Genomic DNA, 69,634 nt, shown 5'->3' with positions numbered 1-69,634 from the left:
TTTTTTTTTTACTGGCACAAAACAAGAGGCCACACACACACACACACACACACACACACACACACACACACACACACACGTCTGTGTGCAGAGGATGGGGAGGAGCTAGGAGTGGACTCAAAGAGCCAAGCCCCCAAGAAGACGCTCCTTCCTCATGGCTGCACCTTTGTGTCCACTGCAGGTGACCCTGCCTGCTGGGAACAGCTCAACAGAAGTGGAAGGTAAGCCAGCTGGGACAGCTATGCAAGCTGAGCCCCACCCTCCTTCTTTTCTCATGAGCCCCAGCAGAGGAGAAGGGTGGGAGTGGGCCAATAGCAAGCTGGGGAGGGTCTGCAAGCTAGACATCCTGCCTGAAGTCCAAGAGTCCACCTCTTGTGACCCAGCAACCTAGAGAGATGCAGTCGTGGGTTAGGGTCACCAAGCGCACAGAAAGCAAGATGGGATAGTCAGGGTCCATCTAGCTGACTCAGAGCCCCCGCCCAGCATGCAGTAAGGGTGCAGATGGGGTCTTGGTGGTCAGGATTGGCGTTGAGTGCCAGAGGCCAGACTGGAGTCTGGGAGCTGGAGGTAGGAAGCTTGGTCCTCCCCAGCATCCCAACCCTGGTGGAGCTGTGCAGCCCTGACCGGGCCTTTCCATTGATTACAAACAGGCGGGCTGTGTCACACCCTCCCTGGTCCTTTCACTCTCTGCCCTGGGTTGTGTCAAGACATAATCTTCAAAGGGCAGTAGGACCTTTGCCAGAGAGACATCCACGCAGAAGGCAGGGAGCTCGTGCCAGGTCCTTCCTCCTTCTCTCTTTCTGCCTCTTTGAGACATGGAGGACGGCCATACTCTATGGCCGAGGCTTCCTAGGGCCACCATGGGATAAATGATGTACTTGCAGAGATGTCCTCATCCATGCAGAAAATAGCTGGATTGCTGTCTTGGGCTGGGATCACCCTCTGCTGGCCTAGCCCTTGTCTGTTCACCAGCCCCCTGGGAGCACCCTGTCCTCTGCCTGTGCATGCTCTTGCACCCGAAGCCCAGACCACTGGACACCCGTAGCTGCCTCAATTTCATGGACCCGCCCAGTTTCTAAGCCCTCTGGAATTGGCACAGTACTATACTCCCTGGGCTTGGAGGAAGGTCGCGTCTCCAACCCCCACATCAGATCCTTTAGTGATGATTTTAGTATGTAGATCAGACACCAGCTTCCAAAGCTGTCCCCGCCTCTTTCGGCATCTGTGAAATGGGAGCACAAGACAACTGTTTGATATCAAAGACGCTTTCCCCAAGGCTGTGAGCTTCTGAGTCCTTGGAAGAGATATGAGTGTATATACTTCCCAGAATCCTGGGCAAGAAGGCTTGGAGGTATAGATTCCGAGTGTAGGATAGCTTGCCTGTAATCCTAACAAGCATTGGCCTACATTGTGGCCAAGGAAACACCAACTATAAAAATCTGGTCTTACCATCTGCTCCTGCTAACACCAGAGTCAGAGGCAGCGTGGTGCGGCCATAGTCACCGACTTTCACCACTGTTCTTCCTGGTTCCAGGGATGGGCATGTTCTGTTACTTGGCCTGACCATAGGCTGAGAAGTAGGAAGGCCCCAGTGTTTCCCAGATGAAGAGTCTGAGGCTTAGAGAGGCCCCCTGGGATCAACTAAAGCTCTAGGCACTCTTCGGTGTATCTGGCAGAGCTGATGTACTCAGCTGCACAGGCCTCCCAGCTGCACAGGAGCTGAGCAGGCATGAGTAGAGTGTCCCTGGTGGCAGGCTGGCTGGGTGCTTTGCCAGTGAGGAGGACACCAACAAAGCTCCGGCTGGTGGCCAGTGGCTACTGCAGAGGTCTTTCCAGAAGCTTACCACTAAGATTATACAGTGTACTTCCTGGAGTTCTTCCATCTAAATTGTATGTAACTGAGGGCAGATGATGGCAGCTCACTCACAGGGCTAGACAGGGGCTACTATCTGATGGTACCATTCTGGCCCCAAAAGAGGCCCTCAGAGAAAGGTCCAGTCCTGACAGGAGCAGCCTTCTAGGCCTCTCTCTCTCCTCACTTCCTACCCAGAACAGGTTTGGGCTTAGTGGAAGCACTCTTTGGAGCAGTGGAGCACAATGTTTTCCTAAGGAGAACATCACACCTGTGCTCTGTGCTCCCTTTACCAGCCTCTTCTGCAGACCCAGAGGGGGGACCTCCAGGGATGGGCTTTCCTACTTCCTGGAGCTGTCATGTACACTAGGCCTCAGCTCAGCTCTTTCTCAGCCTTTCTAGGCCACTAAGAAACAGGTCTCAGGATTTGAGGGCCCTGGAAACCAAAATGTTTCTGTGATAGGATGTGGGATAGGAGTTTGTTTGAGTGGTGACAGGGGGCTAGGCCCCCTCCACTGCTGTCCCTCCCTGGTGGCTGAGCTTCTCTGTGATACTTTGTAGCTAACTGCTCCTCTCCCTTATTTATGTTTCCACGGCTGAGATTAAATGTTCACAGTGCTGTGGGGTTCAAGAAGGCTTTAGACTAAGCACCCAGCTCAGCTAGCAGTGCTGGGGAAAGGGAGGCGGCCTCTGACCCATGTTGCAAAGGCAAGCTTTCCCTGGCTTTTCCCACTCGGGTCCAGAGAGAGGGTCCAGTAGCCTGAAAAAGTAGAGTCGGGGGGGGTCCCCACACCCCCTTCCAGCTCCTGGCCTAACCCTAGTGCCTTCCAAACAGAGCAGGGTAGGATGGAACACCAGACGCCTGCCTAGATAAGCGAGGTTTACTGCCTCCACGCTGCCCCTCCAGCTCCACGTGGACGAACTGCCTCTTGGGTATTTTCCACCAGCTTTCAGCCTTTCCCAAGGGCCTCTGCTATGTCTGGAGTTTATTTTTCTTCTGAGATTACTTGGAGACACATATCCTCACAGGATCTGTGGAATGGACCTTGGCCCCTTCTCCCTCCTAGGAAGGACCATAGAAGTGAGGGTCTGTTGGGGAAAGAGCAGTGGCCAAAGGACTTGTAGGTGACCCAGGTCCCAAGTATTCCATGAGCTGAGGATGGTCACCAGATGTGGAACAGACTGACCCAGGCATGGTCTCAAGGCTGACCGGGGCTAGGCTGCAGGGTACTTACTGAATCACAGACAGTCTGTCAGGGCATAAGTGATCTTAGCAACCATCTAGTCCCAGGCTGCTTCTCTCTCCCAAGCACAGGAAACTGATATACCTGGAACAGCTAAGTGACCTCCCCAAGGTCATACAGCCAGGGTAGGGACTGAAGCCAGATGGCCTGGCGTCAGCTGCTTCCTGGGAGCCAGTGTAGGAGCCCTGGTACCAGGCTACCCCCTGAAGGAACAACATCTTTGGAGGAATTTCAGCTCAACACCCCCAACCCCCGAAATACCACCACCACCACCACCACCGGGACATCACGAGGGCCAAATATGTCCCTGGTAATCCTCCGTGAACTGTCACCTCATCAGTCAGGAGTCGCTTAGCCTGTGTTTACGGGGTCAACTCCTACCCTCCCAGAGCCTTGCTTTGGCTCCAGTGGAGATAAGAACCGCCAGTGGTGGTGGGACTCAAGCCATGCCCCAGAGAGGAGCGCCGGAGAAGGCTACAGGGAGGCGTGGGGGCTGGGTGCAAGCACACGGTCTCCCTCGGACCATGCCCGAGGTCAACACCGATAATGTCCTGGCTCGTGTAATGGGTAGTGGTGGGACCACAGAGACAGGAGGCTGGACCACGTGGCTGGGCACGCTCTTGGCTGCAAAGGAGTGATAGCAAGTGAGGTAGGACACAAGGGAGCCACAATAGGGCTGGAGCAAGGGAAGGCTAAGGCCTTCTAGTATACTCCACAACTGTTGTTTTTTAGCAGGTTCCTCAAAGCCCAGGGAGTGGTAGGTCAGGCTGGAGAGAGACCCTGAACCCTAAGGAGTGTGGCCAGGGCATAGTCCTCAAAGGTCCGTGGAAGACTTGGAACCAGAGAAGAAAACAGAATGAGAACTCGGAGCCCTGAGAGATTCTGCTCCATTGGAATTTGAGCCCCCAAAAAGCTAAGGGGTTTACAGTCACCCAAGAGTGAGGGTAGCAATAATCCAGAACAGAGGGACCCCCTAAGGGCTTCATGGAAGGAGTGAACTTGGTGTTAACTGAACCCAAGAGCCAAGTCTGGGACATCAAGGACCAGGTCCCTGCTGACCTGACCTGGCCCTTCTGTCTTCCAGTAGTGGTGCCTTTCAATGACGTATGGAACCGCAGTTTCTGCCGGCCAATACAGAAGCTGGTGGACATTATGGATGAGTACCCTGACGAGGTGGCTCACCTCTTCCGCCCGTCCTGTGTCCTCCTGAGTCGCTGTAGCGGCTGCTGTGGTGACGAGAGTCTGCAGTGTGTGCCGCTGAAGAAAGCCAACATCACCATGCAGGTTGGGAAGCCCTTCCTTCTGTGTCACCTCCTGTCCACAGCCCACACCATATCCAGGTGCCCACAGAACCTCTAGAAATTACCCAGACATGGACAGAGGCAGGCCAAAGCCCTACGGTGGGAACCAAACTTCAAGCCAGTGTCCCTTATTCCAGTACAGTCCTCTTGAGCCCCCATCCCATCTCTGAGCTCCTCACTGGCTCCTTACCTGGCTCTGCACTTTCTCTTTTCCACAGGTCATGAAAATCTCCCCTGTTGTGAAACAGCATTCCCAAGTAGAAATGACATTCTCTCAAGATGTGCTCTGCGAGTGCAGGTAAGTCCCAAGCGAGCAACAGTCCTGTAGACTTGGCCGATCTCAAACCTCAGCAAGTCCTTGCAAGGCCCCTAGGGCACAAGAGGAGGCTGCCAGCCCTGCTTTGGAGCTGGAACCGCACTTGTTTCCCTAAACAAGTGGTCCTGTGGAGCTGCTTTCCGCTTTCTACTCCATGCGAGCCAACTTAGCCTGAGGAGCTGGCCCCAGCAGCTGGAAGACAGCTGCCAAGATAGCACCGTACAGAGGGAGGGCCCCAGTCTCTCCTAGACTCTAGGGCCCCAGTGCATGTCACACCTCCACCTTCTGAAATGAGCAGTATCTGTCCAGCGCCCCTAGAATCGGTGCATAGAGGCAAAGGCATCACAAGCCTGTACTTGATTCTGGACCAGGCTGCCTGCCCATGGGAAGGAGCATACTGTGTGTGCTCAAAAGGCAGCTTGAACCCCTCGTAGAAGGAAAGGGACAAGATGAAAGGAGGGTACAGTGGTGTCTTTAGAATTGCAGCACACTGCTAACTGACCCTGGGAGCTGTGACCAATACTTGGCCTTGCTATTTTTGCCCCCCACCCCCACCCCGGGGGCTCTTGGTACATTTGTTCCTGGGAACAACAGCCTGGCACACCATCTAGGTTCAGGAGAAATGAGATAGGCTTGATGCTTCTCTTTGTCATGGCCAAGGGCACCGGATTAAGGGTTTGGAGCCTAGTCTAGAGCTGGAAGGAAGGTGAGGACAGCCACCTTCCGTGTGTGTTTAGTCAATGCCCTCTGCGAGCCAAATGCTGGCCTAAGTGCCCGGGATACAGTAGTGAGCAAGATAGGTCCATGCCACTGTGGCCACCTTGTCTGCAGCGCAGAGATGAGGAAAGCCAGGCTCCGTGCCATTCTGTGATTTGTTCAGCGAGCAAGCATGGAAGAGGGATCTAGGCTTGGACTTGGCCTGTCTCACTCCTTCAACCGCATTTTCCCTGCTTGGGAGTCACCGTGTTCTGCATAGCCAGAGTGCTCGCTGTGCTGCCTGGCTCTTCCCAGGATTCTAGCTGCCCTCCTTGAAACCTAAGCCTTGGCTCCAGGCCGTCTTCACTATGCCAGTGTTGGGGGCCTTGACTCAACCTGTTCACATCCAAGCAGGTACAAATAGCTCAGTCATGACTCCCTCCACCCGCCTTCACCTTCCGCCTTCACCTTTGCTCTGACTTGCCCATCTGCAGAGGTGTGACTGGGCAAAGTGGGCCAGCCCCACCACAGCACATGTTCAGGGCCCAGTGCTGCCCCTCCGATCCACAAACGCTGTTCCTGGGAAATACCGAATCGATCCCTTTCCAGCAGGCCAGGCAACAGAGACACCTTTCTTTTCACTTCTGGGCCAACAGCCACAGCCCCAGGAGGCAGAGCTGGGGACATGCTGGCGACTGTGAAGCAGGCCCCCTGTTGTTGCCACGGTGGGGCGGGCTTGAGCCCAGGCGGGCAGTCAACTGGTAGTCACCACTGCTCTGTCTACAATCTTGTTCATCATTTACTTTCCTTGAGGGAACTCCCAGAATGCACTATGAAAGGAACGGGGAAAGTGAACAGAAAAACTAAAATAACAGAGAGCAAGATTTGATGCCAAAAGGCTAGGGCTAGCAGAAACATGTGAGGAAAAGGGGGGGGGGGGACGTCAACACCAACTTCTCTACGGGTTGCCAGGACCTTGGTAGGGACAGGAGAGCAAGGACTGGGACCTTTGCTACAACTTCATCAGCTCTGTGCTGCCCCCTTGTGGGAGGCACCTACATACTCCTCTCCTGCACTCTTCTGTTTTCTTAGGTCTTTTCGGGAGAAGACAAAGTCAGAAAGGTAAGTGCACTACTGACAGGGGCTCAGGGCGATTGTCAGGCCTGCCAGCTGCTGTCCTAGCAGGAGAAACCCTGTGTACTGATGCTTTGTTTATTGCAGGAGGAAAACCAAGAAACCAAGAAAGAGAAGCAAAACACAGACTGAGGAACCCTACCTGTGAGTGTGCTAGGGGTCCGGGTCTGGCAGAAAGGTTGGGCCTAAGGGGCGGGGCTGTTGCCCTGGCAGCAAGGGTCAATGGTCAAGGAGGGGAGAGGCAAAGCTGGGATGGGAGCAAGGTAATGCCTGCCTTATACTGTCCAAGCTGTACCAAGGGACTTTGGTTCTTGCCCTTTATCTCTGTGTGACCTTTAAGCAAATAACTTTCCTCGTAAAATGGCGAGGCTGGGAGCATCCGCCAAGAACTGCTGTGTGCCCGGCACATGAGTGACAGCAACATTCCCTGTTCTTCCAGGACTTGCCTTCTGGGCACAGTTGGCCACTTCCAGGCAACCCTGGGGCGGGTGTAGTAGACCACGCCCCTGCTCTGGCTCCCCTCTTGGGTTCCCAGGCCAGTGTGTCTCTCTCTGTCTTTAGATCTCTTCCTTCCTCTACCTTCTCTGTTCCTTGACCATCCTTGCTTCACACCTGGCGGGTGGGGCAGCAGGCTGGAGACCCAAGGTACAGTGTGGCTGAAAACGAAGGATTAGGGAAGGGCCACCCCCACCTGGCATCCATGCTACCTAGAGTTGAACGTGCAGGTGTTGAGTGCTACTATTCCATGCACCCCCTGCCAACCCCCCATAGGTTTTCAGGTGGCTTGTTTAGGTATCACCCAGAAGAATTTCAAAAGCTCATGTGTTCTTGCTAAATTTTAGGTTGACCTTGAGCGTTTGTGGGGAGGAAGTTTTTTGTTTTGCTTCCTTCTGTTTTTGTTTGTGTGTTTGTTTTTTAGTAGAATGTAGCCTAAACTGGCTTTAAATTTGCAGCAGTCCCATCTCAGTGCTGGGATTACAGGCGTGTGCCACTGTGAGCTTTCTTTCTTTCTATCTCTCTTTCTTTCTTTATGTACTTTTTATTTATTTATTTTGGTTTTTCAAGACAGGGTTTCTCTGTGTAGCCTTGGCTGTCCTGGAACTCACTCTGTAGACCAGGCTGGCCTCAAACTCAGAGATCCGCCTGCTTCTGCCTCCTGAGTGCTGGGATTCAAGGCATGTGCCACTCTGCCTGGCTCTTTTTTTTTTTTTTTTTTTAACTTTTAAAATCATATTAACAAACTGTTAATATCCTTCTTTAAGGGGACAGGGTGACTGTAGAGAGGACAGAAGGCCTCAGGTGCTTCCTCCACAAAGTTAAAGCGAATAGCTAAAGAGGCTGGAAACTGATTTCTTTAAAAACCTGTTTTCAGAGTGGGGCTGTAGCTCAGCAGTAGAGAGCTTGCTTACCGTGTGTAAGACCCTGAGTCCAACCCCCCCCATGCCACAGAACATATAATAAACTAATACAAATAGCAAAAGCACCACCCCCAGTTCCTTGTCTTCGGGAACTTTTGTCTGACGATTGCTGTCTTGGGGCAGGTAACCAGAGCCTGTTACAGGATGCCAGGTTGGCTCCAGACATCTCTGCCGCAGAACGGTTGTGTGATCTCAGGCGAGGTTCCTAACCTCTCTGAGACTGAGCTCCACATCTGGGAAAAAGTAACACCCTTGTTGGGTGTTGCGAAGGGTGAATGAGACAGTGCCTGGGCACAAAACTGGGCACCTGAGCAGGCGCTTGGCAAGGGAGGCAGCTGCTTGCTGGCCTGGGTATGAACAGGATTCCCAAGGTGCTGCTCTGTGTCTGTCTGGGTCCAGCCCCCCGCCCCCCATAGGAGGGGGACCTCGTCCTCCACAGCATCCTGATTTCTCTGATTTGTCTGTGCTTGGTCTCTGGCAGGTGATACTGTTTCCCCCGGAGGTAACCAGCCACTCAGAGGAGAGACCCCGCACCCAGCTCATATATTTATTACCGTCACCCTCTCAGAACCCTCTATTTATTAGCCAACTCGTCCCTGCTGAATGACTTGCTCCCTCCAGGATAAGGGGCATAGAAGGACAGAACCCTCAGGAATTCAGTGCCTTAAACAGAACGTGAGAGAAAGAAAGAAGCCAGCCACAGATGCGTGGGGAGCTTCGGCTTGGGAAGAAGCAAGGCATGAACACGGCCTCCTTGCAAGGGGCAAGCCAGGCGCCAAGAGGCCCTGCATCTCCAGGGAACTGGAGACAACAGAGGAGACCCAGTACCTGCCTTGATCCACAGCTCCACCCAGTCGGCAGCTCTGGCCCTGGCTGCATGGGAGGCAGGTAGAGAAGACTCAGCCAGGTCCTTGTGCTGCTGGGATCAGCTGTTTACCCTGGAGACCAGGACAGGACACTGGGCTCTGGAGAACGCAGCTTGCCCATGTGGGCTTTGCCTTTCAGCCTAGAAGTTCACACATCACACTTTGCAAAGCACCACCGCCCTGCCTCCCTCTCTCTCGGACACCGGCAGAGTGGTCTGAGGCTAAACAGAGGGCAGCATGGATGATGTGGACTATCCCAATAGGTTGGTGAACTTTGACAGTTGCGTGTCAGGGGCATGTGTCCTAGCCTTACTTCTAAGGAAAGCGAGCAGATTCCTGGAGGGCCCTTGCAGCCCATCAAGTTGTCTTGTGCCGGGACTGTCTAACTGCCAAGCCAGATTCTCTTGAATAAAGCATTCTAGTCTGGAACCAACCCTGTGTAGGATGTGTGGCTTCCATAACGAAGGGGGAAGCAGAAAACGGAGGCCAAGCAGATAGGAGAGGGTGGTGCGGAGGAGGCAAAGAGCTCGCTGGCAGATCCATGCCTCACTTCCTCATCTCAGAAAGCCTTTTTGGGTTGTGAGGGGGATATGTCACAGTGGGTGACATCATGTATGCTTCCCTCTTGACAGCTGGGGAAACTGAGGCCCAAGGAGGCAAGATGAATGATGCAGAGGCAAAAGAGCATTGGGCTAAAAGTCCAAGGCCAGCCTTATTCCAGACTTGACAAGTGACAGTCCTTCCACAGTCACTCTTGAGTAGCCTTCTCTTGTGCTGACACATGTTAAAGGGGTCCTGCTGCTATCTCAGTGGCCCTGAATGGTCTTCAGAGACTGTCCCTATAGAAACTGTTTCAGGGATGGCCCTGGTGTCCACCCTGCCCCATAGAGTCTCACCTGTAAAAGTTGAGGAGAAGCCAGGTGGTGGTGGCACACTCCTTTAATCCCAGCACTCGGGAGGCAGAGGCAGGTGGGTCGCTGTGAGTTTGAGGCCAGCCTGGTCTACAAAGCAAGTCCAGAACAGCAGCCAAGGCTACACAGAGAAACTCTGTCTCAGAAGGAAAAAAAAAGTTGAGGAGAGGTCATCTGGCTCGAGCCTCCTCTAAGCCCCATCAAACAGAAGACCAGTAGGCTGGGGTTAAGAGCACTGCCTGCTCTTCCAGAGGTCGTGAGTTCAATTCCCAGCAACCACATAGTGGCTCACAACTGGTCTATAATGTGATCTGATGCCCTCTTCTGGCGTGCAGATAAAGAACTCATATACAGCTGATTGTGGTGGCACGTGCCTGTAATTCCAGCACTTGAGAGGCAGAGACAGACAAAACTCTGTGAGTTTGATTGAGGCTAGCTTGGTCTACGTTTGATTGAGGCTAGCTTGGTCTACAAAAAGAGTTCTAGGACAGCCAAGGCTACACAGAAGAAACCTTGTTTCAAAAACCCAACCAAACAAAAACTCATACATTTAATTGATTAATTAATTAATTAAGAAACCCCACAAGAACACGACTCCATTCACCCAACCCCAAGGCCACTCCACACCCAGCTCCCAGCCTGGAGCCTAGACTCTGGATAGCCAATAAGTGGGGTCCCCAGGGTCCTCAGGAGACACACCCTGTCCTAGGCTTGCTGAAGCACAATGTCCCTTCACTACTTGGGCCTCTGAAAACCTGGATCTGCTGCCAACTTCTTCTTTTTGCCTCTCAACTTCCTTCACCTTCCTCCGGGGGAGGGGGGGATGTATTCCCTCTTTGAGCTCAATTCTAACAGATACTCAGCTGCTCCTGACCCATGAGGTGGTATGACTACCTTTTCTTTTCTTTTTTTTTTTTTTTAAATATTTTTCAAGATTTAATTATTTATTATGTATACAATGCTTGCCTGTATGACAGAAACGGTCATTAGATTACATTATAGATGGTTATGAGCCACCACGTGGTTGCTGGGAATTGAACTCAGGACCTCTGGATGAGCAGTCAGTGCTCTTAACCACTGAGCCATCTCTCCAGCCCCCATGACTACCTTTTCATGGAGTGTATAGTTTTGGAAGGACCTAGGGAAGAGAAAGGGGCCTGTTTACAGATCAGTGGTTCTCAACCTTCTCAATGCTGTGACCGTTTAATACAGTTCCTCATGTTGTGGTGACCCCAACCATAAAATTATTTTTGTTGCTACTTCATAACTGTAATTTTGGCTGCTAAGCGGTGTCTCAGTTGCTAAGACCATCAGAAGTATGTGTTTTACGATGATTGTAACCTACAGATCAAGAACTGCTGCTCCAGGCGCTGGCCTGGATGTGGCCATGATGGTGAGGTGGGTAGCAGGGTTCTCCACAGGCAGCTGCCCCCCACTTGTCTGTTCATGGAGCCCTGGAGGCCTGGAGGCCAGCCCAACAGTTCAGTAAGCATGTGCTCCTGGCTCAGGTTCACAGAGGGTGTGGGCTGGCCCCAGGGGACTCAGCTAAAGAAATGACTTTCTTACTTCTCTCCTCAGCTGCAGCTGCTCAAAGACATTGCTTTTGGCTTCATTCTCTGAGGAAAGCACTCCTCCCTCACCCGGGCCTCTGGCTGGGCCCTGAGTACCCCAACCCTTCCCTGGAGCGTCAGCTCCCACCTCAGCCAGCAACCTCTGCGGTAACATAGACAGAGACCAGGGCAGTTCTTCGGTTAAAAGAAGAAACCCTTGTCCTTGGCCAGGGTGTTCTCTGCAGGAACAACCAGGCAAGGAACATTTGGGTGCATTTGACCAAACTGTCTGTCTTTTGAGGTCATCTGAGTCCTCAGGGACCTATGTAATGGGATGGTCACTCATTGGTGGAATGCCACCAAGTAATAGGCTCTGAGGAGCTGTGAGGAGTGCAGCACACGTACCCTTCTCCCCTGGGCTCTCAGTGCTGTATGTTAGAGAGTGTAAGGCTAGACTCAAAGCTAAGGAAAAGAGGCTCCTCAACACCCAAAATTATAAAACAAGAAACAATGTGAGGCCAGAAACACTTGCCTAAGGGATTCATTAAGAAATAGGGCCTGGCCGGGTGGTGGTGACGCACGCCTTTAATCCTAGCACTCAGGAGGCAGAGGCAGACAGATCGCTGTGAGTTCGAGGCCAGCCTGGTCTACAAAGTGATGCCAGGACAGCCAAGGCTACACACAGAAACCCTGTCTCGAAAAAATAAATAAATAAATAAATAAATAAATAAAAATTAAAAAAATAAAAACGAAATAGGGGCTGGAAAAAAATAAAAAGAAATAGGGGCTGGAGAGATGGCTCAGAGGTTAAGAGCACTGACTGCTCCTCTGGAGGTCCTGAGTTCAATTCCCAGCAACCACATGGTGGCTCACAACCATCTGTAATGTGATCTGGTGCCCTCTTCTCACCTGCAGGTGAACATGCAAGCAGAGCACTGTATACCTAATAATAAATAAATAAATTTTAACAAACAAATAAAGAAATAACTTGAGCCAGATGGTGGTGGTGCATACCTTTAATCCCAGAATTTGGGAGACAGAGGCAGGTATATCTCTGTGAATTCAAGGCCAATCTGGTCTACAAACTGAGTCCAGGACAGCCAGGGCTGTTATGCAAAGAAACTCTATCTCAAAAAACCAAAATAATGATGATGATGATGATTAATAATAATAATAATAATAATAATAATAATAATAATAATAATAATAATAATAATAATAATAATCTTGAAGAGGCTTGTGGGGAGACCTATTGAGATGGTTCAATGGTTAAGAACACAGGCTGCTCTCCCAGAGGACCTGGATTCAATTCCCAGCACCTACATAGCAACTCACAACTGTCTATAACTCCAGTTCCAGGAAATATAACACCTTCTGGCATTTTCAGGGACCAGGCACCCATTAGGTATACAGACATATACACAGGCAAAACAGTCACACACATTAGATTGGTAGATAGATAGATAGATGATAGATAGGTAAATGATAAGTAGATAAATTGATATGGGGAGCAGAGACAGAGAGATACTTTAAGAAGAGCTGGCAAGATGGTTCACCAGGTAAAGGTGTTTATCTTGAAAGTTTGAGGTATTAGTTAGGGTTTCTATTGCTGTGAAGAGACACTATGAGCAAGGCAACTCTTTTTTTGTTGTTGTTCTTTTTTTGCATTATAATTTTTTATTAATTCATTCATATTATATCTCAATAGTTATCCCATCCTGTGTGTCCTCCCATTCCTCCCTCCCTCCCACTTTCACCCTATTTCCCTTCCCTATGACTGTGACTGAGGGGGTCCTCCTCCCCCTGAATATGATCCTAGGGTATCAAGTCTCTTCTTGGTAGTCTGCTATCCTTCCTCCGAGTGCCACCAGGCCTCCCCATGCAGGGGATGTGGTCAAATATGGGACACCAGAGTTCGTGTGAAAGTCAGTCCCCACTTTCCACTTAACTGTGGAGAATGTCCTGTTCATTGGCTAGATCTGGGTAGGGTTTGATGCTCACTGCACGTATTGTCCTTGGTTGGTGGAGCAAGGCAACTCTTAAAAAGGAAAATATTTCATTGGGGCTGGCTTACAATTTAGAGGTTTAGTCCATTGTCATCATGGCGGGAAGCATGGGGGCATGCAGGCAACATGGCGCTGGAGAGAGAGCCGAGAGTTCTACATCTTGATCTGTAGGCAGTAGAAAAAGATTGCCCCACTAGGCATGGCTTGAGCATAATTGAGACCTCAAAGCCCACCTCCACAGTGGCACACTTCCTCCAAGAAGGCCACGCCTCCTAATAGTGCCACGCCCTATGGGTCAAGCATTTAAACACATGAGTCTATGGGGGAGCCATTCCTTTTTAAACCATCACAGTTGGTGAGCTGAGGTCATTCCTTGGGACCTACAAAAGGGTAGAAAGAGAGAATTAAGTAATCTCGCAACATTATCATGTGACCTCTACACGTGTGTGTGTGTGTGTGTGTGTGTGTGTGTGCGCGCGCGCGCGCGTGCACGCCCTGTGGCACATGTGCAATACACACATATACATAAATCATGTACATGCACACATACATGCACACACACAATAATAATGATAACAATAATCAATAATTTAAATATCTTGAGTTGAAGCTGACCTGGTGGTGCATACCTATAATTCCAGCACTTTGGAAACCGAGGCAGGAGGATCAAGAGTTCAAGGTCAACACATTAAGATTCTGTCAAAATTAAACAGAAGGGAAGAAGGAAGGAAGGAAGGAAGGAAGGAAGGAAGAAGGGTTTTGCCTCTCCAGAATGCAGCTGTGGAGCATCAGGCATGGCCCGGACACTGCTTCCCTGCAGGGGACCATTAGCCACCTCCCTTCAGCTGAGCTGGGCTAATCTGCCCTGGCCCACAGTCAGGGCTTCTTACCTCAGTTTTTAAGAGCTCTGGCACTTCCACCTTGGCCACCTGGAACTCTGCGCTCTTGTGGTGTTACCCATCTTGAGGTCACCATGTAAGAAGGAAGCTGAGACCCACCACAAAGATGGGGAGCAGAAGGTCCTCTGGCTCAGGCCTCATAGTTATCTTAACTGCCGCTCAGGACGGAGGGCTCAGTGGTTAGGAGCATGTGCTGCTCTTGCACAGGACCTGAGTTCAATTCCTAAAACCCACCTCGGTGGCTCACAACTGCCTGTAATTGCAGGTCACAAGGACACAAGGCCTCTGGCTTCCAGGGCATCAGCATTAGCATGCACAGTCCCATACACAGACACAGAAATAAAAATAAACATTACGGGGCTGGGTTGAGGGCTCAACAGGAAAAAGCACCCATGGTCTCTTCCATTTCTCATCTCTGCAGACACCAGACAAGAAGGAAGGAAGGGGCCGGGTGGTGGTGGGGCATGCCTTTAATCCCAGCACTCAGGAGGCAGAGGCAGGCAGATTGCTGTGAGTTCGAGGCCAGCCTGGTCTACAAAAGTGAGTCCAGGACAGCCAGGACTGTTACACAGAGAAACCCTGTCTCAAAAAACCATTAAAAAAAAAAAAAAAAGGAAAGAAGGAAGGAAGGAAGGAAGGAAGGCATACAAGAAAAATCCATACGTGTAAGACAAAATAAATAAATTCTTTTTAAAATTTTTGTTTGTGTGTGTGTGTGTGCTTTCGTTTTTCAAGACAGGGTTTCTCTGTGTAGCTTTGGCTGTCCTGGACTCACTTTGTAGACCAGGTTGGCCTTGAACTCACAGAGATCTACCTACCTCTGTCTTCTGAGTGCTTAGAGTAAAGGCATGTACCACCATACCCAACCCCTTTTTCTAATTTTTAAAAAATTATTTTTTATGTGCATTGGTGTTTTGCTTGCATGTATGTCTGTGTGAGGGTGGCAGATCTCCTGGGGAATTACAGACAGTTGTTAACTGCCATATTGGTGCTGGTAATTGAACCTGGGTCCTTTGAAAGAGCAGCCAGTTCTCTTAACATCTAAGCCACCTCTCCAGACTCTAAATGAAATTTTTTTAAAAAATAAAAATTAGAAGCTGGGTGTGGTGGCGCACGCCTTTAATCCCAGGACTAGGGAGGCAGAGGCAGGTGGATCATTGCAAGTTCAAGACAAGCCTGGTCTACAAAGTGAGTCCAGGACAGCCAAGACTACACAGAGAAATTCTGTCTTGAAAAACCAAAAAATAAAATAAAATAAAATAAAAATTAGAAAAGAGTTTATAGCCAGGCGCGGTTGCCTTTTGCCTTTAGTCCCATCACTCAGAGAGTTCGAGGCCAGCCTGATCTACAGATAAGTCCAGGACAGCCAACACTACACAGAGAAACCCAGTCTCAGCAAAATAAAGTTTATAAGACTCAACTGAGGGCCCAGACCTCATAGAGCAAAGACAAACTGTTCCCACCATGCCTGGCTTCCTCTCCTTACTGGTGGAGTCAGGAGAGCCTGTAACAACAGATTGTCTTAGAACAGCTTGCATTGCAACAGTAAGTACCCAGAACAGAAACAGGAAGGGAAAGGGGCAGCATCTGAGGGAAATACACATAAAATTAAAAATTAAATTTAAATAATATTTATTAAATCTATATTTATATCAGTATTATAACTATATTAATATTTGTTTAAAGGACTGGGGGTATACCTCAGGGGTAGGACACTTGCCTAGCACACAGAAGGCTCTAGATCTGAATCTTTTTTTTTTCTTTTTTTTTGGTTTTTCGAGACAGGGTTTCTCTGTGTAGCCTTGGCCATCCTGGACTTACTTTGTAGACCAGGCTGGCCTCAAACTCACAGCGATTCGCCTGCCTCTGCCTCCCAAGTGCTGGGATTAAGGCGTGCGCCACCACACCCGGCCTAGGTCCGAATCTTAGTACTAAGAAAAAAGTTAGTAAAAAAAAATTTTTAAGATTATAATTAGGTGTCATCTAGTGGTGAGACAGAGGCCTGCTGGTGCTTCACTGGAGGTTAGCACCATGCCAGCAGCAGCAGAGCAGGCCCCAGGGGCTGCCAAGGCAATTCTGCCATTGCTGCCTGACCTCCGGGGGTCCAGTGATGTTCACCCCCTATTCTCCAGAATAAATGGAGTCTCAGAAGGTCAAGGAGGAGGAATGGCGAGCAAGACATTGAGCATGAGCCTCCCCGCAAGCCAGCCAGCCCTTATCTATACACCTTGAGCACTGGGAAGGGGTTCTGAGGGTGAATGTGTCTGATTCCCTCGGGCTAAGGGTGCCAGGATACTCAATCTACATGCAGTGGTATAGTGCCTCATTTACAAGCAGTAACACGGTAGGGGGTGTGTCCTATCACAAGAAGGAGAAAACTACTTAATTATGCTATGGGTGAGGGTATCGCTTCTAAGTAAGATTAAATGTCATTTGCTGGAGGCTGGGATTCTCTCAACATAGGGTGGGGTACTTCCAGAAATTCCCTGTGCTTGTTGAAGAAGTTCCTAATCAGGATAGGGTCCTACGTATAATCTTCCCTGAGGGCTCCTTACAAGCTCTGGGGTTACCAGATCAGGTGGGGTGGGAGCCCCCCGCTAAGAAAAAGGAGTCCACCTTCATAGACCAAGTGCAAAATGGCTATCCTGAGAAGTCAGACTTCAGCCTTATCCAGCAGAGTCCTACAGAAGGAAGGAAAAGTTGGTAGCATTTGAGTTGTTCCTTAAAGAATAGGCAATCATGTGGTGGCATATGAACTCAGGAGAATGAGGCAGGAGGATTGTGAGACAACACAGACAGACACGGCTTCAATGAATAAAACAAGACAAATAAACAAAAAAAGAAAAAGAAAAATCAGCTTCCCAGTTCTGGGTAAAGGCAAACTGTAAAGGTAATTTTTATTGGCCTGATCTAATTGTTGTCTCAGAGACTTACTGCTTCCTTCTGCTAACCTAGGCCTAGTCCTGGAAGCTTCTAGCCTCCACACAATCTAATCTAGGCCTAGAATGTTTTCAGCCTCTAAGACTCATTGCTGAATAAGTGTTCTTTCTGAATTCTGGCTGGCTGGTTCAGCTCAGCTGTCTGGCTCAAACTCTTCTCTAAGTTGACCTGATTCAATCTGGCTTCTCTCAGCCTCCAACTAAATTGCTCTGCTTGGCCTCAAACTAACTCTAGCAATCTGTTAATCTGTTCCAGTCTTCTGGCTCCTTCTCATTCATGTCTCATTCTATCTTCACCTGGGTTCCCTCTTCAACCTCTCTTTATGTTATGGGTTCAAGAATAGCTGCGCACTGATCACTCAAAACCAGACGCAGATTGCTGGGAGTTTATTGAACACTGAACAAAAACTGACCAGTCAGGGTCATAATCTTGGCTCAGGAGCCAGATTATGACACTGGTCTATTTCTAAGGCAGGCTTTTTACACACACACACACACACACACACACACACACACACACACACACAAACCCCATTACTTGGTACAACCAGGTAACCAGGTGTAGGAAGCAAGAGGAAGGCAGCATTACATCATTTTTACTAGCTAAACATAATCGATTTTGTCCCAAATATATTAGCTAGACAAAACATTTTAAGCTGATTGTCTAGGATATAGGCTTGGGGACTTCCCAGTTCCCCACCAGTCCGGGAGAAAGGAACATAGCCGGATGTTGCAGTCTTAACTCTGATAGAACATACATTTGCTTTTATCTCAAGCAGAGAATGCATTTATCATCTATTGTTTTATTCTAAGCAGCAAGTATTAAACTATTGAATTGTATCCTGGTCTCAGGCACATAGGGATTAAGAACTTGAACTTAATTTCACCTTATGATTAAAATGGAGATTTCAAGGCAAAATGGCTTCTGATATGCTAAAAAGTGATAGCAGGTGCCAACAGAGGAGCTACAGTTATGCTAGGAACTAGAGTAGACCTCAAAGGAGGGGCTATAGAGTTTAAGCAGGTCACGCTTAAACTCTCCTTGTGAATCCCACAGACTGAACTTCCACTAACTCAATTCCACTGCGCTGCCTCTCAACTCACTGACTCAACCGAACTGCCTGAATGGAACTCAAAGGTCTACATGCCTCTGTCTCCTGCGTGCTATGATTAGAGGCATGCACCACCATGCCTAGACCTAAGCTTTTCTTTACTTGAAACTTGCTCTATACCAGTCTGGCCTTGAACTCAGAAAGCTGCTTGCCCCTGTCTCCTGGGATTAAAGGCATGTCTGTATTCCAGTCAGATCATACAGATCTAGAAGGTCTTTGGATGTGACCTCTTGCCTGAGCAGCCACGTTGCTAGATTAAAATTCCTCTAGAGCAAAATGTTGACTGAATCGGAAACTCAAATAACTCTTGGGCTGGTGAGTCAGGAGTCAATGATGTTTTAAAATAAACATGGGGCTGGAGAGGTGGCTCAGCAGTTAAGAGCACTGACAACTCTTCCAAAGGGCCCGGGTTCAACAGCCAGCACCCACATGGCAGCTCACAACTGTCTTTAATTCCAAGATCTGACACTCTCACACAGACATACATACAGGCAAAACATCAATGCACATAAAATAAAAACAAATGAATTATATTCAAACAACAACAAAAACAAACAAACAAACAATATACTGGCCTGAAAGAAAATTCATGAAATTTCCCCTCCTTATTAAGCAGATAAAGATATCAGGCTCAGGTAGTCAAAACCCATGTAGATTGTTTGAGCCAGAAATTTCAAATTTCCCAGAAAGGATTGAGATGGGATAGAATCCAGACCTAAAGCTGGCGCTTCCTGCCCCTCGACATAGCCCCTCCTCCACAGCATGGAGATTGAGTGTGAGAAGGAGGAGAGTTGTGCACTCCTATGGAGAAGCTGGCCAAACCATCTGTGAGGTGTGCCTGGGTGGGTCGGCAGAAGAGGCCTTCCCACAAACTCGGGTGGGAGGGAAATCAAGGCTCCAGACAGGGTGGTAACAGAACCGAGCCTTGGTGTGGAAAGATGGCTGTCTGTCAGTAACAAAGCTTAACAGCTGTTTTTCTAGAAAAACCCAACCGCTCCCTTTCCTGAGGGAAGCCTGTGTGCCCCTTCCCATGACATTGGCTGTAACTGAGGCAGATATGAGGCCCCACCCTCAGAGATTCCAGGCCAAAAAGACAGTGTGTTTCTGGTCCCTGTTGCCATGGAAAACATCAGGCTGGGAAGGGGTTGAGACATCCCATCCTCCTGGAGCTGGACTATGGGATGGAACCTTGACGGCAGGTGAGACACTACTGGCCCCTCTGCAAAGCTGTTTAGTGCAGGAGACCCAAGCTTTTTCTTCCCTTCCCTGCTACTTCCTCTGCGGCTCCACCCTTTTGTGCCTCAGCCAGGGCCACCCAACACCATAAGGTCACCGTAGTAACACTGGGAAGCACGGTCACCCAGCAGGGGTCTGTGGTTTTGCCTGAGATTATATTAGCTCCCACAGGGTTATCTTCCCTCTGGGCACCATCAGAGAAGGGCCTCTTCTCACTAGCTAGATAAGTTCCCAAGGGGCAGGAGATCGGCCCAAGGAATTCTTTCCCTAGCTTTTATGAGAGTCAGAAACTGACAGCTGGTCACGGCTGGCTGCCACACAGACACAGAAGCCACAGTCTGAGGGAGCAGAGCCAGGCTGGGATTCACGCGGAGTGAATCCCATGCATCAGGGCCAGGCCTGCGGGGGCCGTGGAGTTCATGTTTAGTAGCTGGGGTGGGGCACAGCTAGAATGGCATAAATCCCAGATCGGCGCTTCCGAGCAAACCGGAAATACAACCTCTCACCTCGGCCCCCCCCCCCCCCCCGCGCCCCCGGCCCCGTCCTTACCCCCTTCCTCCCATCTGAAGCCGAGAGGTCCTGAGGACTCCTCTCCTGTTAGAATCTCTAGGCAGCCCTGGGTGTCCTTGACTTTTCTCAAGAGAGAAACTTGGCCAGTGAGGACTAGCTCCACCAATGACCCAGAGCCAGGCTGGGTGTGGTAGCTCTTGCCTGAAATGCCAGCACCAAAGACGCAGAGGCAGGAGGATCTCTGTGAATGTGAGGCCAGCCTGATGTACAAAGCAAGTTCCAAGATAGGCAGTACAACATAGGGGGGACTCTGTCTCAAAAAATAAAAATAAAAAAGACCCACAAGCGCTCCACTGAGACTGTCTTTGAAGGTACGGAGATGTGTCTGTCCCTCATCGTCCTTCCCTGTGAGATCATAACATCTAATACTCTTAAAGAAGTCGAATCATTATGTGGCTATGGTATCAGGTACCTCTTGCGACAGATTATAAACCTGGTTTACATGGCCAGTTGGTCCAGTAACCAGGCTCTTGAAACCAGTAATAGCCCTATGCCTCCCAAAATAACCACTTAGCAGCAGCCCTCTCTATTGGCCATGCTCCTGGGCTTAAGGAACAGCAGCCAATTAAAGTGGGTTCATTTCTGAACACTGTCCTTTCCCCAAACCCCTACAGTAAGTAGTCTATCCCATACTTGCACTTTCCAAAGCTTCCGTTACTTAGAATTGTGAAATATAAAGTAGAAATAAACAATCTGTAATTTTTTGAACAGAGTTGTATGCTGTTCCTGGTAATGTGATGAACTCTCTCACCATCGTGCTTGAGCCCCCACGGGGGTGGGAGGTGGGGGGAAATGCATCATCCTCTTCTTTGGTGTATCCACACTGTGTGTGCCACCCTCCCTATTAGTCACTTTAGTAGTTGTCTGTGGTTGGTTTTCAGTTCTACTGTGGTGGTGTCACGGTGCTTGTATACAGCATTTGGTACCAGGCAGCTGCGGGTCTTGGAATGCATTCCCCATCCCTAAGGGAAAAGGGTGACTGCACAGCAGCACTCCTCTGCTCTCCCCTGGGATGCTGAGCCTTGCGGGTCGGCTCTCTCCTTGCTTAAGCGAGCAGCGGCGAATGCCTGTTGTCTCACATAATTGGTGGTCATGTCTTCTTTCATTATTCCCCTCCAAAATCTTTCTTACAATCTACCACAAATTCTTCCAAAATCCAAAGAGCAAGCAACAAAATCTGTTTAAACGCTTTGGTGCAAAACTGGCTCAGGCTGCGGACAGAAATGATTTCCCCAGTTCACCTCTTCCTTTTTTCTCCCCTGTCCACTGAAACCTGGCCTCCATCCTGACAGAGTGACTGCGGCCCATCCTCATAGGCCCTGTAGTAGTACGCCATCTACAAAACAAACAAACATCTCTTTTGACCTCTTTGGACAAAGCAGATCATACTGCCTGCCATAGTTTTAGTTTGTTTTGTTTTGTTGAGACAGGGTTTCTCTGTGTAGCCTTGGCCGTCTAGGACTCTCTTTGTAGACCAGGCTGGCCTTGAACACATAGAGATCCCCCTGCCTCTGCCTCCCAGATTACAGGCATATGCCACTGAGCCTGGTTCTTGTCATAGGTTTTTTAAAAATAATTTATATTTTTTATTGTATGTGCATTGGTGTTTTGCCTGCATGTATATCTGTGTGAGGGTGTCAGATCTTGGAGTTACAGACAGTTGTGAGTTGCCATGTAGGTGCTGGGAATTGAACCGGGGTCCTTTGGAAGAGCAGTCAGTGCTCTTAACCGCTGAGCTGTCTCTCCAGCCCTGTCATAGTTTTTATGAGGGTGTTTTATGTCAAAAGACCCAACTATTACTACTGTCATCACCAGGATGAAGACAGAGAAGAAGGGAGGGCTACAGAGTCCTTGCAAATCTACTTAAAGACCCACGTGGAACTGAGACGCATCGTCTATTTTCATAGCCTGCTTTTAAGACTTAACCTGGGGACTGGAGAGGTGGCTCCGTGGTTAAGAACACTGGCTGCTCAGCACCCAAGTGGCAGCTCACAACCATCTGTAACTCCAGATCCAGGGAATATGGGGACTCTTCTGATCTCTGTGGAAACCAGGCACATATGCAGCGCTCTTATATACATGCAGGCAAAACACGCATGCACGTAAAATTAAAAAAATAATAATAAAACTTAAAAAAAAAAAACAATGTGATATGGGCTGTTTCCAATGACATTAGTCATTCTTTTAGATACGACTTTAAGTCCTGACATGTTTTTTATTGTCTGGAACACCCATACCAGATGCACTGGTGGACATTAGGTTTGGGTGACACTTATTATTTGGGTGATGAGCACCCTTGTAGGCAGCTCTTTGTGTGCAGAAACCTCTTGCTTTATATATAAAAAAAAAAAAAACAAAAAACGGTAGCAGCCATGAAAATCAAAGGCACCCCCCACCACTGCACAATTTCCTTCCAGTTGTTAATGCAATAAAAACTTCTCTGTCATTCACAATTCATATCCAACACACGTCATGTTTGGAGGAAAGAGCACTTACTTACTGCTAGTTCCCAGAGATCTCGGCTGTCTGCTTCCAGGGATCACTCTGGTGGTAGTCGGGGAGAAAGATGAATTACCCACTGGCTTTTGAAGCTCCCACCCTAAAATACCACACACTTCAGTCCCTGAGCACTTCAAAGTGAGTTCTATGACTCAGCCCAGCTCGCAAAAGGGTGGAGAAGTAGGATCCTGTCTCATGCCAGGATGACTGACTGTGGGAACGAACGCTTCTAAGTTACATATGGGGTTTGCTCTGTGCTTGGAAGATAACCCATTACCAAGTTAAGAAGAAAATGTGTGCGCTTCCACTTAGAGTTTGTGAAGGCGTGTTTGTCACTATCAGGGAAATGGTGCTAATGTCTGTCAATGACTTCATGGCTTCTGTTTGATCAGTAGATATGATTCCCCCCTCCCCACCTCCTGCCTGCCCTCGCCACCCACTTACTTTAATCAGGGCATCCATACATTTCTGGTTGCTGTCCAGAACCTTCCCTCCGTGGCCTGCCTCAGTTGTGTTCCCTGGCTAGTTCCTTCTTATGCTTCAGAGCTCACTCAGCCACCCAGCTACGTTTCTTGAGGGATGCACGACATTTGCTGTCCTTGATTTGTGGGGCCCAGCAGTGAACAAAGCAGTCAAAAAGCCCTCCTGCATGTGGATCTCACATGGAGGTAGGAAAGAAACATACACACAGAGAAAGAACTAGTGGATTAGGGGCCATGCTATCAGTGTAGAGGGGGAGAGGCAGGGGGTGCAGGAGACAATGGGAAAAAAATCATTTCAGGGCACTGACTCACAATAGGGGAGGGGAACTAGGTAGGTTTCTGAAGAAGGCTATTCTAGAAGGGGGCAGCTCAAGGGCAGAGGCTCTGGAGTAAGAGATACCTGGTCTGGTGAGGAGCTGAGTCAGATGGGTGAGGTTGGTAAGGGAAAAAAAAAATTAGAAAGAGCAGTGAAGGAGGGCCTTTGGGGTCACAGGAGATCCTTGAGCACATCTTGGGGCAAGATTTGAGCAAGGCCGGGAAGAATCCGACTTGTGCTTTGAGGGGCTTCCCCGGATGGCAGTGTCTGTTGCAAGTGTAGAAAGAGGAAGCCACCACCGAGCCACGCTATAATCCCAGCATTCTGGGAGGCAGACACAGGCGGCTCGCTATGAGTTCGAGGCCAGCCTGGTCTACAAAGCAAGTCCAGGACAGCCAGGGCTACACAGAGAAACCCTGTCTCAAAAGCGACAGTTCTGGGTGAGACGAGGTGTAGAGGAGGAAGAGGAGACGCCTGTGAAAATCTGTCAAAGAGACAAGGCCATAGCAAAGTGCGCTGTGGGTTCTGACAGGTACTTGGCTTTCTTGGGAATGCCTTTCTGACTCAAGTAGTGAATGAGGAAAGTCTCAGAAGTGTTGTCGTTTGGCCTAGAGACTTGGGGCATCCCCCCGCCCCCGACACACACACCTGGAGGACAATAGGCCTCACCGCTCCACCCTACACTCACTCACCCGCATCCATCCCCACCCACTCCCACTCCCAGTCCCAGTTCCCGGCCCTGCAAACTCTAGGGCTTTAAGGGCTGTCAGAAGCCGAGGAGGACGATGATTGGAGGTTTATTCTAACGGGTTGAGGATGAGCTCATCCGTAGCCAATGGCTGGCAAGCACCCAGCTAGACGCCCCACCCCCGCCCCCAGGCACCTGCGGAAGGGTGCTAGGCACAGCTCCTTGCAGAGGTGAAGGGACAGCAGCGTTGGCGGGAAGGCCCGGAGCTCTGGCACGCGGGCAGGTACAGTGTTTGCTCGGCTCTTGAGCCATCCTCCCATTTACTCTCCATGCCTCCGCCTGACCACCTTGGACAGTCCCTAGAGTGATGCACCTTGTGTGCCGGGGACGCGCACGCGCTGCTTTCTTGACTTAGTAGTCTTAGGCGTGTGGCTCCCAGAGCTGGACCTGAAACCCGCAGCCCTGCGCAGTAGGCGGTGGTGCCCCAGCACAGGCCTCGGAGCTAACTGTCCCACTGGGCCTGGCAGAGCAGGAAGGCCGCCTCTCTCCATCTCCTGGCCTCATCCTGGCCAAGCTTCCTTGCTGCCTGGGGGATGTGCGCTTCCTCCCCACCCCTCCCTTTATCCTGTGTCTCCCCACCCCTCCCTTTATCCTGTCCCCTTTGGCCGTTTTCCAGGGTGCCTAAAACAGCAAAGGTGGCTGCTGGGCTGCTGTGAGGGACAGAGACCATGCTGCTAGCTGATTTCTCTATGTCCCTTCCCCTCTGGCAACTGCTCTTAGCCCTTGGGCCCTTGGTGTCATGCATTGCTTCGGGAGGAGTTGCTGTCAGGCCCTTGGGAGGGTGCACTGGCCCCCTGGACTTCTGGGAGTCAAGAGGAAAAGCTGTAGCCTTCAGAGGGCTAGGTCACCCTGACACTCGCATTGAACTCCACATGAACTGGCATTTAATCCGACAGTCATCTCCGAAAGAGCTTTGTTGATCTCTGCACTCCCCGCTTGGTGACTTTGGTGGTGGTTGGGGGAGGGGGTTGGGGGGGCGGTCCTCACTCACTATCTCCTGACCTCAGAGCCAAAGGTTAAAAAAAAAAGCCTAGACCTGTGTTTTGTCGGGGGTGGGGGTGGGGCGGGTACGGCTGAGCTGAATGAAGCCCAAGGCTGACTGGAATTTCATAAGGGAAGCAGTGCAGGGGGGTGGGGGGGAAGGGAAGACGTGAGGAGGGGCGACCAGTGGGAGCTGAAGATCTGAGCCAGTGTGTGACTTCAGTATGGTTTACGATGTGTTTGACGCCGGATTTGCAGCTGTGGGTTACAGGTATCCCCAGCTCTCAGAGCTCCATATACACACATGCTGGGGAAATAACTCATGGAATGGAATATGAATGGAAAACAAAGGAGAAGGCTCCAGCTGTGTTATTCTATCATCGGCATCAATGAAGGGACCTTAGCATCGCTAGCTCGCATCCCTTCTGCCTTTGGCTGTGGGTATCAGTGTCTCCAATATTTAGTGGAGGAAGGTGGAGTACAGGTAGGGGTGTGGCTCCCCCGGCAAGCGTCTCCCCCAACGCACGTGCTTTTTGCAGGTCTCACAGCTGCAGGGCTGCTATGAGCCTGGTAGCCTGTGAATGTCCACCTGGCCCAGGTGTGGAGCCAGAGCCCTGTTCGCGAGCACGGTCCCAGGCCTGCGTGTACCTGGAACAGATTCGTAACCGGGTAGCTACAGGGACACCTGACATGACCAAGCGTGACTACCTGGTAGATGCAGCTACACAGATTCACCTGGCCCTGGAGCGAGATGTTAGCGAAGACTACGAGGCGGCCTTCAACCACTATCAGAATGGTGTGGATGTGCTGCTCCGTGGTGTGCATGGTGAGGACGGGGACAGAAGGTGGGCGTGAAAGGACCGGAGAGGGATCCTTTGTCTGTTCTTATTAGGGATGGTGAAGGGCACTGTGCTGACCCTACCAGGCCTCTGTGAAGGACCATAATGAGGACTTGAATTTATTTTTTTTTGTTTTTTTTGTTTTTTGGTTTTTCGAGACAGGGTTTCTCTGTGTAGCCTTGGTCATCCTGGACTCACTTTGTAGACCAGGCTGGCCTCGAACTCACAGCGATCCACCTGCCTCTGCCTCCCGAGTGCTGGGATTAAAGGCGTGCGCCACCACGCCCGGCTAGGACTTGAATTTATTAAGGCATTTCAACATGATAGACTCCATTAGGCTTTAACTATATTGACTCATTGGAGTCTTACATTAATAGACTTGTTATTGCATGTAGTTATAAGCATATAGGTGGTATTATTATTATTATTATTATTTTGAGACAGGGTTTCTCTGTATAGCCCTGGCTGTCCTGGAACTTGCTCTGTAGACCAGGCTGGCCTCAAACTCACAGAGATCTGCCTGCCTCTGACTCCCAAGTGCTGGGATTCCAAGCGTGTCCCACCACGCCTGGCCTAGGAATTATGATTATTAACATCACAATTTGAGATAGGGCTTTCACTATTGCCTGGGCTAATCTTCTTACCTCAGCCTCCTGACTACTCAGACTACAGGTGCATGTGGCTCTGAACAAGAACTAATTTCCCGGATGGAGAAATGGAGGCATGGAGCAGTTAAAGAGCTTGCTCAGGGCTCTACAGCTACCAAGGGGTACATCAGTGATTGGAATTGTTTCAGCTCTTGTGGCTGTGTACTTGGCCCACTACACTTGACTGGCCATGGCGTTGGGCTGGGCAGTGGCCCTTTGGAAGTTTGCACTCCAGACTGGGGGGGCGGGGCTGACTGACAAGTGGATATGTAATTATAGTCCTGGGGGGGGGAGAGCAAGGAAGGGAAGGAAAGCGGAGGAAGAGGGAAACTGAGTCAGATGGGGTACCTTCTACAAGTGAAAACTAATGTGAATGCTGAAGGGCAGCATGCGTGTTGTCCAGGAGAGGGCCTGGCAGTGTTCTGCAGAGAGGGAAGGAAGGGCTAATCAGCGCAGAATGAGGCATTTCCATGATGAGGCCAGTTTGAGACTCAAGGGCCTTGTGGCAGGCTGTAGTGACTAGAGTCATCATTGTTACTGTTGAAGAGACCCTCCCATGCCTAGGTGGCAGGAGTGCGGATGCATTCCTTTTTCATCTAATCTGGTCTCTGCCCTGGCCCTTTTTATACTAGGAGGCAGAGCTAGTGGAGTCATTGCACCCCGGAAGCTTCTTTCTCCTCTTCTCCACCCTGTTCCCTCCCAGGGTTCGAGACTGGCCAGGGAGCTGGTGGGTACCAGCTGTAAAGAGCAGTTGGCCAAGGGGCCGCTATGGTTCCAAATCTCTTCCCATGTCTTTCTTTTCAACCCTACCTCTCAAACACAGAGCCGGGGGACAAACCAGCTAAACATCCTCTGGGAAATAGGAGCCACTGGCTGTGACAGGATTAGGTAGTTAATAGGAGCTTGCATCTCAGCCACCATTAAGCCCAGGACAGAGGGTAGGGTGCAATCCTGGTGACCACAGATGGCGACCCCGGCCCTCCACAGTTGACCCCAACAAGGAGAGACGTGAAGCTGTAAAGCTGAAAATTGCCAAGTACCTACGGAGGGCAGAGGAGATCTTCAACTGCCACCTGCAGCGGACACTAGGCAGTGGATCTTGCCCCAACACGGTGAGGAGACCCTCCCTGGATCCCCGAGGAAGAGAAAGAGGACACTGGGAAGAGACACTGTGCCACCCCTGCCACCCAAAAACCCAGTCCCTTCCTGCTTCAGGGAAGAGTGGGTAGTGGAGGGTGTGAGTCCGAGTGTGAGTTAGGGTTGCCCTCCCATCCTTACACACTCTCTCACTCACCTTAAGCCTCACAGAGCACTTGGCATGCATGATTTAACCACCCACCCCAGTTTGCATGTGACTCCATGCCTTTCTCACACACACACACACACACACACACACACACACACACACACACACACATGCATGCATCCAATGGTTTTCTAACCCAGTGGCCAACCGCACCCTTCACACCACAGGCCTGCACAGTACCCTCCTAGGCCCACTGTGTCTGGTCGCTTGCTTTTCGCAAAGGTAGGTTGTTTGCATTTTGAAGCTGAGACCCATATGTTCCCACTCCAAACCCTGAGAGCATCTGCCTCTCGTAGACAAGACTTTTGAAAAGCAGCCTCTAAAGCCCCAAGAAGCAGCCCCTGTACAGCTGGGTAGGGGCTGAGCAAAAAGCCAGCACGGGGCCCCCAAACTTGGAACCAAGAACAGCTTCTCCACTCAGTCTGACCCTGTGAGTCCTAGGGAAGTCCTAGCGACTGCAGTCCCCTGTGCTCTCTTGCCTCTGGGGTCCCCTGTGCTCTCTTGCCTCTGGAAGCCTCTGCTGGCAGCCACAGCTGAGGGCTTGTCTCCTTCTCAAGCAGGGCTTCAGCAGCTTGAGGCTCCGGCCCATCCGAACGCTGAGCTCTGCTCTGGAGCAGCTGAGGGGATGCAGGGTCGTCGGGATCATCAAGAAGGTGAGCAGGCACTGGGGTGTGGAGGGTAAGCAGGTGTGTACAGGCAGGGGTGGCGGATGAGGGAGAGGTGGGGTAGGGTGGAAGCCCCCTGTGGTAGCTGCCTGCATCCAGCGGGTGGTGTATGGGCTCAGAGTGGCTAGCGACTGAGTCCAGTGGCTCCTCTTCTCTCCCCCAATACACCAGACAGGTTCTAGAGAGGGAAAGGAGAAAGAGAAGCAAGCAGTCTGTTTTCCTTTTACCCTCCAGCTCAGAAATAGAAAACCATGCGAGACTACGCAGAAGGAGCTGTGCCCAGGGAACGGGCCAGCGCTCACTGCCCCGCCCACTCTGTGGGTCTCTTTGACATGGCTTGTGTCATCCAGGGCCTTTCCTCATCTGGTACTCCTGCCCTCGTTCTGACCTCAACTTGCACTTTTTCCCTTTCCTTTAACTCAGGGTGGACAAAAGACAGGAGATGACATCCCAACTCTTGTTAAAGTGGAGGGCCGGGCGTGGTGTCACACGCCTTTAATCCCAGCACTCAGGAGGCAGAGGCAGGCGGATCTCTGTGGGTTTGAGGCCAGCCTGGTCTAAAAGGCAAGTCCAGGACAGCCAAGACTACACAGAGAAACCGTGCCTCAAAATAAATAAATAAATAAAAATAATAAATAAATAAATAATATAAATATAAATATAAACAAATAAAGTGGAGAAATCCAAGGGACAAAAAGGTCATGTAAGTGTTGAGCCTGTATCAGATTGCCCTCAGCCTCTAACCCAGGGAGTTAATCTGGATCAAGGACTCCATGCCAAACCTGTGGAGTCAGAATTTCTAGGGTGGAACCCAAGAAATGTGTAGTTTAAAGCCCTGGGCAATTTTCGTGTGTCTGGGAGCCCATAGAGTAAAAACAGCGGTGTGTGCGCCTCTGTCATACCTGAGGGCAGCATGCCGCCTGGGAGGCAGGCCCTGCGTTTGGCCAATGGACCACGGACAAATCCCCTCACAGCTCTGAGGACTGGTTTCCTCATTAGTAAAGTAGGGTGGGAATCCTCCCCCCCCTAGAGGGGTGATCTGGAAAGGAAATAAAACAATTTTTGGGAAAGGCCTGGCATATACTAAGACACTTAGTGCATGGTTGATGGCTCTGAGTGCATGTGACAAGAGTGGGGAGGTACAAGCTCCAGTCGCTGGGCCTGGCTCCAGCTGCTTCTCCAGGTCCCTGGAGCAGGCCCCAGGATCCATGAAGGTCCAGCCAGCATCCCATCTGCTGCAGTCACCCCTCCCACTAAACTGCCCAGTGGCCACAGGCTGACCTTGGCTAAGCGCAGACTGACTGACAACATTTCTCTGAGTGAGATGCCAGTTATGGAGACAGGAGTCCAAACTAAATATGTCTGGGAAGCGGTGAATGGAAGTTATACCACTTGTACTTTAATTTTAGACACTGGAGCTTTTGGGACATGCATCTAGAGGAGGAGTCCCCAAAAGGGAATTGGTGACAGAACGCTCTGATTTGTTCAACCATGGGGCATGCGCATGTGCGAAGCATTAAACATTAGTACCCTGATGCTGGTGCAGGGGGAAGTTCACTTTAAGATCCTTAGGTTGCCTCTTTCCTTTTTCACCCTCTCTCAGATACTCAAGTGGTGAATACCACTTCCTTCCTGGGGTCTGTCTTCATCCTCTCGGTCATGCCCAAGCCAGGGCCAGAAATGTCCCCAAATTAGGAAAGGCGTTAGGTCATCCATCTCATTCTGCAGCTCTGCCCGGGCAGATCCAGGCAGCAGAGCTGGGCTCATGCTTGCTAGTGGCAGCCCTCAGTCCCAGGAAGGGAGCCAAGGGGCTTGCTCAGGACAATCCAGTGTCCCCTGAAGGTACTGGCTGTGGGGCTGGCAGGGATAGAGGTGGCAGGGAGCAGTGAGGTGAGTACATTAGGGACTGAGTAGGCAGCCAGAACACCCCCCCCCCCCGGGGGTGGGGAGGGTTGTCAGTGATTGACTCCGCCCTCCTGTGAGAGCCATGCTCTGAGCTGAGCATTGGGAAGAAAGGTCTTCTGAGTTGCTTCTAGTTTTATTTGGCGCAAATACTGTTTTTTTTTTTTTAATTGTTGCCAACATTTTCAAACATGTAGATTTTCATATAAAAGTCCTTATTTCACATTTCTCCTGAAAAAAAAAAAAAAACAATCAGACCTGGAAATGTGGTGCTCACCCTTCCTTGTGGCCCTAGGGAGCTATGGAGGAGCTGCCCCCTTCAAATGGGGCACTGGCCTTGTCCACTCTCTGTTCCAACTCTGTCTGTGCAAGTATCTCTTGCCCTTTAAGCGTTTGAGTTTAAGAACCTGTTTTGAGCGGGACATGGTAGGTACCTTTAATCCCAGCAACTCTAGAGATAGAAGCAGGTGTATCTCTGCGAGTTCAACGTCAGGCTGTTCTACATAACAAGTTCTAGGTCAGTCAGGGATTATAATAGAGAGACCCTATCTTAAAAAAAAAAAAAAAAAAAAGTTAAGAACGCATTTGAAGCTTTGGGGTTTGCTTCCACCTAGGTTCCACCTAGTAAATCCTAGGTTCCCCGTGTGTCTTTACAGACCTTATCATACGGTTCACCAAAGGTACAGCCCAGTGCCCTAACTACTCCCCACTTGCCTGCCTGCCTTTCTTCCTTCATGTAGTTTACGTGCTGTGTGCCTGTGCATGTGCCCATGAGCACACGCAAGATGCCAGGTGTCCGGCTCTATTACTCTCTATTGTACTGCTTTAGGCTCCCGCACTGAACTGGCTGGTGGCCAGCAAGCCCCCTGTGAACTTCCTGTCTCTGCTCAGTTCTGCTAATTTTTTTTCATGGATGCTGGAGATTTGAACCCATGCTTTCACAGTAAGCACTCTTACCCACTTGGCCATTTTCCTAAGCCCCTGGCAAGTGCTCACAGTTGCCTTCCATCTTCCCAATTATAAGGCTAACATTCCCATTTGTGGATTAATTAAAATCCAGTGTCCTGTGTCTCAGTAGTGTGGGCTACACCGCCCCTTGAGGTTGATGGCTCCCCATTGTACAGTGTAGAAAGACATCTTCAAAGCACAGAAAGCTGTGTTTGGCAGTGCTGTAGTTTAGTTATTGCCCCCTCTTTTTAGGGCAGGGTCTCATGTAGCCCAGGATGGCCCCAAACTTGCTATGTAGCCAAGGATGACCTTGAACTCCTGATTTTCCTGCCTCTGTATCCTGAGTACTGGGATAACAGGTGTGTACCACTATTCTCAGTTTTTATGAAGCCGAGGAGCAAATCCAGGATTTCATGTGTGTTGGGCAAGTTCTTTACGAACTAAGCGACGTCTTCAACTCCTTAGTAATTATCTCAAAGGGACGAAACTAAGGCCCAAGGTCATCAGGTGTTGAGTACTGTTCTGTCCCTCAACACACTTAGCAGAGTAAGATTTTGGTTGGTTGGTTGACTGGCTGGTTGGTCAATGGGAAAATGCCCACTTGGGTAGAAATACACTGAGAAGAAGTAAGTTTTTTAAAAAAATGGAAGGAGAAGAAGTCAATTCACCACCCTACCTAACTTCAAAGTAGTTATTGTTAATATTTAGGTCTAATTCCTTCTTTAAAAAAATAGGTTTTAGTGTGTTTTGAAGACACAGGCTTTGACACTGGGTCCTCTTGAATTTCTGGCTCCCATCCTTGGCTGGGCTTCAGACTGGAAGTCAGAGGACGTGGTGGGGAATCCCACTTGGGGAAAGATGGTGGGGAATTATGTGGGGTGTAAATACTTGTGGGAAACTTTTCTTAAATGACCCCAATGTTTTCCGCCTCTGTCTTCAAATATTGCACAAGCTTGGTCTGGGAGCCAAGGCCAGCCTGAGTTAGGTCTCTAGCCATTAAGGGGAGCCCTCTAGTGGTCAGAAGGGACCCTGCTGCCCCAGTATAGGAAGGAGGTGGTGGGGCTTTCCCGTTACTGATTAGAAGATTAGGGCCAGCCTGGCAGGAATTTACTCACCCCACCTAGGATTTGCCTGTCTGAATTCAAATTCTGACGCTACCACTTCTTAGCAGTAGGGTTGAACATGAGTAATTTCACTTCTCAGAACCTCAATTTCTCCAGTAAAGCGGATCACTAATAACTCGCCTGGCGGGGCTTAGGCCAGAGTAAGCACTTTACAGTCAGTGTTGTTTCTTCTACAATGACATGGATGATTACCAGGGATTAGGAGGATTGTACTTGGATTCTCTGCTTTTATTAACAACGATGTTATAAAGTATGAGCTGCTGTGATCCCCACTTTTAAGGGCCTCAGTTGGTAACGTACTTCCCACGCAAGCAGGAGGACCTGAGTCTGATTTCCAGCAACTATATAAAAAGCAGCACATAGTAGGGTACATACCTGTAACCCCGATACTGAGGAGGCAATCATGCAGATTTCTGGAGCTTACTAGTCAGCCAATCTAGCCGAATAGGTGAGCTCCAGGCTCAGGGAGAGACTGCCTCAAAATATAAGATGGAGGACAATTAAGAAAGATATCCAGCATCGTAAGCGCTGGCCTACACGCCTACACACACACACACACACACACACACACACACACACACACACACACACATGCCTATACATATGCACACACACCCAAAAGAAGACAAGGTTCAGAGAAGCTGTGTGACTTGGCAAGCATGTGATAGTCTCACAACTTTCATTAAGGGCTTTCCCATATATGGCCTAACAAACCGGTGATATAGCAAAGATGGACATTTAAAATTCCTCTTTGGTAGTTAAGAAAGTCAGTTTAGCCGAGTGGTGGTGGCTGTGGCAGCAGCTGTGGCGCACGCCTTTAATCCCAGCACTCAAGAGGCAGAGACAGGAGGATCTCTGTGAGTTTGAGGCCAGCCTGGTCTACAGAGTGAGTTCCAGGACAGCCAGGACTAAAACAGAGAAACCCTGTCTTGAAAACACAAAAAGTGAGAGAGAGAGAAAGAAAGAAAGCCAGTTTATTTGTCTAAGTTCTAAAACCAGGGTACTGAGCTAAGGCATAAAATCAGTAATATCTGTTGCCTAGTATGTATGAGGCCCTCAGTTCAATCCTCAGTACCATAAAACATTTGCAGGAGGCTGGGTGTGTGGGCACATGCCTGTAACCCCAGCACTCACGGAGGTAGAGGCAGGCAGATTTCTGTGAGTTCGAGGCCAGCCTGGTCTACAAAGCAAGTCCAGAACAGCCAAGGCTACACAGAGAAACCCTGTCTCAAAAAACAAACAAACAAAAAGCAATTGCAGGGCTCTTTTCCCTATTTCCACCAGGGTCTAGTATTGTGGGCCGAGCTCTCAACTCTAGCTAGCTAGCCTGTCTGGTCAAGCAGTCACACCAGAAGGCAGAAAGCCCCTCCTCCCCTCTCCTACAGCTGCGTCCACTCTTGCCTGCCCAGGAGACGATTCAAGGGCCAAATTCCAAACCAGGCCCAGTGGTGGCTGGACCTCTTAACAAAGCAACCCTGAGGAGAGAGCTACTACCAAAGGGCAGCCTCCCAGGTGGCTAGTGTGCACTGTCACACTCACTTCATTTAAAAGGAAGTGTAGCAAACCAAAAATCCCTGTAGTGTGAAAGCCTGCTGCAGTCAGCCTACCTGATCTGGAACCATGTTCTCAAAAACCTCAGATTCTTCACTTGTTTTGGTTTTTGGTTTTTTTGAGACGAGGACTCACTATGTAGCCTTAGTTGGCCTTGAACTCACAGAGATCTGCCTGCCTCTGCCTCTGTTAATCACAGATGGAATTAAAGGCATGTTGCCTCCATGCCTAGCCTAGCTTCACTTCTAAGTAAAACTCGTAAGAACTGGCTGGCTCTGAGATGCTTCAGCAATGCCACCTTCAATCCCTGTCAGGATGATGGGCTCTGGCCAAAGCCTGCAGTTGAAGAGTAGATCTAGGCCATCCTTGGGCCACAAGAGCCTGGCTAGTGTGAGCAGGTTGCGGGAGGGGTGTTCTCATGAGGGTTCCGGCAAACACAACAGAGGGCCCTTAGACCACTCGCCAACATATGTGAAGTACTTACACTTGCACTTTGCAGGACGGTGGGGATTCCAAGCCAGACAGGATAGCCTCTGCCCTTGTGGGGCTCACAACCAGGGGAGACAAGAGACTAGATGGTGTGAGAAAGCTCCCCTGAGGGTGAGCCCAGAGAGTGCTGGAGATAGAGTAGGAGTCCCAGATGCTGGAGGAAAAGGCAGCAGAGCTTAGGTCTTTGGGTATAGGAAGGAGAGATAACTAGGACAGGACGATGTCAGCCTCGGGGCATGGAACCCCTAAGAACTAGCATATACCTTAACCGGTGCCTCCTGGACTTTGGCAGGTGCAGTTGGTCCAGGACCCAGCAACAGGAGGAACCTTCGTTGTGAAGGCAGGTGCTGCCCAGCTGTTGCCATGCTGCGCTCCTCCTGGAACTTTCTCAGAGCTCTCAAGACCCCTGTCTACCCTCTCTCCAGAATGCACACATGAGGCCCATGTTCCCTCCAAAGCCAAAATCTGCCTGTTCTTCTGAGCATTGCCCAAGGCCCAAGACTGACACACATGCACACTGTCTCATCCTTGGACACGGATTCCATGGGGTTGTAGGGGTGAGGGCTGGGCCAGGAACTGGGGTAAGCAGTCACTACTCAATCTGGCTCCCAATTCACGTCCTAGTGTCCCAATGGCAGAGCATGGGCAATGTCAGCTCATTTACATACCCTGTCCCCTCCCCCAGAGCCTTCCCAGGTGCCACATGGTAAGCCGGGAGCGGCTGACAATCATTCCACATGGAGTCCCCCACATGACAAAGCTGTTGCGGTACTTCGTGAGTGAGGACTCCATCTTCTTGCACCTGGAGCATGTGCAAGGTGAGGGGACCTGTGGGGGGGGGCCCATCAGTTCCTCTAAGCGTTGGAGTATTAACTGTTCTTCTCCAACCCAGAAAAAAACAAAATTGCTGAGCCCTGAGGAGGAATGTGGCTTGCTCCAGATGTGTGGCACAGATAAGGGGGCCCAGGGTTTCTGAAGGCAGAGGGCAGGGCCAGGCTGCAGTGGACCTCTGTGGTGCTGAGGGAGCAGGGTGAAGGGGCCATTTATTTGGCTGCCTTCTTTGTTACCATTTCCTTCTGGTCAGAGCCCATCCCTGAATGGCCACATAGAAAGCCTGGTGACTGAAATGGTAAAGATGGGAAGCGAGCCGTGTGGCAGGTATTTAGTGATTTTAGAATGTGAGGCACATCCTTGGGTCAGGGCATAGTCACTGGAAATCCATGCTTACACTCTTTGCCTTCTGCAATAGCCACGTTCCCTAAAGCAAAAGAGGAAGTCAGTGTGTTGAACACTGGTGTTCAAACAAACTGGTGCTCCACTCAAAACAAGTCCACCAAGAATTGGGTGTGTGGGCTGGAAGTGGGTCAGCCCAGACTGCCGAGGAAGCAGAGCGGGCACACTAAAATGAGGGAAAGCAGGCTTGGGCCGGGACCCAGCGTCCACACTCTTCTCCCTTCCTGCACTCTCGCTCCCTCTTTGGCCCAGGAGGCACTCTTTGGTCACATCTACTCTCCCAGGCCCACTGTCAGTCTTCTGGGCTCAAGTCTGCCTCTGCCCAGGAGAAGTCAAAGGCCCAGCTCAACACCCACCTCAGCCTCATGACGTCAGCGAAGCTCATACCAGGCCACACCTTGGGGCAGGGCAGAATCCCAACGGAGCCTCCATGGACTTCTCAAAGCCTTCCACCGACCAAGGAGATCCCATCTCTCCAGCGTCAGAGAGAGGCTGACGGTGAACCTTCAGCCAGGACCAGTGCTTTCTATGCTTCAGGCCTCACAGAGACCCCATGTAGCCACTTGCGCAGTCAAGTCAGGCGAGCAGGCCAGAATTGGAACCCTGCACCCACTGGGAGGCTCCACTGGGTACGGGAAGGGGCTGACCGGGTGCTAGGGGCCTGTGGCCGAGGCAGAGGTCAGAACCCCACATCAGTGAACAGGGCCAGCCTGGGGAGTGGACGAGCTGCCTGGAGCCTGAGGGAGGATCAGGTGACGCTGTGGGCGGCTGAGATTCTGTTGGCCCTGGAGGCACTGCATGAGCAGGGGGTGCTGTGCCGGGACCTCAACCCGCAGAACCTACTTCTGGACCAGGCAGGTAGGAGCCCCAGCCTCTCTGTTCCAACCCCACTTCTCAGATGGGAGCCCTGAATCAACAGCCCCCACCCCCCACCTTCCTTCATCTGTCCTTCTACATGAACCAGGACATGTCCCTGGGGCGGCAGCTTCAGGAACACTCCTGGGCCCTGAGCAACAAGGGACTATGTCCTTAGGGAGACTCCACCTGGGATGACCTTTAGCCCCCGACATGGTTATGCTGGCCAGGGGAGGGGTGTGTCTTGGGAATGCTTCAAAATTCCAGCTGCTCAGTGGTGCTTTAAACCTTTGTCCCATCATGCCTCCCTCACACACTGGACAAGAAGGTCACATCCAGCTTACATATTTTGGCCAGTGGTCAGAAGTGGAACCTCAGTGCAGCCAGGAGGCTGTGGACTGCCTGTACAGTGCTCCAGGCAAGAAGGGAGTTGGGGGAAGGCTCCTAGAGCTTGTGTGCCTTTGTATGGGTTAAAGGTGGGGGATGGGCTGTGGTTGCTAGGATGAGAATGGAAGGGGCCCTTTGTTTGTGAGATGGGGGATGTTGTGTTCTTGTTCTCACAGAGGTTGGGGGCATTTCTGAGCTGACTGAAGCCTGTGACTGGTGGAGCTATGGGTCACTTCTATATGAACTACTCACAGGAACGGTGCGTAGCTGAGTAGGGTGCAGAGGCGGGTGGGGACCACTGGGTGTAATGAAGCAGAGCTTAGCCAGCCAGGGTCAGAACAGAACAGAGGCTGCCTGGTTCTCCGTGCCTGACCTTAGGGCTGGACGGCCTTCCCCCCATCAGACCAGCAGACTAGGGGAAGTCACTCCTACCGCGCACGAGGGGCTGTGGCATCTATGAATTGTGTTAGTTGGGATAACAGTAGGTTATGGAAGAGCTTGCCTGGCCTGAAGTCTGGAGAAGCCAGCAACCCTTCCCTGGAAAGCCTCTGGATTATATCCCAAATCTCCTTTTCCTACTATCCACTCCCACTCCCCCTTCAACGCTACAATCCCTAGACCTCAATTGGAGATGATGGGAAGCAAGGGAGAGGACAAAGTTGAGCAGGCACAGTGCGACCTAAAGGTCAGTTTTTGTTTACCACAGCTCAGGGCCTCTGAGAACCCTTTATACAAATGCCCCCTCAGCCCCACATGGCTCTCCTGCCTTTCCTCTTCGAGCTCTTCCTTACCTCAATATATTTCTTGTGTGCTTGTCAGCACATTCCTGCCCTGGCCTCAATGGCTGCATGCCAGGTCTGCCATCACATGTGCGGCTTATGAATGCCTTTTTAAGGAGAGATGTTCTAGTGCTGTTCCCAGTAGCATCCACTCCAAAGACGATGGAGACAATGGCCTAAGAAACAGTGCAAACCCTGATGCTAAGCCAAGTGCCCCTTCCTCTGAGCCGGCTTCTTGTCTTTAACATGTCTGGGTCACTAGTAGCTCCTAGCAAAAGGCTACTGCCAACGACTTCTTCCTCCTGGACTGTGTCATGGGGGTGGGGCAAGCCTTGGCTACCACTAGGGTATAAGCTTCTCTAAAATGGCCTCTCGGGTCCCCCCACTTCTCCAGGCACTGTCCCAGAGCCACCCCTCAGGATTCCAGGCCCACACCCAACTCCAGCTGCCTGAGTGGCTCAGCCGCCCAGCATCTTCTCTGCTGACTGAGGTGAGGTGCTGCTTGCTGTCTGGCCTAGAGATTGCTTAGTGATCTATTAGTAGATGAGAAGAGCCACCTGTCCATGGAAAGCACTAGGGCTGCAGGACAATAAATGCCTGCGAATGCCTGTGCTGTCACCGCTGTCAGTTGGAGGGACTTACTGACTGGGTTAGCAGGGAATGAGCACCCTAGGGATTTTGGTGATGGGAGGCCCAAGAGGTGCTGCAGAGTGCTGTTTAAATCCCTCCCCACAGCTGTTGCAGTTTGATCCCCAGCGGCGCCTAGGTGCTGGAAGTGGTGGCACCAGCAAACTCAAGTCCCACCCCTTTTTTAGTACTATCCAATGGAACCGACTCATGGGGTAAGAGGTGGGTAAGTGGGCACAAAAGATGGCCTGCTTCTCATGACTGCCCACCACCTGGGCTGGCCCCTCTCATCAGCGAACTTCAGGGAAAGAAGGCAGGGCAGTAGCCGCTTTTCGCTTTTCCTGCTCAGAACCTGGTTGGGCCTCAGATTGATGACTGATACTGTCCTAAAAAAACAAAACAAAACCTCAGCCCCAGGAGAAGCTGCAGGGTGGGCAGAGGTATGTGCATCCTGTGAGCAACGTACACTCACCAGTCCACAGACATCTGTTGAACACATGCCTTGTACCTTTAGCTGGGATCTGTCATGTTAAAGGGTGCTTCTGTCAGCTGAACAGCTGCTGAGCCAACTGACAAATCTGGGGACACTGCCATGTTGTACACCACTTAAGACATCTCTGGACACTGAACCTCTGGCTCAGTGAGTCCAAACCAAGACTGTTCTGGATCAACTTTAGCCTGTAGGGTGAAGGGGGGTAGTATGATCTACTCCCCACTGCTGATCTTTACTTTTGGTTTCTGACTTTGGAGAATAAAATCAAGGGGAGGAGAAACCTGTAGGGCCAAGAATGGGTAAGAGCACAGTTTTAACCACTTAGGCTGAGTTTGAAAACAGAATAAACAGCTTTATTCTCCACTGGCTCTGTGTCACAAGAGCCTGCTCCACACGACCAACAGCAGATTCCTTTCCAGATGTTGGTTGTTTTCCACTCTGCTTTCTGGTATGAGCTTCTAGTCAATTTGCTGCCCATCTGATTTTTAGAATTGAGATACCACAGAATGCATGGACCAATTTTACCCAGTCCTGCCTTCAGCCAGGTATCTCTGGTCTCTGAAGAGCTGGGTAAGCCTTATCTTCAGAGACACTGAGATACCCCTCCCCAGGTTTGAGGGTTTGCCTCAGGACAACACAGTCGCAGGGGTGTGGCATATACATTTCATTTGACTTGTCTCCATATCCTTCCAGTGTGTCTACACCACAGGCGGCATCTGGCACAATTCACCAATTGGGCAACTCACCAAAGGTGTGTGCATGTGTGCTCATCCTGGCAGTGCCTGGGGTTTGTCAACCCTCTAATAAAGCCTATTCTTTCTGTGGCATCTTTGTATCATTAATATAGTCAAAGTGACCTGCAGGGAAGCAGCCGAAAGAATAGCCCCAGGAAAAGGGAGGAAGGGGAGGAGACATCTAAGGTTGTCATGGTGCCTGAGGAACACAATTCCTTAATCCTCACAGTGCAGAGGAGTCTCCTGAGAAAACAGGCTCTCCACTTAAAGCTGAGTGTAGGTTCCCTCTGTGGTAGCCCATAATGACAGGCAACTCCAGCCACGGCTTTATGGAGTACAGGTCTCTTCTGGGCTCACCCAGACATCACACTGAACTCTGTTGAGCTATCAATTTGGAATGTCATGGTCCTGGTTCTGACAGGGCTTATAGATGGCCTTTCAATAACTAGAATAGCTACTCCAGAGGTTTACTGGGAAAATTAAAACTTGTAGCACATCAAGCTGAGACCTGATACATCATTCACTGAACCCACCCACCAGCTACAATTGCTCAGGGACTCCACTTCTTCCTGTGTCAGGCCTCCACAGGCCCTCACTGCAAACTGATCAGATGAGAGGCTGTGCTGAAGCCTGTACTCCACCATCCCTATCCATGGCCGCTCTAGGTTAGCGACCAAGCCTGTCCTGTCCGCTGCCATTCACATGCTACTGCTCCTAGGAGGCAACCCCTCACCTGTTCATTCTACCGCAAACATCTTGGTGCACCTGTGGCAACTAAGTCCCAATGATATTAGAAATGTTCGCGCTTCTCCACTACCTCAAAAATAATGCAGCCCCTCAAAAACGTAACGATCCCTCGGTGTCTTTAAGGGGCTTCCCATAGGGCTCCCTGAAAGGAACCCCGGGCATTAAGAGAATAGTGGGCCCCTGGCTGGCAGGTACAGTAGTACAGAGCTAACACGTCTAAAGCATGGGATGCTGCTCAGGGGCAAGAGTATACAGAGATCCAGGGTTCAACCAACAGCTCCACTGGAGAGTACAGGACACCACAGGCCAGCTGACTCAGGGTGAAGGAGCTTTCAATGATAATGACACTGTGGTTGCCAACAGTGCTGGGGCTGCACCGCGTCAAGGGTTAAAAGGAGCACAGATGCTGGAGCCCTGTTGGAGAACATTTGCCCTTTAATTTTCATTCAAAATCAGTCTCTTTAAATATCTTAGTTACAAGTTCTGAATGGTGAAAATGCAGTGGCAGATGCTGCAGGCACTCTATACTGACCTCTTCCCCTCCCCCCAGCTTGCCTGGATTACAAGAAAAAGGGCATCAGCACTAAGGGCCCCGTGTGGACTGTCAGCAGTCTCAGGCCTCGGTGTAGGACACAAGACCCAGGAACTTTCGTAACCTCGTACCTGCGTTTTACCATGCTTCGTGAAATTACAATGATTGTACCTGCACCCAAAGGGTGACCTCAGAGATGACATCATCCATTTCATCACTATACTAACTCCTGAGAGAATGGCCTCTTCCCATCACATGCTCATACCACCTTGAGTTTGAAAGCTCTAGTCACCCTAATCTGGCCAGCGCAGACCCTTCACCAGGCTGTCCGAGTGCCATGATGTGCTAAGCTCTGCTCTCAACGAGCACGAGGTCCTAGATGATTCCTAGAAGCCTGGAGAGGGTTAGATGACCACAGCTGTGATTATGCCAGGATGAATCCTCCCATGCCAGCACACAATGGAGCCCATGAGGGCAAGCCAGGGTTCAACTCCCATCTGAGTGTGCTAGGTAACCTCAGGAGACTGCACAATTCTGCCCATCCCCAAATCCCCTGGCCTGTGCTTCCTGGAAGAGGTAGAGAGAGAGGCACCTTGAATCCACTGACAGCTCAGAATGGTGGTGCATTTAAGAAGCAGAGCAGCACCTCCTTGCCTGTGTTCAATACCTCCACATAGCTGGACTCAAATGAGGATGTGCACAGCTGGGACAGAGGCTGCTTTGAGCCTGGGAGGCAAAGCATCCCCCCCAGGGCATCGCTGGAGAACACTTTCCAAAGATAAAAACGCAAATCACATGGTCCCTGGTAGTACCCCGATTGTATACTGCTACAAGGGAGAAGCAAAAGTGTCTTTGCGGAGGGCTGGAAGAAAGGAAAATTAATGAGCATCCATTAAGGCTCTCTCTCTCTCTCTTTGGGCCAAGATATCAGACGGTAAGAGAGGGACATAGTGAGAAAGAGTCCAGAGGGAACACTGTGAAGGCTGGTTACATAGTGCCCTGGCTTCCTTGCCTGAGGCCAGCAGTACGTGCCTGCCTGTCATCAGGCTAACTGGGACTGATGAGGGGACGAGGAGAAGACTGCTTTTCAGTTCCTGCATGATCAGTAGGTAGGAGGTGTGGCTTCCTCCTAAAGGTCTAGGAGGAGGACTCTTGGATCTTCTACTGCTGCCTTGATTTTTCGGAGGAAGGTCACAGCCTCTCTGCCATCGATCAGCCGGTGGTCATAGGTCAGGGCAACATACATCATAGGCCGCACTTCCACCTGGAGAGAGGAGAGGTCAACAGATTTGTATCCAGCACATCAGAGAAAACGAAGCCCATACCAACGCTTCTAGTTCCAAAGTCTTCCCCAGCACTGCAACCTCTGGGTAACTCAGGTTTATTTTTTAGTGCAAAGCTCCAGGTCTTAGAAGCAAAGTGTAAACAAGGAAACAGGCTCCTCAAAATTGCCTTCAACAAATCAACACCTTACTTGACCCTGTGCGCTGTTAGCTGCAGAAAGGTTTTCTCTTCAGCTGACTGCCCTGTTGGAACTACTCTGATGCTACAATTTTTTTTTTTTTGGGGGGTAGCTTTTCAAGACAGGGTTTCTGTGTGTAGCCCTGGCTGTCCTGGACTTGCTTTGTAAACCAGGCTGGCCTCGAACTCAGAGATCTGCCTGCCTCTGCCTCCCGAGTGGTAGGATTAAAGGCGTGTGCTGCCGCATCTGGCTAATGTTACAATCTTTATTTCTTTATTTTTTGCAATGATGTACATCCAACACTGGCCTTGGGTATGTAAGGAGTACCTTAACTACTGAGCAACAACGCAGCCTTGAAGTTACGATTTGAAAATTTATATTTTATTTGATTTTGGGACTGGTCTCATGCAGCAAGGCTGTTCTCAGACTCACTATACAACCAAGGATGTCACCAAACTCTCCATACTCTGGCCTTTTCTTCCTGAATGCTGGAACTACAAACACATTACCATGCCTGAGTTATCAAACTCAAGGCTCTGAACATGTTTGGCAAACACTTTATCACCGGTCTGTATCTATTGTCTGATGGGGGAAAATTAATCCTTAGTTCAAATTTTCTACTACCTGCCAGGCGTGGTGGCATATGCCTTTAATGTCAGGCAGAGGCAAATTTCTCTGAGTTGAAGGCCAGCCTGGTCTACACAGATAATTTCAGCACAGATAGGCTACACAGCAAAACCTTGTCTTGAAAATTCATGATAGACGGATAGACAGATACAGAGATACATATCTGTTGTGTGTAAAGCTAGGTGTGTAACATTTCCAGAAAGAAGACCTATGGTTTTTGGATTTGTTAAGAAGTCAATGACCCAAAAACGTTTTAAACGGCAGTCTCAGATCTCTTTACTTTTTAAACTAACTTATCTTCCAATGGCTAACTCAAGCTCTTTGGCCTCCCTCATTCCCTGAACTCTCAAAAAATATATACGCTTCCCATGCATCCTGTAGCCCACAGACTGCTGTGCACGGTGCCGTCTCCTGGGGGGGGGTGGGGGCATGTCCCCAACCCTGCCCACCACTGGCTCCGAGGCACTCTGATGATGAAGCACGTCAACAAGAGAGTCAGACATACACCACAACTGTCTGCATTTCTGCTTCTGCAGATTGGAGGCAGGGGGAGGGATATTCTAAGAATTTGCTTTTTAAAAATAAATTATTATTTTAACATGTATGAGCGCTTTGTCTACTTGTGTGCATGTGTACCATGTGCATGCCTGGTAGTCAAAGAAGGAAGAAGAGATCCCTTGGAATTGGACTACTGATGGCTGCAAGCCACTGTGGATACTGAAAACTGAATCTAGGTGCTCTGCCGTGAGCAGCAAGTGCTCTTAACTACTGACTCATCTCTCCAGTCAGGCAGCTGCAGTTTTAACAAGTTCCCAGATGATGCTGATACCCACAGAACACAGTTTGAGAACTAGGGCCTTAGCTATCATTTAGTAATTAAGAAATGAAATTTAAGCCTGAAATTACAGTGAATGCTTTATAAAGATTTGGTTACATTTCTCTTACAGCCATTTAGCGATTAAAAATCTAAAAAATAGTGATTCCTACCTTGCCTCCCACCGCCACAGGCCTGTCGAAGATGCCATGCATGCCCAGAATGGCAGACTGAGGAGGGTTGATAATGGGTGTTCCAAAAAGTGAGCCGAAAACTCCTCCATTGCTAATGGTGAAAGTACCACCGTCCATATCTTCAATGGCAAGTTCATTTTTCCGGGCCTAGAAACAAGTTTCACAATCGAAACATTAAAGCAAACCACGTTTCTTCACTCCAGAAAAGTAAATCTAGACACTCGTGTCTGAGATCAGAAGTGCCAACCCTGGCAAACACAACAGTTGTTCAGCTAAGGTGATTGCAACCATTCTACAATCAGCGTTTCTTTCCCCAGCAGTCCCTGAAGCATGGGGGGCTCTGGCAGGCGCCTCTCCTCAGCTCTAAGGGCCACTGCTGTTCTGGTGGCTGTGCATTTCCTAGAGAACAGGAAGCCTCCAGATGCCTGAGCAATGCCAACCTCGGGAGGCTTTGTTCCCTCAGCTGCCCCGCAGCTCGCGCCCACGCTTCCGCCTACTGTACCTTCTCTCCTAGTTCATTAATGGTCCGTTCAATATCTGCATAATTCATAGTTTCCACATTCCTGATGACAGGAACCACAAGACCCTGGAGTGAAAAGTTGTTTTCAGTTGCAAAATAACAGTATTCTTTATAGCTACAATTTCCCCAACCAAAACACCTTAAATGCACTGTGATGAAAAAGACTTATATTAAGATAAAGAAATATGGTATGGTTAAAAAAAAAAAAGTTTACTTTTACTAATGATCCCCTAGAAATATATAGCTGTAGAAATAACCCCTTCTATAGACCAGCTTTTGGGTATAAATACAATGAGTTGTGTGGTGGTTTGAATGAAAACAGCCCCCACAGGGTCATTGGTGGAACTGTTTGGGACGGATTGGGAGCTAAGGCCTTTTTGGAGGAGGTGTGTCACTTGTGGGCACGCTTTGAGTTTTCAGAAAAAAGCCATGCTATTCCCAATTAGTTAGCTATCTCTGTCTTGTGATTGTGTCTCAACATGGGCGCTCTTAGCTACTGCTTCAGTACCACCATGCCTGCTGCCACAGTCCCTATCATGATGGCAATCGGACTCTTCACCCTTTGAAACTGAAACCCACCCAATCCTTTCTTCTCTAAGTGGCCTTGGCTGTGGTGTCTTATCACAGGGTGTAAGCAAGCACTCCCAGCTCCCGCCCCAACATACCCTCGGGGTGGCAACCGCAACACTGATGTCGATATAGTCTCTATACACCACTTCTTTGGCTGCATCGTCAATCACTATGAAGGAGAAAACGTATGTTACACACAACCCTCTTGGCCAAGGCTAGTGAGTTAACAGGATAAAACACTTCAGTAGCCATTGCAGTGTAGGCCGACTATCAACATGACAAAGCTGCATTACAAGCGGCTGACTCTCTCCTGGCTCCCATCCCAGTTCTTGACTGTATCCCTCAAGCCTCTGAACGAACCGGCTTGTAGGAGCACGTTCTTGCACTGCTCACAGAAAAGTTCACACAGTAAATGCACATTAACTGCTCATCTACACAAGCCTTCACTGAGTGGAGAGCGCCTAGTTATTAAGTGCTCTGTAAAAGGCAAAGGAGGGTGGAGGATGCTGCCCAGTCTGCTTTCTCAGCAAGGAGAGGGAAGTTGCTCTCTAGAGATCCAGGTGCAAGCAGAGAGGGTCTGGCTTTTAAATACATCATCTTGAAATAGCAAGCCTAGCCAGCAGTGGTGGCGCATGCTGTAATCCCAGCACTTGGAGGCAGGGGCAGGCAGATCTCTGTGAGTTTGTGGCCAGCCTGATCTACAAAGAGAGTCCAGGACAGCCAGGACTGTTACACAGAAAAAAACCCAGTCTCAAAAAATCAAAAGAAAGAAAGAGCAAACCAACTACTGAAAACTGTACCTACCTATAAGAAAATCAAGGCATGGGAATCTTCCAAAACTGGCTTGTTAAAATGCATGTCAAGTGAACAAGAACTTTGAGAGATGCCTACAAGCAAAGAAAGCCCTCCTGCTTACTCAGAGCACAGCACTCAATGAGGAGAGAGACTAGGGATTTCATGCTGAGGACTGCAAAGTGTCACTGTCCCCTTTCCTATCTCCAAGGAACACAAAAGTGCCTCAGTAGGAAGACAGAGCTATGAGCTAGACCAACACTTCAATGACGAGAGGAAAAGGAAAGGACATGAGCGCCAAGGCCAAGCCTTTCCAAGATCACAGGTCAACCTGGAGCCTATGCCAAATGTGGAAGCCCCTCTGCAAACAAGAGGCACATGGTGGTGGGGAGCAGCCAGAACTTGAAATTCCCCATGGTACAAGAGAGCCTGGGAAGCTGGGCTGTCCAGAGCTGCCTCCACCAGAGCAACTGCAAGCCACACAGTGGGGAAACCTTTCTGTCACTTGGCAGAGAGAAATTAATCATAATGGTATTTCGGGAAGGTGGTCATGTTTCCACAACTGTGAAATAAGCAGCTTTGGTATCCCCTAAATGTGACAGCAGTCTATATTCACACACCTAGCTCCAAAGACGTTTGTCACACTGGTCTCAAGAAACTTACCTGCATTTACCACAGGCTGCTCCTGCAAGGCAAACGCCGAGGCCTTCACAAACGCTGACATGAAGCCTAGTTTGAGGTTATGTTTCTTCAGAAAAGCATCTTTGTGCCGAGCTCTCATCTCTTGGATGTTACTATAAACACATGACGCAAACATTCAATGAAGCTCTGCGCGCGCGTGCGTGTGTGTGTGTGTGTGTGTGTGTGTGTGTGTGTGTGTGTGTGTGTGTGTACGCGCGCGCATGCATCCGAGTGCGCTCAAGTGCATGTCAAGGACCTGTGACCAATGCTGGCAAGTGCTTCACTCCTGAGCCTGCTCTCTACCACCCACACCTTTTTAAAGTTTCAAGACTGGAGTCTTGAAATTCCATGGGCTGGCCTTAAGTTTGCAATTTCCCTGCTTCAATCTCCTAACAGGCTGCTACCAGGAGCAGCTAAAGCTCTATTTGGGATTTTCACAGGTTTTCACCTATGTATACAACTGACTGAGCTTTTACCTTAGACTGGGAAAATTTAGTTTCAGGTTTTGAAACATTCTCTAGTCGCCAATGTAATAAACTTTTCTACAAAACAACACAAAACAAAAAAACCAACCTAGAAGAATCAACACTAACCTGTCATTTAAGATGGCTGAGCCCTATTAAGGGGGTCCTTTTTGTTCTAGAAGTCACAGATTTCAGTGACAGATAATATGAGGATCACACTGAATACCATCTCCTTTGCCCTGAATGAGAAGTTATTTCCCTGACACTAAAATCATGATTTATCCACATTGGAAACAAAGAAACAATATTCCTTTTGTTAGAATTATATTAGAAAAAAAAAAAAAATGAAGCTTCTTAATATCATACTTCTCCTACCTAATTTTTAGAAAAAGAAAAAAGCTACCCATGAAGTATGGGCTTCACCTAGTCACAGGCAATCATAACTGAACACAGAAAGGTAAGTCCAGTGTTCTTTTAGGCTTGTGCTAAGTCAACAGATCCACTGTTTCCTCTGAGCTGGCAGTTCTATCTACTTGTGCATGAGACAGTTACTAATGCTCACTGCACTTGAGCACTGGGCTGCACACCACTTTACAAAGACAGGACACAGTGCCTACTCTTAAGAACAGTTTTACCAGCTGCGGTTTCCGTGGTATTTAGAACTCCGTGGCTCCGTGTGGGCTGTGGCCTGTCTTTCAGATTCAGCAGCGGGGCTGGCCTGAGAAGACTTTGCAACTTGAACATCCTCTGGTCTATCAAGCTGGGGTTCCCTGCCAGCCCCCCCCCCTGCCCCCACGCACTGCCGAGTCAGTGAGAAACACCTCTGCTATCATTTTCCCGAAGGAACTTCCAGGATTATAGGAATAACATCTCATGATGAAAATTGAATTTAACTTTATCTCAGGACCAAATGCTCAGTTCTCCCTTTCCCCTTATAATGGCCTAATTCAACATTAGCAGGAAATATAAGATGTGGTACACTTTAACTGCCCACTTCAGAGCTTTTGTTTTTTTAAAAAGGAAATTTTCCTAGGGGGGAGGCTGATTGGGTTTAAAATGCTCACTTTCCTGAGTCTAACCTCATTTAGTGCTAGGATTACCACCCTAAAGGCATTACTGGCTCCCAAGACAAGGGCTGCGAAAGCAGGGGGAAGAGCGTGGTAAGTGTCTCTGCTCTCAGACTGCCTGAATGCCATTTTCTGGTCATTAAGGAGTTTCTATTTCAGAGCTCTGCCCTTGGAGGCAGAGTTGGGACAATGGAGGAAGGACCAAGTCTCAGAAAGGCTCCTCTGGGTTAGCTGATAGGCCCAAGACCCAAAGGGCACTCGATCTAAACCAGATTACAGGCTGCAATGAGGCCTCAGGCCACTGCTAAGTGGCACTAGATTAGCTACTGAAAGGAGATCCAGCTATTAAACTTACTTGCAATCAAGGATGTTGGGCCAACTGCATCTTTTAGAGACATAAATATTTACATGCTTCATCTTAAGAAACTGGATAAAATTTCAAAGTCCAATTTAATTTGTGTACAATTTGCCTCTAATGCAGGAAACATAAGCTGCAGCCTTTGAGATTCACCAGGGAAAGTCCAACCCTATACTAGGGATGGCAGAGAATGACACTCAGTGTCAGAAACAGGACAATGACATCTAGTGAAGCCAACCAGACCCACACACAAGCTCACTGAGTAGGTGGAGAGACTTAAGACACAAAGAAAAGGGAAATGGATATTTTGGAGACGTCATCTTTGATTTAATGAATTCCCACCTTGACATTCAAAACGCACTGAAACATGGATCCAACCCTCTTCATCACTCTTCCCTATGGAGACTGCTCATGGCAAAATGGTCTTTTCTGTTTCTTGTACTTTCTTGACAGTGTCAAGATCCAAACTGTTAAAACTATCTGGAAGGACTCCCTCTATAGCACTATGCTTTTTGTTGTTGTTTTAAATTGAGACAGGATCTAATATAGTTCAGGCTGGTTTGGGGTTTTTTGTTTTGTTTTTTTGGTTTTTCAAGGCAGGGTTTCTCTGTGTAGCCTTAGCTGTCCTGGACTCACTTTGTACACAAAGCTGACCTCGAAGTCACAGAGATCTCCTGCCTCTACTTCCCGCTGGGATTGAAGGCGTGTGCCATCACGCCCGGCATTCAGGCTGGTTTTGACCTGTGTAGCTGACGATAAGTTTGAACTGTTGCCTCCTGCCTCCACAGCACCAGGATGCCCTCTACACCTGCCTTAGATGCTTCCCAGTTTTGATAACCCATTCAAACTCCTTCCTCCTGGAGACCCTCCCTGGCTCTACTTTTGCTAATGCTACCCTTACCAAAAGCAGACACATTCCCTTCTCCACTTCAAAGTCACTTTACTCTTTTTGACGTTTTTTTTCCCCCATTTTATTTAGCGTTCAGCAAAATGAGACAGCAAGTTCTAGAGAGCTTTTACACTCATCTCCACATCCCTTGAATTTCACTTTAGTAATCTGCATATGAAAAGCACTTAAACTACTTGCTAAATAAAACTATTTTCTCTTCCCTACAATGCTGATTACTTGTACACATCAAAATTTTGAAGAAAATAAGTAAATCAACAACTAGCTCAGGACTTGGTGTAGTGAATTGAAGTGTATATTTTAAAATTCAACCTATTCTGGGCCCGAGGAAGATACCACAGTTCCCAGGCAAGCATGAGAACCTGGGTTTGAACTCCAAAACCCACATAAGAACAAGCAAACTGCTGGGCAGTGGTGGCGTACACCTGTAATCCCAGCACTCAGGAGGCAGAAGCAGAGGCAGAGGCAGGGGGATTGCTGTGAGTTCAAGGCCAGCCTGGTCTACAAAGCAAGTTCAGGACAGCCAAGGCTACACAGAGAAACCCTGTCTCAAAAAACCAAAAGCAAAAAAACAAAAACAACAACAACAAAAAACCCAAGCAAACTATCCTAGGTTTGGTGGCAAGCAACACTTGAGATCTCAGAGTTTGGGAGGCAGGGGACATGTAGATCCCTGGGGCTCACTGGTAAGCCAGCTAGCCTACTTAACAAACTCCAAACCGGTAGAAACCTGCCTCATCAACAAGGTGGATGACTCCCAAGAGTTGATCTTTGGCTTTTATATGCATGCATGCACACTAGCAAGCGTGTGTGTGTGTGTGTGTGTGTGTGTGTGTGTGTGTGTGTGTGTGTGTGTGTGTGTGTGTGTGTGTGTGTGTGTGTGTGTGTGTGTGTGTGTGTGTGTGAGAGAGAGAGAGAGAGAGAGAGAGAGAGAGAGAGAGAGAGAGAGAGAGACGCGCGCCCATGCCACACACAAAATACTCAACTTAGTTCCAAGGCAAGTCTCTACCCTTTCGCCTGCTGGGTTCTAAGCTACTTGGAAACATACACAAGAAACAGTCACCGCTAAAAAAAAGCAAGTGAGCCAGGTATGGTCAAGCTATTTTTGGAATCAGCACTTGGTAAGGGCTGGGCTAAGTTTACATGTTCTGCAAGAGACACAGGCACAGGGATTAGAAGGACAAGGGATCCCACCTCATGTCGACCTCATTAAAAGTGGTCAGCATTGCACATGTGTTCTGGGCTTCCTTCAGACGCTGAGCAATGCGCTGCCGCATCCGGTTCATTTTTTCCTGAAAGGAAAGTAGAACAAGAGTTGACCATGACTACAATCCCCAGTCAGTGAGAAAACTCAGCCTTCCAGAGATAAGATGGCGAGCAGCATAGTTTTGTTTCTGCTTTTGTTTTTTTGAGACAGGTCTCACTGTGGAGCCCTGGCTAGCCTCTATGCAGATCAGGGTGGCTAGAGACAGCCTCCTGCTTCTACCTCTCCAGTACTGTGATTAATGGCATGTGCCACCATGGGGGCCCAATCACTACAGTTAAAGCTACAAGCTTCAAGCCGGGCATAGTGGCACAGCCTTTAATCTCAGTCCTCGGGAGGCAGAGGCAGGCAGAGTGCTGTGAGTTTGAGGTCAGCCTGGTCTACAGAGTGAGTCCAGGACAGCCAAGGCTAACAGAGAAACCCTGTCTTAAAAAACAAAACAAAAACCCCCCAAAAAACCAAAAATAAGCTACAAGCTTCCCCTTTCCTGAGTGGCCTCAGAGCAAAATCACAGACTCAGAGACCAAAGTACACACTCCAATGTGCCTGAGATTTGACCAAGACCAGAGTATCAGGAAATAGTGTGATTTAAAAACCAAAACCAATTTACAAAAGGAAGACTGTGGCATAGAACCCACCAGCTTAAGAGTCATTACAGAAAGGGCAACTTCTCTTGATAAAGACTTGCGTGAGAATAGCTACTTGGGGAACGGAAACTCAAAAACAAGCTTTTGAGGTTATGGTATTTTTAGACATATTCTCAGGCGAAGAACCCACACTCATGACCATACTTCCTTGAGGTTTTATGTCTGCTCTCACAGCTTACTGTTACAATGCAACCATCTGGCACCACTGGCCCTCCAGCTAAAGTGAAGTGTCCCGGAAGTGCTGGAACAGAGCTCTGAGCAGACTAGGTCTGTGAAGTGAGTGGCTGTGGGAGGCAGGGATGTGCTACTGTTCTCTATTTGAAGCCATGCACTGTGGTATAGTATACAGGAATGCCACTGGACCAGCATTCAGAGACCTTATGGTCTGGTTACACTATCTGATGGTTATGGGACGTGAACGAGAACTTTCTACCTCTTAAGGGAATAAGGTACCAGTTCTTTATAAAGGTAAGCATCGTGCTGTCACTCTCCACAGCGACCCTCTGTCACTTTCTTAGAAGTCATCAGAGGCTTACCCGATGTTCTGAACGCAGACCTTTAGCAGCTCCTGGCTCAGCCAGTGGAGGGGCAGCAGTGGGCTTTATTGTAGACACTGGAAACGAAGAGAGGGCACAGCTACATCAGACATGGACAGCAATACCTTCATACCATATTATCACTTTATCCTCAAGATACTGAGGGTTATCAGCATCGTTCCAAAGCCACAGGTGAACAATCTGCTCATAGAAGTGATGAGACTAATGTCATAGAAAGCTGGTTTGCAAGCCCAGCTCTTGAGATCTAGAGGACATTCTACAAAGCGGCCAACCTGGTGTGATGAGAGCCATGGCATCAGATTGCCTGTGCGGGACATGGCATCAGACAAAGTGACCTCTCCCAGAGGGACACGTGGAGTCAGAAGACTGTGAGATTAATCTTGACTGGCAATTTGACTCTGGGTGTGTGCCTCTGATGGGGTCTGCAGAGAAACACAACTTCTCACTCTCAAAGTGGGAAGACTCACCCTCAACGTGGGTAGCACTGTAATGTGGGCTGTGGTTTGGGAGTGAATTTTAAAATGAAAGAAACTAAATACATGAACGGAGCAGCAGTGCTAATCTTTCTTGCTTCCTGGCTGCAAAGGCTGTGACCATCCGCCTCACACTCTGACACTACACCTTCCACGACATGAAGGACACTCATCGTCAAAACCAGACAAAACAAACCTTTCTAAAGCTGCTTTTCGTGAGGTGTTTTGTTATAGCAATGAGGCACATAACTAATACAGGGACTTACCTGGTTTGCTAGAAGGAAGTTGTGAGGGTGAGGGTGCTGGTGGCATCTGAGTGGGAGGAGGGGCTACAAGGGGAGGAGGGGCTGCTGCTGCTTCAGGCTCCGCTTTTGGGGCTGTAGCAGGAGCTTCAGCTGGTTTGGCTTTAGCAGGAGCAGCTGGAAAAAAAAAAAAAAGACATCACTGGCACCGTTTGGGATGGAAAACAACAAAACTGTAGCTACTAAGGAGGATTTAGCAAAGGTCTATTTCTAAGCCTTAAACAAATGTCTCCCAGGTACTTGCTATGGACCAAGCACCAAGTGGTACACATGGACATCAGCAGCTATTCTCTGGTCTCAGGACTCCCTGAATGCCCTACCGGCTCAACTCAGCGGCCTTCCTGACTTCACAAATATTAAAATCCACTGACTTTCAAATTCAGCAAGCACTACCAAAGCACTCATTAAGCATAAGGAAAGAAAACTTTTTTTTTTTAATATAAAACACTTTACGAATTTGCGTGTCATCCTTGCTCAGGGGCCATTCTAATTTTCTCTGTATCGTTACAATTTTAGTATATGTGCTGCCGAAGCGAGCAGGAAAGAAAACTCTTACGCAGTGGTTCTCAACCTTCCTAAATGCTGCGACGCTTTAATATGCTTTCTCATATTGTGGTGACCCCAACCATAAAGCTTTTTTCAATGCTACTTCATAACTGTGATTTTACCAATGTTACAAATTGTAATGTAAATATGATATGCAGATGTTCTTAGACTACCCCCATGAAAGGGTCATTCAATCCCCAAAGGGGTCATAACCTACAGCTTGAGAACCAGTGTTTAAAAAAATAAAAATAAACCTAAGCAAATGAAAATGTTAAAATTCATACATGTGACATATTTCTAATCATCTTCTATTTTAACATACCACATACAAGAAATACTCTTGCCTCTTGGTTTTGTTTTTCAGTTTTTCAAGACAGGGTTTCTTTATATAGCCCTGACCTGGAATTCTCTGTAAACCAGGCTGGACTCAAACTCAGAGATCTGCCTGCCTCTACCTCTCAAGTGCTGGAATTAAGAGTGTGTACCACCACTGCCAGACAAAAGGAATACGCTCAACCATTAAAAAAGAATTTTTTTAAATTTTTCTTTTTTTTTTTGATTTATTTATTGTATGTATGTGAGTGCTATAGCTACATGTACACCTGCATGCCAGAAGGCATCAGATCACATTATAGATGGTTGTGAGCCACCATGTCATTGCCAGGAATTGAACTCAGGACCTCTGGAAGAACAGACAGTGCTCTTAACTGGTGAGCCATCTCTCCAGACTCTAAGACTAATTGTTATTATTCTAATTGTGTGTGTGTGTGTGTGTGTATCAGCATGAGGGTACGTGCATGAGAGTGCAGGTGCCCAGAGAGGCTAATTGGAACCTGTGGAACTGAACTTTCAGACACCTGTGAGCTGTCATATAGGTCTTCTACAAAAGCAGTACATACTCTGAACCACCAAGCCATCTCTCCAGGCTCTGAAATCTTTAATCTTAAATGAACACTTGATAAAAATTTTATTTTGGGGGCTGGAGAGATGGCTCAGAGGTTAAGAGCACTGTCTATTCTTCTAAAGGCCCTAAGTTCAATTCCCAGCAACCACATGGTGGCTCACAACCATCTACAATGAGATCTGGTGCCCTCTTCTGGCCTGCAGGCACACATGCTGGCAGAATACAATAAATAAATTAATAAAGCAAAACAAAACAAATTTTATTTTGGGCCAGGTGTGGTGGCGCATGCCTGTAATCCCAGCTCTTGGGAGGCAGAGGCAGGTGGACCTCTGTGAGTTTGAGGCCAACCTGGTCTACAAACTGAGTCCAGGACAGCCAGGACTGCAAGAGAAACCCTGTCTTGGGAAAAACCAAAAAGACTGGGTCCAGTGGGTACATCTGCAATCCCCATCCTCCCATGGCAGGATGGTGGGTGAAGACAGGACAAATCTTGAAATCTCTCAAGGCAGCTAGCACGACCTATGCCGCAGAGAGCAACTAAGAAACTTTGTCTCAAAAAAGCTGGAGAGCAAGGACCAATACCCAAGATTGTCCTCTGACCCCACGCCCCACACACCTGCACTCACCCACATGAGCACACAGTTCAAAGAGGCAGATATTTAAGGGGGAGAGGGGAATGGACTTGAACTGACAGATTCATTCTTCATAGCTACTTTAGATTTTTCTCCCCACTTTGAACTTGATCTTGGCCTGACCAACCTCAATGGTCCAATCTATCATCTTTCTGCTTGACTATTTTAACAGTTAAATACTATAACTGCAAAATCCTCATTTAAAAGTCAGAAAAGCAGATTTTCTAATCTCAAATAGTGAGCATAAGGTTCAGTACAGACATAAACACACCTTTCTTCGGTAGTTCTTCCTAAGAGAAATGCCAATCTTTCCTAAGATGTTACATGTGAAAAGAAACCACACTGAAGGAAGATGATTCAGTGGGTAAAGACACTTGGTACCAAGCCTGACAGCCTAAGTAAGATCCCTTGTACCCACATGGCAGGAAGAGAAAACTGACTCGGTTATCAGGCGACCGCCACACCCATGCCTTTGGACATACATTCTCCCCACACCCAGATACACACAAAAAAGAAAAGAAAGAAAACTGACTACAACGGACACCATAAAACTGTAATTCTTAGGTCGGGCATGGTGGCACATGCCTTTAATCCCAGCACTGGAAAGTCAGAGGCAGGTGGAGCACTGTGAGTTCAGCCTGCTCTATAAAGTGAGTCCAGGACAGCCAAAGCTACACAGAGAAACCCTGTCTCGAAAGACCGAAAAACAAAAAAAACTCTAATTTTCTCTTTTAAACAGTGGTTCTGAGGCCTGACTATATGTCAGAATCACTTAGGGGAACACTAAAAAAATTAACAACAATCCAGCTATTATACAGAGGTGATAAATCAGAAATCTCAGGAGCGTGAACCCTTTTCATTTGTAGTCTTTAAAGCTCCATGTGACTCAGGTCAGTGTAAGGAAAACCACTATCTTCAGACTCTTGACTTCTCTTAGCTCTTTAAGAAATGGTTCAATCGCTGGGCATGGTGGCACATGCCTGTAATTCCAGCACTGGGGGAGGCAGAGGCAGGCTGCTCTACAAAGCAAGTCCAGGACAGCCAAGCTCACACAGGGAAACCGTGGGGAAGGGGGGGGGGAAGAAAAAAACAAACCAAAGGTTGGGGGGTTCAATCTGAGAACTATGGAAAGAATAGAGTATTATGAGGCTATTTTTTTATTTTTTAATTACCCTTGTTTTAGAACTTGACAATTAAAGTTCACCATATATCGATCTCTCCTGTCCCTCAACTGAGAGTGTAACTAGAATGCTGGCAGTGGCGTAAGGAGGTGCTAGGATAGTATGCGCAGCCCCAAGCCCGCGGGAAAACGCTGGAGACCTTGACCACCAGGAGAACTTCTTTACCACCAGTTTTCCTGAGTGTGAAAAGAGGAGTCCCTCCTTCAACTTTGCCCCCATCAGGTACCAAGAGAGCTTCAATGATGCCATTTGCTGGTGATGGAACCTGCACAGATGTCTGGAAAAGGAAGAGAGACGGAGACAGATTCCACATTTGTATCAGCAGTAGTCAATGGGATCACCAACAGGATAAGCCATTAAGAGTTGCAACACGGTTACATCTGGATGCTACATCTCCTCTGCACACAGACACCAAAGGCCACATTTTCAGTCAGAGAAAGATCAGTCACTGCTACTGTGAAGATTCACCTCTGTCCTTTCTCAGAAACATTAAAACAAACTTTAGTCACTGTTTCCATGTGACACAAGGAAAAACACTGAAAGCTGTCTAGGAACCACAAAGAAAACAAAGCAGCTACCAGACTAAAGTTACTAATGTGCACAGTACATAGCAACGGGATAATCAAAATCTAACTGTAATAAACCCTTTGTTCATGATCCCCTCAAGAACTCCTACACCTGAGGTTAGAGCTCTTTCAACCATCTCTGAAGAGCAAGTCCCTATGTCTCTCTCCTCAGATCAGCATGAAGGATGTTACTGATTTAGGGTAAACCCACCTTGTCCGTCTCAATCTCACACACTACTTCATCTTCTGCCACCGCATCTCCAACAGCTGAAAGACAGTCCAAGGACACCAGTCAGCCACGAGCCTCTGGTCCCTTTAGCCTGCTGTGTAGGAAAGACCCCTTTCCTACAAGGCGGGGGAAGTAAGCATGTGTGTAGAGAAAAGGCGGTGCCAGAGCGTCCACTGGCTGTGGTGCGTGGAAGACAGGCGATGGCTTTAGCTTAAATGAGAGGAGAGGAAATCTCACCTTTCTCCCACCTGACATCTCCCTCTGTGACGGACTCTGCAAACGCTGGGGTTTGGACTGTGATCACGTCATTCTCTAGGGAAAGACAAAACAGGAAAATCACAAGTGCTCATTTTGCCTTTTTAATGGTTTTCTTTAATCGACTTGGTCAGTTGTTGCTCTTTCCAGTAAAAGTGTATTCACAAGGAACCAGGTACTTACTACACACAGCCGTGGTTTGGAAGAAGCGAATACTGAAGACGCTACTGTTGTTAATGCTACAAAAGAAACATACATGTTAACTCTTTTGGAATGTGAACCACTAATGCTTCAATCTAGTCCAGGTCCCGTGGATTACCTCTTTAAAACTGGTGACTCTTGAGACCTTCCTGCAGGGGAACTTCGCAAAGCTCACAAGGCAAGCCAGGCCTGAAGAGATTCTGGCTCAGCAGCCAAGACCCCAACTCCTGAGATCTAAGTGCCTTAAACAGTGCCTGAACTATAAAGAAATGTCACTTCTCCAAAGAAGGAGACATACTGGTTCTATTAAATAAAAACAATCTTGGTCCTTTGCAAACTAAGCAAAATGATTTCTCTTCCTAATTAGGTTTCTTTCACCAAATCTAAGATACATGGCAAGTGCTCAGCAACGCACGTAGATATGCCAAATGCAAGGGTGTTTCTATCCTAGTACATTTAGACCAGACAAGGCAACAAGACAATAGTAAACTCAGAAGCAAAAAGCAAACAAAGTTTTAGGCACCCACCAACTGCCCCCCCCCCAAAAAAAAGCCCACTCACATAGTATTTCCTACAGCATTCCCTCTGAACATGCTGGAAAGCACTACCTATCACCTCGTGTGCACACTCTTTAACAGTTACTTCAGGAAGATGAAAGATACAGATACACATGGTTACTAAGGCTATATAAATAATATAGTTTGAGAGAATGAGTTAAACTGATGGAAAAATTTGCTTTTTATACAGTATTTAGAGGATATTCGCAATAGGGTGTCATTTTGGGAGGAAAGTGTTCAAGACAGGATACCATTATTTAGCCCTGGCTGTTCTGGAACTCGTTCTATAGACCAAGCTGGCCGCAAACTCAGAGATCTGCCTGCCTCTGCCTCCTCGGTGGTGGCATGGGCTGCTACACCAGAGCAGTTTGGCCAATCAGCTGGGCAGACCGTCAGGAAATGGAAGGTGGGACTTCCGGGGAGGAGAGAAGAGAACAGGAGAAGAGCATGGTGGAGCAGGTGGCTGGAGAAAGACTGATGGAGTGGAAGCTGCCCTGGGAGCCATGAGATTGGCAAGTTATTGGTTTATATGTGGGTTTTGAGGGTATTAGGATTAGAGTAGCTCAGATTCCGCCCAGCATAGTGCTTGCATCTTAAACATAAGCCATCATCTGTGTCTATCATTGGAGAACTAGCTGGCTACAGAAAACTACTGCCTTAATAATTTATTGTATTGGGGCTGGAGAGATGACTCAGTGGTTAAGAGCACTGTCTGCTCTTCCAAAGGACCCTGGTTCAATTCCCAGCAACCACATGGCAGCTCACAACTGCCTGTAACTCCAAGATCTGACACCCCTACACCAACACATGTACATAAATTAAATATTTTAAAAATGTACTGTATTAATTAATGTAGGAAGAATAAACAGTATTACAGCAAATAGGTATCTTTACAATACATAAGTAGACTTAATTGACTTTTAGCCTTTTGACTTTTTGCCAGAATAACTTTATAATGTAAATATGTAGTATCAAGGGGAACAATATAAAAATTTTTAAGCATAGAACACAGTGCTGTGTATAAAGTTTGTAAACATGCATAACATACATGCACACACACACTTGTTTAATAAAAGCACATGTTCACAGGCAAAGACTAATGGCTAACGTGGAAATGCAGGGCTGCTCTGGTAGAAACATGGAAGCTGATGCATTGGCTGCTTCTTGGAAGAGGTGTTCAATGTGCTTGAGGACAAGGGAAAAAAATACTTGTAGCCACCAGAACAGCCAGAGCTATACAGAGAAACCTTGTCTCAAAAAACAAAAACAAACAAACAAACAAACAAAAAACCACCAACAAAAAAAACCTTGTTGCCGGATAGTGGTGGCACACACCTTTAGTCCTAACACTTGGGAGGTAGAGGCAGGTGGATCTCTGCGTTCAAGGCCAGCCCGGTCTACAGAGGGAGTTCCAGAATAGCTAGAACTACACAGAGAAACCCTGTTTTGAAAAGCAAACACAAAACCCAACTTATTAGTAGCCATTGTTTGCCTTTTAAAACATGTAATTGCCTATTAAATAAAAATAAAGTAAAGAAGTTTCACATTAAAAGATCTTTTAAGCAGGTGAGACGGCTCAGTGACTAAGGTTCTGACAAGCCTGATGACCTGAGTTCGATTCCCCCTGAGACCCACATAGTAAAAGCAGAGAACTAACTTTCTGGAAGTTGTTCTCTGAACTCCATGTGTGCCATGGTGTGCTCCTTTCACCCCTGCCACAAATAAATGCACTAAGGAAATGATTTTTTAAAGACCTTTTAAACAAAATACACATGCATGGAAGAAAAGACAATGTGTAACAAGAAGACCGTTATGACTAGCATGGCACAATTAAGGGTGACTCAACCAGAAGTTCAGATTTTCCACAATTACTTTCAAATAGTTATGTGTCGTATTTATTACATGAAGTCATGATTACTCCTGATTAACCCAATTTTCATTTAAACTGCACAAGTAATATGTTTTGACTCTCTAAATCATTTTTTTTTAAATTATGAAAGCAAATGTCTATAATCCCAGCACTTTGGAAGACAGAGGCAGGTGGATCTCTGTGAGTTCAAGGCCAGCCTAGGCTACAAAGAGAGTCCAGGACAGCCAAGGATACACAGAGAAACTTGAAAAAAAGCCAACAAACAAACAGCAAAAATTTCAAGAGTTTTATACTTCTAATGGAACACTAATAAAACATTTTTTGGAATGAAAGCAAAACATATTGTGATGCATAATGAGAAACCTCTCTTGGCTCTCCTGCCAACACTTCACCCTGTGAACAAGGCTCTTGAAGAGGGTACTAGAAAACAGCCTCTCAGCACCAACAATACTTGGAATGCAAAGTGACTCAAAACAACGCTTACAAGTACAAGTTAATCTGGAGCACACGTGGATGGCCCTCCTCCAAACTTCATTATGCAATAACAGCGTTCTTACCAAAATAGTCAAAAGTCCTGGGGTAAACTGGTCTTTTGCATTTACTGACTTTAAAACTGTTACCAAGAGAATGCTCTCAATTTCATAATAAATGTGACTTCTAGTCCCTCGGCAGCACTTGTATCCAACCAGAATATTTGGTACTCTTTTATACCCACTATCATTTTAGAAGAAGAGGAGGAGGAGGAAGAGGAGGAGGAAAAGGAGGAAAAAGAAAGGAAGGAAGGAAGGAAGGAAGGAAGGAAGGAAGAAAAGACAAAGACAAAGACAAAGAGACAAAGACAAAGAGAGTTCCAAGTTAACCCTCATTACATTTTAACTACCAGTATACTTTTGGTCCAACTACTGAACTGATGACAAAGGTAGATTATAATAAAAATGACCATGACCATCAAAGTTGGTCTATGGCTTCAATCTAATGATCTCAATTTATAGGACCTGGGGGCAGGGTGGCCTGTGAAAACATCCAATGTTTAAATTTAGAATTTGTGTCTAAGTAAATCAACCATGGCAACATAACTGTATTACCCAGTGATACTTACACCATCTTCCTGCTGTCAGGGTAACCTGGTCCCTGACATAAGGAGACCCCTGCAAGAAACAAAACAACTCTTAATCAACAGCTCTTGTTTTACATAGAATATGAAATGGAACTATGCATCCTACAGCGCCCAGACAGAGTGGACCAACTTCTCAGGCAATGACATCATCTTTATCACTTAGAATCCTGCTTCTCAAATTTTCTGCCTGCCTTACTGGCAGAAAATAGGTATGGGAGGTTAAGAGCAGCTGTGCACTTGAGGAAAGAGATCTGATGCACAGCCCTAAGAGTTGTATCCTCATTAATTTTCACTAATCTACTATGCTTGCATAATAAAATGTCTCTATTCCCCAAGTTATAACTTGAAAACAAGACACATGATGGCTTGCCCTGTGACTTCATATAACCTGACAGGAGCAAAGGGGCCGATCTGGGTGTAAGTAGATGAGGCTGCAAAGTTCTTCAGCTTGTCCTACAACTGAACAAAATCATCTCTCTCCCCATCAGCTTCCCTTCCTCTTAAGTCTAACCCCTGGTTACTCAAAAGCTGAGTCCCTGTGAGTTCCAATTCAAAAAAGAAAGTTCTGGACACTGGCCAAAGGCCTAAGCATGCTTTCCTTGACACCTGGCAGGGTTTCTCACTGTTTCTGGGAAGACTCTGACCTTTCTATAGCTGCTTGCCCACATCTTCCATTGCTGAGCATGTGTGCTTTCTTGGACCCTAATTCAAAAGATCAGGCTATTTCCCTCCTCATGGCAGCTGCTCAATTCACAGTTTGCCTGACCTGTCACTTTCTCTCAGATTGTAATAAAATGATCTTTGAGCTTAAGAGCGGGGTGTGGGGGGGGGGGGGGAGGAAAAGGAAGAAAGGGGGGGAGGAGTCCCTCCCCACCAAACCAAATGTCCTTATCATAAACGTCCCAACGCCATCTAGGCACAGCTGCTGCTTCTGAAGATACTGTCCCTTACGTTTCCTTTGTTCTTATTTGCGTCTATTAAGAACCCACTAGGAGTGCAGAAGACATCGACTGAGCAACAGCAGGCCCTTCCTTGTGTCCATTCCCTGACGAATGCTCCCAGAGTCAGGCCAGCCACTCATCTCTGTCTTCAGTAGCAGATTCTAAGCCGAGGCTGTCTTTGAACTAGAACACGGCAGCCCACACAGATTTTTTTGCAGCTGGAGCCCAATACAAAGTTTATCCTATAACAAGTTATATTTGTACACTACTTTAGGCTTATAAAGAGAGCTCACACAATGGCCTCTTCGTTTCCACGTTCATGTCTGTGTTCTATGAGAACACAGCACCTCCCGGAAGTAGAATGGCCACCCACCATTACTCCTATTTCATATACAACTGACTAGGTTGGTCATTAGCCCAACCAAAATGCCTGAGTCAAGATGCCAAGCCCTAAGCATGAGGCTTTTCCTTTTTCTCACAGCTCAGGAAGAGGAGAAAATACTTCTGCCGTCCCTCAGCACTGCCAGTGGAAAGAAAGGTTATGACTGAGACTGCACTATGAACTGTGCTGGAGGCCTTACATCCTCCTGGCTCAGGATAAAGTCCAGGCACATTAGTCCCCCACCTAGCCTTCTCTGCATTTCCAGCTTAGTGGTTCTACAACTGGCCAAGTCTCTTACTGCTTGGAAACATTTGCCCAAGTAACTCCTTTTGCCTGGAATATCATTTCCTTAGCTAACTCATGCATTCTTTAAGTCTCATCTTAAATGTCACTTCTCTGGGGAGGCCTTTACCAGCATGCGCTCTGCTCTCTAGCTTCCCGAGCTGGGCTTTATCCTGCTGCCCCTGTGTCACACCCTGTACTTCTTAGTAACCGCAATGCTAGTTTGCCCTAATGTGTACATAAATGTGTATCTGCTCTGTCTATCCAGCTAGCCCACGAGATTCTTGCAGATAGAGACCATCTGTACCCCTACCACCAGGCCTAGCAGCTGACCTCGTAACTGACTCTGTTGACAGGGCTAGGACTCAGGTCAGTTGCCTGGCTAGAGTTTTGCCCAGCACGCACATACCCTGGGGCTTGATCTGCACTTCTACACAAAACCAGCACTGGATCAATCCTGTCCTAGCATGTGGGGAGTAGAGGCAGGAAGATCAAAAGTTAAATGTCAGCCTTGGGCTACTTACTTAGTTTGAGTTCGGCCTGGGCTACATCAGACCCTGTCATTCAGACACAGACATCCCCTGTTGAGGCCACAAGTAAACGAGAACACTTATTCGGTCAGTTTGGCCTGCGGAAGGAGTCAGGTAGGCCTGATTTTTGGCTGAGTGACCTTGGCCTAGAAACCTAATCCCTTGTCTTGGGATATCTTTTGTAAAAGACAAGAGACTAAATCTCATTGGTTATGATTAACCCAAAATTGCACAGGAAGCATTCGGAACAATGTTTGGCTCAAGAAAGCCTACAGTAAGGCTGAATCTTTCAACAAATATTTTGTCAGAGCCAGATGTAGTAGCACAAGCTTGCCATCCCAGCTCTCAGAGGCAGGGGCAAGAGGAAGTTCAAGGCCAACCTGGTCTACATAGTGAGCTCTAGGCCAGCTAGTGCTAAACAGCAAGACTGTCTCCAAAAAAAGGGGAGAGGGATTACTAGATGTCTGCCAGGCATACGATGAAAAGCAAGCTACATAAGATTCTTATTAACTCTCTCTCTCTCTCTCTCCCTCTACCAAAAACAACAACAAAACCCCACACACAACTATGAGAATGAGAGATGGCTTTGAAGTAAGAGCCTAGGGCTGGAGAGTTGGCTCAGTGGTTAAGAGCACTGTCTGCTCTTCCAAAGGTCCCGGGTTCAATTCCCAGCAACCACATGGCAGCTCACAACTCTCTGTAACTCCAAGATTTGACACCCTCACACCAATGCACATAAATTAAAATTAAATAAAAATATCTTTAAAAAAAGAGTAAGAGCCTATACCGCCCTTGCAGAGGACCAAGGTTCGGTTCCCAGTACCCACATCAGGGATTTCACAACCACCTGTAACTCCAGTTACAGGGGATCAGACACCTCTTCTTGACCTCGGTGGGCACATGATGACAAGCAAGCACACACACATACACATAAAGAAAGATAAGCTTGAGAAAACAAGCTAAACTTCCAGCAACCTCTACACCCTCATTGACCTCAGGATACTGTTTCCTTAACTAAAGTGTCTGTCTAGTCACTTTGTTTCCAATTCCTAAAGAACACCACACGCGTTCCCTTCTTCCCTGACTTCTCGCATTCTACTCCCCCACCCCACCCCCCACATACACCTCTTTTCTGCTCTTTACTTCACTGGCTCTGTCACGTCCTCCAAGTCACAGCTCTAATATCACCCACTTAAAGAAATCAGTTCTGTCCACGCTCACGTTTCTTACACAATTCGATCACCTGGTCAGCAATGTATGCCCTGTCTTTCTCTTAAGCCTTAAACTGCAGAAGGACAAGACTTTGTAATTGCTGTGTCTCTAATAAGTACTTAGCTCAGTGCCTGACAGTGTAAATTCAATAACCATCGGCCGGCGGGGTAGCTAAGTGGTAAAGGGCTTGCCTCTCCTGCCCTAAGTTCCATCCCTAGTACCACAAAAAAAGAGAACAAAACCCAGCAATCATGTGCCGAATGAGTAAGTGACAGCCCTTGTACTTGAGCGCTTTACTTCGCATCTACCTGAATTCACTATCTTTAAAATACCACGAGAGAAAACATCAGATCTCCTCAATGCTGCTCTGCCCACGAGAAGAGCATTTTAGGTGACCGCAAGGGCAGAACTTACCAGGCAGGGAACGTCTCCCCAGAGGGCAGTTCCCCTGTTGAGAAAGAAGACATTATCGACGTCACCCAAAATGAAAACAGGTTAGAAACATTCTTTTTAAGTGCACGTTTAACGTGCTGCTGACAGGTGAAATCTCATTAATTCCGAAGGTAAACGCAAAACATCGAGTCGACCAAACTGTGTCAAACCTCCCCACGAGACTGACACGCGCTGGTTTTGAGTCAGCGAGGAGGAGACAGGCCGCGGAATCCGGTAGGGGGCCGTGCCTCCTCTCCAACTCTTGAGTCAATGTCGCGGCGGGCACGGCTCCCAACCCCGGAGCAAAGGGTCCGGGACATCAGGAAACGGCCGGCGCGGGCTGCCTGGGAGAGGACAAGGGCTGCGGGGCTGCGAACACGCGGCGGGGCGGCTCCGAGGGCGTCGGCTGCCTCCGCGTCCCGGTGCCCTTGGTGCCCGGCCTGGCCAGCGCACAGCGCCCCTGCTCTTCAGCCCGCCCGTCCGCCCACGGCCAGGTTCCGCACCCGACGGAACCCCGGCCCTGCCAGACAGTACCTTCTGGAAGGCAGAAAGCGAGCGGCTGAACGCCCGGGACACGCAGCGGGACCGGGACAGCATCGCGGAGGCAGCGGGATGGAGGGCGGGCGGACACCGGATATCGGGCCCGGTAACTACCGGAAGTGAGGCAGGCTGCAGCACCCGCCTTGCAGCGAGGGGTGTTCGGAGCGAACCACTAGCAGGGTGGGGTGGTCGGGCAGTATGAGCTCGGCAAGTAGAATTAGCGGCCCCAGTGTTGGGGAATCTGTGGCGCTGTCAAGGGCGGACCAGCTTGGGTTAGTACTCTTTGGGAATAACCATTCGGCTACCGGAGGTCCCCGGATTCAACCCTTCCCTACCTTTCCTCAGAGCTAGTTCTGTTTGGCGCCCTTCTCCCCCCTCCTCCCCCACACCTAGGCCGTTCTGCACTCTAGGAAGAGAAAGGCTGGAGGATACAGGTTGCGAACTTGCATCTCAGGCGATGTTAGGCTCATGTGTACTTGGGCAGGTGACAGTGCCTCTCTGAGCCTAGAGCTCAGTTATATACATGCACTTTTCATCGCCCCGTCTCCTTGGTCCCCCAAACAGACGAGTACCAAGGAACCTGTAAAAGGGTCTTTCTTGTGGCCCTTAGTGTAAACTAGCCTAGTGGTTCTCAGCCTGTGGGTCGCGATCTTTTGGATTGAGCCTTCCAGAGTGATCATATATCAGATCTCCAGCATAACAGATCATTCCGTTAAGGTTCATTCATAACAGTAGCAAAATTATAGTTATGAAAGAAGCAACAAAATAACTTGATGGTGAGGGGCCCACCACAACATGCGGAACTATATTAAAGGAGCTATAGGACGTCACCAACTCGCCTCGCGGTGCTTCATCTCCTTTTCTTCTCTGGCCCCAAGCCAACTCTCCAGCCAAGCCAACTTTTCTCCACCCATCCTGTGCACTCTGGAAGTTGTTTGTTATCCAACTCTGGGACTGTAACATACTAATCTTATGGGGGCTGTATTGTTTTGGTCACTGGCGTGTCCCATCAGCACAGGTAATATCAAATGAGCGCTTGTAGGCTTCCCACTCCCCAGTTTTGGGTATACCACTCTGCCCTGTTGCCTTACACTGAAAGCACATGGCGCCCCCGTCCCCCACCCTTTATTTGCTTGCTCTTAAACCCCTAGGCCTTTAAGCCTGATTTCCTAACAGAAGAGCTATTCTTTGAGCTTCAGTTGAATAAATAATGAATTACGTATGAGCAAAGGGACAGACCACTTCGTGCCCATTGGTGTTGCTTTCTTTTACTTGAGTTAATCTTGCCTAATTCTCAAAACCTTCTTCCCATAGCCTTCACTCACCAAACCCTGGAAACAATGCCACTGGAACCCTGGAGCATTGGACAGTATCCCTAACTAGAAATAGAGAAATCCTCCGTTTTCCCATCTGCTACTCTGTCTTTCATTTGGTTGCTCCCAAAGCTTCCTAAACAGGCTTAACTCTCCACTTTTCACTTTCTCCAGCCCGTCTTCGCACCTCTGTCAAAGATCCTTCTAAAGTGCAAAGTTAGTCCTTCCATTTCCCTATGGAAAGTCTTCCAGTTGTTTCTTCTTACCTATAAAGCCCAAACTCCTCAACTAGTCCAAGCACCTGATGATCCGGCTTCTGCATTCTGATCTTTGCCCTCATTTTCATAGATGCTGAGCATTAGCCATAATCCACTGCTGGCCATCACCCCGAGTGCATGTCACTCCATATCTTTGTGTGCGCTGTTGCTTCCTTTTATCTAGGGACTTTAATTCTTCCTAAATCCTTTCCTATTCCCCTTGGGCAGAGTGAGCAGGTATTTCATATTTCCAAAGTGGTGTGTCTGTATCACTGTGGTGCATTCTACTGTATTGACTTGTTTAGAAGGGTCTGACGTGTTGCCAAGGAGATGGCTCAGTGGTTAAGATCAGCCGTTGCTCTTCCAGAGGTCCAGAGTTCTGTTCCTGGCACCCAGATTAGGTAGCTCACAACCACCTTTCTCTCCAACTCTAGGGAACTGAATTTTCTGGTTCCATGGACATCTGCGCATTCCCTTAGGAAAGCACTCAGGAGGCAGAAGCAGGAGGATCTCTGTGAGTTCGAGGCCAACCTGGTCTACAAAGTGAGTCCAGGACAGCCAGGTCTGCACAGAGAAACCCTGTCTCAAAAAACCAAAACCACCACCAACAACAACAAACCCGTCACCTCTACTGACTAAACAAGGGGAAACAAAGAGACCGCTCTTGTTTTCTGAACTCTCTGCTCAAAGCACAGTGAGTAGCCAGCCACTAAGTAATTGAGAAATGACTAAATACTTCCATGCTCACGATGGTGCTGAGGAATACAAGAACAACAACCTCTAGCTGCTGAGGTTGCTCCTAGCACTCTTCTTCTTCTTCTTCTTCTTTTCTTCTTCTTCCCCTTCTCTCCTCCTCCTCCTCTTCTTTTCTTCTTCTTCTTTCTCTAATTCTTCTTCTTCTTCTTCAGATTTATTTATCTATGTATATGAATGCTTTCTCTTTGTGCATCAGATCCCATCATAGATGGTTGAGAGCCAGGACCTCTGCTAGAGCAGCCAGTGTTCCTAACCGCCGAGCCATCTCTCCATCCCCCCTGCTAGCATTTCTTAGATAGCTGTTTAACCCCTTTTTGGGTTTTGTGCCTTTGTGCTAAATTGATGCTCTGTCACCAGGCTACACCCCATCCTCCCCATTCAGAGTTACGTGATTTTTTTCATGATTTTTATTATTAATTTTTGAGGTTCTTCTCAAAGGTTTAGAGGCTCAATTTAAGTATACTGCAAGCATATCTCCTGGAATCTTAGTGATCACCCAAATTCATCTTTGATTTTATAGTCTTAGGCTGGGCATGTTCACACATGCTTATAATCCAAGAATTAAGAAGGTCAAAGCAGGAGAGTTATGAATTCAAGTCCAGCCTGGGCAGTGTAGCAGGATCTTTTCTCAAAAAGGAGAGTAGACTGGGAATATAGCTCAGTGGTAGACCATTTACCAAAGCCTAGCATGCCTAATACCTTAGCTTTAATCCCTAGTACTGCCAAAAATGCTTTTTAAATAAATATGAATATATTTATACTTGACAGCGTGCAAAGCCCTTCTCAGGGAATAGAGGTTAAAATTGATTTCCTTGAGATTTACCCATGAGCTTCCATGGTCTGCAAGGTATGATTTTATAAGCTTGTGGTTTGGAGCCTCTCTGGGCACAGTAGTGCCTATAACACTGGTCCTCACCCTTCCTAACGCTGCGACCCTTTAATACAGTTCCTCATGTTGTGCTGACCCTTAACAATAAAACTGGGCTGGAGAGATGGCTCAGAGGTTAAGAGCACCACCTGCTCTTCCAGAGGACCTGAGTTCAATTCCCAGCAACCACACGGTGGCTCACAACCATCTATGATGAGATTTGGTGCCCTCTTCTGGCCTCCAGGTATAAAACAGTCCTATACATTAAATAAATAAATATTTTTTTAAAAACCAATAAAATTATTTTCTTTGATTCCTCATAACTGTACTTTTGCTACTGTTAAGAATTGTAATTTTAAAAAAATTGTAATGTAAATATCTGTGTTTTCTGATGACCTTGGATGACTCCTGTGAGAGGGTTGTTTGAGCCCCAAAGGGTGGAGAGCTACAAGGTGAGAACTACTGGCCTATAGGGACATGAGCTCATGAAAGTAAGGGACAGCAAGGTTCAGGGCCCTGAGCTCAAGTTTTCATCAGAGGTTCAATATGCATATGAATACAGAAATTTTTTTTTCTTTTTGGGGGGGTGGTTTGGTTTGGTTTTTTGAGACAGGATTTCTCTTTGTAGCCTCAGCTGTCCAAGAACTCACGCTGTAGACCAGGCTGGCCTCAAACTCAGAGATCCACCTACCTCTGACTCCCAAGTACTGGGATTAAAGTCATATGCCACCACCACCTGGCAATTCTTTGTTTTGTTTTTCAAGACAGGGTTTCTCTGTGCAGCCTTGACTATCCTGCACTCACTTTTGTAGACCAGACTGGCCTCAAACTCACAGAAATCCACCTTCCTTTACCTCCCGGAGTGCTAGGACTACAGGTGTAAAAAAAATATGCATACTTTCAAATTACACAAAAATTTTGTGGTTTTAGGAAGGATTAAGTAGTTCCATGAATGGAAAACACCACTCAGTGATCAGTTCACCTTGGAATAACACACACAGTGTTCTTTCTCTTCACCTTAAATCCTCTAGTATTTGTGTATGTGGTCTGTACCATGCTTTCACACCTTTACATAAATATACATAGTTTTATGAATATTACTGCCAGAATATTACTGGATCGGACCATATAGTCTGATCTCCCATCTCGGGGCTCCTTTAAAATATGGACTAAGGGGAAAATGGAAGGGAGGGAGGAATGGGAGGATACAAGGGATGGGATAACCATTGAGATGTAATATGAATAAATTAATAAAATAAAATAAATGAAAAAATATGGACTAAAACCTATATAGGGTCACTGTGTATTACCAATTGCAGCCAGATTTTATCTACTGATATATGCAGTTATAATTTAAAATAATGAGTAGCTATATCTATAGTGAAAATCCACTCTCTCTTGGGCAGACTATTTTTGAACTTAATAGAAAT

General features: G+C 48.2%; 3 protein-coding genes and 1 non-coding gene across 12 annotated transcripts in view; 2 read left to right on the top strand and 2 right to left on the bottom strand.

Annotated features, from left to right (window-relative positions):
- Pgf (placental growth factor) overlaps positions 1-8,742 on the top strand; it is a 10,180-nt gene extending 1,438 nt beyond the window's left edge. The window contains exons 2-6 of one of the 5 annotated variants that reach the window (XM_051149381.1): positions 182-221; positions 4,184-4,380; positions 4,616-4,695; positions 6,631-6,687; positions 8,443-8,742. In XM_051149381.1, the coding sequence (XP_051005338.1) occupies positions 182-221; positions 4,184-4,380; positions 4,616-4,695; positions 6,631-6,687; positions 8,443-8,446 (378 nt within the window). In that variant the 3' untranslated portion in view covers positions 8,447-8,742. Of the gene's footprint in view, positions 1-181; positions 222-4,180; positions 4,381-4,615; positions 4,696-6,501; positions 6,551-6,630; positions 6,692-8,442 lie in introns of those variants that run through there. The other 4 variants (XM_051149368.1, XM_051149390.1, XM_051149374.1 and 1 more) reach the window with 4 other exon arrangements.
- Positions 8,743-24,214: 15,472 nt separating this feature from the next.
- Rps6kl1 (ribosomal protein S6 kinase like 1) lies at positions 24,215-38,823 on the top strand. 5 transcript variants are annotated; one of them, XM_051149345.1, is made up of 11 exons: positions 24,215-24,318; positions 25,616-25,902; positions 27,550-27,674; positions 28,429-28,521; positions 34,840-34,887; positions 35,233-35,365; positions 36,033-36,638; positions 36,964-37,053; positions 37,199-37,281; positions 38,196-38,291; positions 38,537-38,823. In XM_051149345.1, exons 2-11 carry the CDS (start codon positions 25,638-25,640, stop codon positions 38,645-38,647), a joined length of 1,650 nt encoding a protein of 549 aa, XP_051005302.1. In that variant the 5' UTR covers positions 24,215-24,318; positions 25,616-25,637; the 3' UTR covers positions 38,648-38,823. The 5 variants fall into 5 exon arrangements, with proteins under 5 accessions (XP_051005302.1, XP_051005319.1, XP_051005295.1 ...); XM_051149362.1 differs by having other exon boundaries at positions 36,961-37,053; positions 38,617-38,823; XM_051149338.1 differs by having other exon boundaries at positions 36,961-37,053.
- A 1,996-nt stretch (positions 38,824-40,819) lies between these two features.
- Positions 40,820-65,137, bottom strand: Dlst (dihydrolipoamide S-succinyltransferase). The gene is made up of 15 exons (XM_051149329.1): positions 65,005-65,137; positions 64,453-64,486; positions 60,674-60,722; positions 57,130-57,185; positions 56,929-57,003; positions 56,674-56,729; positions 56,062-56,173; positions 52,598-52,750; positions 51,838-51,914; positions 50,585-50,682; positions 46,577-46,707; positions 45,217-45,290; positions 44,534-44,617; positions 44,011-44,178; positions 40,820-42,198 (listed from the first exon to the last, which is right to left on the bottom strand). Exons 1-15 carry the CDS (start codon positions 65,065-65,067, stop codon positions 42,064-42,066), a joined length of 1,365 nt encoding a protein of 454 aa, XP_051005286.1. The 5' UTR covers positions 65,068-65,137; the 3' UTR covers positions 40,820-42,063.
- On the bottom strand, positions 53,067-53,173 carry LOC127196875 (U6 spliceosomal RNA). Its single transcript, XR_007831563.1, has one exon. It is a non-coding gene; the product is annotated as a U6 spliceosomal RNA (small nuclear RNA).
- Positions 65,138-69,634: the final 4,497 nt, after the last annotated feature.

The sequence above is a fragment of the Acomys russatus genome, chromosome 1 (assembly GCF_903995435.1).
Source record: "Acomys russatus chromosome 1, mAcoRus1.1, whole genome shotgun sequence".
Classification (NCBI taxonomy): Eukaryota; Metazoa; Chordata; class Mammalia; order Rodentia; family Muridae; genus Acomys; species Acomys russatus.
Note: the sequence above shows the minus strand (reverse complement) of the source record. Positions and strands in the feature narration are given on the sequence as shown.

Bases quoted from the DNA above. Each gene is read 5' to 3' on its own strand.
- Rps6kl1 (XM_051149338.1), top strand. From the start codon at position 25,638: ATGAGCCTGGTAGCCTGTGAATGTCCACCTGGCCCAGGTGTGGAGCCA. The intron at 28,522-34,839 runs GTGAGCAGGCAC...GGACTTTGGCAG, and splicing joins TCGTCGGGATCATCAAGAAG to GTGCAGTTGGTCCAGGACCC. The intron at 37,282-38,195 runs GTGCGTAGCTGA...CCACTTCTCCAG, and splicing joins ATGAACTACTCACAGGAACG to GCACTGTCCCAGAGCCACCC.
- Dlst (XM_051149329.1), bottom strand. From the start codon at position 65,067: ATGCTGTCCCGGTCCCGCTGCGTGTCCCGGGCGTTCAGCCGCTCGCTT. The intron at 51,915-52,597 runs GTAAGTCCCTGT...CTTCGTTTCCAG, and splicing joins ACTTCCTTCTAGCAAACCAG to TGTCTACAATAAAGCCCACT. The intron at 46,708-50,584 runs GTGGGATCCCTT...ATGTGTTTATAG, and splicing joins TTTAATGAGGTCGACATGAG to TAACATCCAAGAGATGAGAG.